The 62,281-nt window shown below is 38.7% G+C and overlaps 2 protein-coding genes across 2 annotated transcripts in view; both read right to left on the bottom strand.

Moving 5' to 3' along the window:
* Positions 1-12,446: 12,446 nt before the first annotated feature.
* Positions 12,447-50,453, bottom strand: LOC121379275 (high-affinity choline transporter 1-like). Its single transcript, XM_041507812.1, has 9 exons — positions 50,132-50,453; positions 33,369-33,548; positions 24,842-24,949; positions 23,464-23,619; positions 18,830-18,978; positions 17,117-17,263; positions 15,567-15,696; positions 14,683-14,900; positions 12,447-13,951 (listed from the first exon to the last, which is right to left on the bottom strand). The coding sequence occupies exons 2-9, from the start codon at positions 33,532-33,534 to the stop codon at positions 13,382-13,384; spliced, it is 1,644 nt and encodes a 547-aa protein (XP_041363746.1). The 5' UTR covers positions 33,535-33,548; positions 50,132-50,453; the 3' UTR covers positions 12,447-13,381.
* A 5,949-nt stretch (positions 50,454-56,402) lies between these two features.
* LOC121380255 (high-affinity choline transporter 1-like) overlaps positions 56,403-62,281 on the bottom strand; it is a 20,121-nt gene continuing 14,242 nt past the window's right edge. The window contains exons 6-8 of the mRNA XM_041509101.1: positions 62,002-62,131; positions 59,521-59,738; positions 56,403-57,531 (exon numbers count right to left, since the gene is read on the bottom strand). Of these exons, the coding sequence (XP_041365035.1) occupies positions 56,962-57,531; positions 59,521-59,738; positions 62,002-62,131 (918 nt within the window). The 3' untranslated portion in view covers positions 56,403-56,961. The remainder of the gene's footprint in view (positions 57,532-59,520; positions 59,739-62,001; positions 62,132-62,281) is intronic.

Here is a 62,281-nt window from a genome sequence, read left to right on the forward strand (position 1 = left end):
CTTCCTTCCTTTGTTGTTACGCTACTGTGGTGATATATATATAGATTGTGGGGTGCCGTTTCAATCAACGCTAGATTCCATTTTGTCCAGTTTGGTTCCATTTTCGTTTGGGGCTATTTTGGTATGGATCTGTTTTTTCTATAACCCGTTTCCGGAATGTCGCGCTTGCGCAGTTCGGAACTCTAATTTAAGCTAGGTTCATACTTCTCTGCCGACACTGGTCGGCGGGTACTCGTCACACTCCGTCGTGATTGTGTTCATACTCAGTCCGCTTTCCTAAACCTCGCCGTTCAACAAACGAGTGCATTTCGGAATTTTCACGTGCGTTTTTTTACGGCTGACAATTCATACTTTGCATGTTGTCGTGATCCGCGTTATAAATGGATTCATCATCAGATATATATATATATATATATATATATAGAAAATAACGTACGAGTTACGAGAAATTACGGATTATCTGTCACAACATTAATATCACGAGGGACAGATAATCCTAATTCCGAGTATCGAGTGGGTTATTGTATTTATTACCCATAGTGTAAAGAGTTTAGAAACTTAAACTTTAAACTTCTTACATGACACAAACTATATAATATACAAGACGAGAAAGTCTGAGGAAACTGATGACGTCATGAATGAAAAGCAATGACTTAAAAAGGTACACAAATCAAATGTAAGCACGAGAGGTCACATTCCTAATGAACTGATGTTTCTAGTGGGAAGTGAAAGAAATTAGTTTAGAGCATGTTTAATTGTTAACAAGAACAAATTGCTTAAACCATTTCAACAAAAACTGAACACTGGTGGAGCTAAATGCTTTGTAAAATCTCATAAACGAGAGACGACAGTCAGGAAACCGATGACGTCACCAAACTAACGTCATGGCATCAGCGGGGAACTATAGCTTCTGTCTTTCCCTAGGGAAAGATAGAACATATATTCACCCGCATCTCACAGCCCATACGGGTAATATATATATATATATACACACACACATATATATATATATATATATATATATATATACATATATATATATATACATATATATATATATATATATATATATATATATATATATATGTATATGTATATGTATATGTATATATACATATACATATACATATACATATACATATACATATACATATACATATATATATATATATATATATATATATATACATACATGCATACATATACAGTGGACTCTGTCTAAACCGGATTCTGTGTAATCCGGACCTCTGCCTAAGCCGGCCCATTTCTAAAGCCCCGTCCAGCTACCGTTTATCTCTTTTGGTATAAATCTCTGCCTTCTCCGTACTCTGTCCTCTCCGGACTCCGGATCAAAAATCAAGAACGAAAGAACCGTTCATGCATTAATTACCTCTGTCTACACCGGATTGGTATTTGACTCAACGACGGGCTGCTTAATTAGTTGAACAATGATCGTCACTTGCCGAGTAATCAGGACGCCGTCGCAAGATCAAATACAAAATGTAACCGCACTCGTGTGAAGTTTACTCTTATTGCGGTAGGCCGTTAGATCTGGATTTTGTATTCAAATAATTTCGTACGTACGAATAAATAATGTTTTAGGAAATAAAATGAAATTTAACCTACTACAAATATCAGAATGACCAGAAACACGTTTAATATATAGCCACTAAAATTGTATGCATCCATGGGTTCAAATGTCATTTTTGATCGCGAGTTGTCGATCATTCAAGAACCATAACTCTGGATGAACTCTGTCTAAACCGGTCCTCTATGTAAACCGGACTATTTCGACGGTACAAAGTGAGTCCGTTTTAGACAGAATCCACTGTATACATATATATATATATATATATATATACACACACACACACAGTGTGTATATACATGTATGCATATTTGCACGGTTTCTATTTTTCTCTTATGACAGCAGATCATGTATATAACTACTTGGTACTGACAGTGGTCTACCAAATTTCTATGGATGTGTGAAAAACATATTATCCATAGTGTTTAATTGAATTATTATTTTTTAACCTACATGTAATATTTGTAAGACATGTAAATGCTTACCGACATTTTAATATAGTTTTACATACCTAAACAATTTAACATGTATGCTTAATGACATAGATGTGCAACGTTTGTCATTTCAAAGGGTTTTAAGTAAGCAGTATTACATAATATTATACAAAAACAATTATTTATGCAGGAAAATAAGGTGTGATTGGGGCGTCAACAGTAGAATTGTCACTAATTATAATGTAGTTTCATACGAAAGGGGCTTAAGTTATAATTCATAACTGAACTGTAGAATAGAATTTAGATTTGATATACCTGGATAGGTTCCCATCTGTTTCTCTATGTTTTACATGGTCGGATAGGAAACTCAGTAGGTCGTATTGATCCCGCAAATACTTTCCCTCCACGATCTTTATTTTCAACAATATTGCCTACAGCAATCTACGATTGTTCTGTCCGTCCATGGTCCCTGTATTCTAGTAAACTGGTATCATACAGGTTTGGATTCTTACAAACTTCGTTAATGAGAAGTTCGTCTTCTATTGAAGAAAGGGGAACTTTTTTAACGCCAGCCATCTTTATTTTTACCTCAACAAAGCAGAAACGCAATGCGCAAAAAGATAAATAAAATTCATCTCGGGCGGATTGGAAACGGATCACCCGTGCGTACGCTGAAAACATGTCAGTTTAACTCGCTTCGCTACGTCATCTTGCGTGCGCCTTCCGCGCGAGTTTGTTCGACGGATTTTTGTTGTCGGCAACCTTGCGGCGACCTAAATTTCCGTTCCGTATGGAGGTCGGCGAGTGAAGTATGAATCAACCTAAGTCGTTTATTGGCAATGCGGCGCATGTATTATTGTGTATTTCGACATCATTCTAAAACGTTTGTTTGAATGGTTTGGAATTCTTGCATGACTGATGTGTAGTCGCGGATTCAATGAAAAAAAAAAAATACAGTCAGTCAGAAAAAAGATAGTTCGCCCGTCGGACTGGTACTTGCATTTTTTAATTCGTCCGTCAGAATTTTTACTCGCATTTGTCGAGCGGGCGAGTACTTTCTGCATCCCTGATCTACACATTTAGAGGAAACGTGTAGGTGTATCATGCTATACCTACACCTTTCATTTAAATACACCTGTATTTAAAACAAAACAAAAAACAAACAAAAAGTGACGAATAATACAATGAACGTTTATTGTCATAATAACTGACATTAAAATCCGAAAAGTATGTCCGTTGTTTTTCTTATATTTGAGAAGCACATGTCAATTTGGAAAAGCGCACGACTGCGCGACTGTTACTAACAATTTCCGTCAATTTGGACATAAATACGCTCTCATTACAGTCAGAGACCAAGTTATGTAATGTTTTGGCAATTGCCGACCACCAAAAAGTAGTCAAAGATTTCCGCTCTAATACCACAACAATCCTATGTTTGACGTCAAATACATTTACATCGACCATTTTCGAGTTCCTTGATTTAAATTAAAAAAAAAATATTAATCACCAATACACACATTACAGAAAGAAACCCGACAGAACCCACATTCAGCTAAGCTTCGGCAAACTCCGGACAGCAGAATTCTAAGTTTGTCGACCTATATCGTGACGTTGCGTCACATGATCGCCCACTCAGCCATTCCGTCTTCATTAATCATCGGCTATTGGATGTCAAATATTTGGTAATTTTATCACAGTGTTAGAGACGAAACCCGCTACATGTTATCATTAGTAGCATGTGATCTTTTACAGGCCTATGCACAGACAGGATAGCACATAACACGACCTTTGATATGCCAGAGTGGTACACGTGCCAAGCATGCACGACTCGTAGATCAAATACTTTTTTCACCTTGAGAAAACGTGAATGTAATATTTTTACTGTGTGTGTGTGTATGTGTGTGCATTTCACTGTGTGTGTCTGTGTGTGTGCATTTCACTGTGTGTGTGTGTGTGTGTGTGTGTGTGTGTGTGTGTGTGTGTGTACAACACTTGACTAAAATATTTAGGTATACATATTGGGGGAATATAGACGAATTTTTCCCGTTGTGCAACACCGCGTGTTTTATTACGAATCCATTGTTGTAGTTGACCCATTTTGAACGGGCGCTGCGCATTGGTTGGGGCGCGCGCGCACACATGCACGAACGTACCCACACACACACACACACACACGCACGCACACACACACACACACACACACACACACACTGTTGTGTCATTTTAAGACACAATCGTTATCTGATTGAAATCAATGTTACTGGTCTGTCTTGTCCTCTAATTTGACAAATTCGAGGCCTGGTACACGAGGGAGCTAACTACTACCTTATTTTAAAAGGCGAGCCCCACCCCACCCCCACATTTCTCATATCGTTTCTAAGGGCCGGATGTTTGTGATTTCTTCTCTAAAAAACAAAACAAAAAAACACAAAAAAAACCACGTGCATTTTAGTCCACAATTTCCTTGTTTTAGTTTTTGTATTGAGCGTTACATTTTAGCTGGATCTACATATATTAACTTAAATTTACAAATTATCAAACCATAATCGGGGACATGGTTAGAAATATACTAGCGGAGGGTGCTATAATTAATGTTTGAAAAGGTGCATTCTTCGTCATAATAAAAGGGATTGTGATGCGTATGCCTTCAGTCCCTCTAAAGCGGCACACTAGCATAGCCGCGATTTTTTTCTTTGTTGGGGAAGAGGACACCCAAACACCCCCTCCCCCACACTGTCGAGGAAATTCTTTACTGAAATTTCATCCCTCTGGATCGCCTCAAAGAGGACTGCCACTCCCAGAAGAGTTCTAGACTTTAGTCTTCACTTTATTTGCCCCTGCCTGTGCTGTAACCTCACCGTGGTGCAGGGGTGTAACATTCTCTTTGAGAATGGCCAATACAGCACAAAATTGAAGTTTTGAGTAAAATTCAGTATCCGTAAAATTCTGTGATATTTGTGTTTTTGCACAGTTCTCTACACTGTTTTTGTTATAAGTCTTGAATTTTTATATTGTTGTTGATCATCACTTTATTTATTTGCATTACCATAGTTTGACACCCAATAGCCGATGTATTTTTCGTGCTGGGGTGTCGTTAAACATTCATTCATTCATTCATTCATTCATTCATTCATTCACTTTATTTGACATCCAATAGCCGGTGATTAGTAAATCAATGTGCTCTTTAACTTTAGTCTTCACTTCAATAACATGTTATTATATGAATTTTTACTTTATTCATTTATTTATCATCGGTTTCCTTTTGACACAAACAGACTACTAGTATATACGGTGAGCACATGGTTATTATTTAACAAGTTTGTTTTGTTTAACGACACTATTGGAGCACATTCATTACTTAATCATCGGCTACTGGATTATTTAACAAAGAACATTCGAGTTTTGAATTTTAATGCGTAGTGAACTTTCAGTGTGATAACTGGAGGGCTAGTTGAAATTGAGAAGGGTCAGTAAGATTATTTTTCAACTGGCCCTGCTGGCGACGATGGTTTCATGTTAATATTCAACCCTGTATAGAGTGAAATGGCACGACACATTTCATACGGATTTGCATGTTTAATGCAGACACACACACATGCATTTTATTTAGATCTCACGGTAGGTCTGTGCAAAAAGTAATACAATTTAAAGTAACATACAATATAAAAGTACATAACCATTCCTTAAATGAATTATGAGATACTATCACTATTTACATAAAGATTAACGTATATAATTATTATATAAAGAACACACATAAAAGGATACTTTAAAGTGACAAACCCTAGTTTTTATACACTACGTTTTAAATATTTTAAAGTGGCAGTATCCGGAATATTTTTATTATTTAAGCATATAGAACAGAAAATCCAATTACGTTTGGTGCATATATGACGCCGCACTCCGTATTGGTTCCACTACGCTGGCTTATCCAGGTCAAAAACAAAGCCAGTATTTTGAAAGTGGGACACTGTTGACGGGCTCGTACCGATCTCGGTTTTCACTGGCTTATCACAAGTATAGAATTCCCCAACAAGAGATCACGTGAGATTTCGCAATTTTTTAAAACAAATTTAACTGTCTTGATTGAGGGGTCGTCTCATATCTCCAAAACATATTTATATCCATAGAGGTATGGTACAACGGCTTTCCAGGGGTCGGTGAGTGGGGGATTTGCCTTGAAATTTTGACAGTGGCCAGCTGTTGGCATACGCGTTACATGTAAGGGGGTGTTACTAATTACGTAACGCTCTAGGGGTAGAGGAAGAGGGTACTGTCTGGGTGTGATTATTTTGGTATCACTAGAAGCGCCGCGTTTCGTAGAACATCCATTAAAATCAGCTTTCGAGGGAAAATAAACAAAGGTTTATCTTGGTGGACTAATTTCAGCTGGGAAACCGGCCTCGGTGGCGCATTGGTTAAGCCATCGGACTACAGGCTGGTAGGTACAGGGTTCGCAGCCCGGTATCGGCTCCAATCCAGAGCGAGTTGTTAAGGGCTCAATGGGTAGGTGTAAGGCCACTACACCCTCTCTCTCTCTCTCTCTCTCTCTCTCTCTCTCTCTCTCTCTCTCTCTCTCTCTCTCCACAACAAAGTGCAAACCAACTAACAACTAACCCACTGTCTTAGACAGACAGCCCAGATAGCTGAGATGTGTGCCCAGGATAGCGTGCTTGAACCTTAATTGGATATAAGCACGAAAATAAGTTGAAATCAATCAATCAACTGGGTGTTTGCTTAATTAGTTACGTTATCTGTGACAGTGTGAGGATGACTGCCCATGGAATCAAACTTAATACGACTGGCTGGCTGCTCGTCTGCAAAAGAAAATAAATCTTGTCACGGTACCGTTGGTGGATTTTCACACATGTGACAAAACGAGGTATTGTCAAGCGTTTCTTAGTTGAATTCAGACCCGTGATAACGCTGTACATGCACTGAGAGGAACGCAAGTGTTTATTTAAAAATCTATATTATTTATTTTTTACGGCAATGAATTAGGACACAAAACTGGGGTAGGGCGCAGCGCCCTTCTATATATTGCTAGCTAGAACACTGTATTGATTGAAGTGGTTTTATAGTAAACGTAAACAAGATAGATTATGTGAATTTGTGACTTAATCCTCAGGGATAGGGGTGGGACGTAGACCAGTGGTAAAGCGTTCGCTTGATGCGCGGTCGGTCTGGGATCGATTCCCATTGGTGGACCCATTGGGCTATTTATCGTTCCAGCCAGTGCTCCACAACCGATGTGACAAAGTCCGTGGTATGTACTATCCTGTCTGTGGGATGGTGCATATAAAAGATCCCTTGCTACTAATCGAAAAGAGTAGCCCATGAAGTGGCAACAGCGGGTTTCCTCTCTATATATCTGTGTGGTCCTTAACCATATGTCTGACGCCATTTTACCATGAATAAAATGTGTTGAGTGTGTCGTTTAATAAAAACATTTCCATTCCATTTTCCTCTGGGTTACGTTCATTTGATAATCCAATCATTGTGATCCCCTGTTTCTCAAGGCAAACGACAGTTCTACTATGAGAGTAGTAGACAATGGGAGATCACTTCTACTGCTTCTAACTATAGGCACTGTTACTGGAGTACGTTCGTAATACCTACCTTCAGTACGTTCGTAATACCTACGTTCAGTAAATAATTATGAGTAATCATGAAAGTAATCGCTGATTACGATTACATTAGCAATGTAATCGATTACGATTGCGATTACAGAGCATTCTCAAACATTGTAATCGATTACGATTACCATTACATGAAAACTATTTACGATTACCCCCATGTCTCTCTCTCTCTGACACACACACACACACACACACACACACACACACACACACACACACACACACACACACACACACACACACACACACACAGTATATGATGTGAGTAGTGGATCCCAACTGTTTCACTGTTACCAGTTAGTTTCGTGTTCAGAACATAATATTATCAGGGCTTCTAAAACATAATGTAGTAGAGTTGTAGGGATGGGTGGTGCCTATGGACCCTATGTAAACCATGACCTATTCCTATTGGTTAGGATAATAACACGGAGACATGAAGCACATGTTCACACATATAAACCAGGGATCACCGCCTGCACATTTTAATATGGGAGAACTAAGGTAATGCACTCAGTCGGATCTCTTTACCGGCCTCGGTGGCGTCGTGGTTAGGCCATCGGTCAACAGGCTAGTTTTATTTGACGACGCACTCAACACATTTTATTTACGGTTATATGGCGTCGGACATACGGTTAAGGATCACACAGATATTGAGAAAGGAAACCCTCTGTCGCCACTTCATGGGCTACTCTTTTCGATTAGCAGCAAGGGATCTTTTATATGCGCCATTCTACAGAAAGGATACCACATGCCACGCAAAACATATTTATATACATAGAGGTATGGTACAACGCCTTTCCAGGGGTCGGTGGGTCGGGGATTTGCCTTGAAATTTTGACAGTGGCCAGCTGTTGACATACGCGTTACATGTAAGGGGGTGTTACTAATTACGTAACGCTCTAGGGGTAGAGGAAGAGGGTACTGTGTTCGATTTACGTAACATTTTTCAAGACTATATGTTATTTTTATTCATTACTTAGACCTAAAAAGGTGTTTTTTGGAAATGCGCGGTCAGTCTAGGATCGATCCCCATCGGCGGGTATATAAAAGACCATGGTATGTGATATCCTGTCTGTGGGATGGTACATATAAACGATCCCTTGCTAAAAAAAATGTAGCGGGTTTCCAAGGCGCGTGTGCAGGGATTTCAGCGGGGTTGGGGTTATAGACTGTGTTGAGCGAAGTTTATATGGTGCCATGCTTCCCCCCCCCCCCCCCCCCCAAAATACATTTCAATTTTTTTTAAGCTTGGGCAAGTAAGGGTTTCGACCTTCAGTACCCTCCCCATGCACATGCACCCGATTCCTCGCTAAGATTATGTGTAAAAATTACCAAATGTTAGACATCTAACAGCAGATATGTTTTATTTAACGACGCACTCAACACATTTTAGTTACGGTTGTATGGAGTCGGATGATTATTAAATCAATATGCTTTATCTTTGATGTCGTTAAATTTGTCGATTTTAACACGTAAAATTAAGACGTCAAAACGTTCATTGTCTACTTTAGTATATTTTATTTTAAAAATATATACATGATTAATGTGTTACTAGTATACAAACTAAACTTTGAAAGTTCTACTAACATTTTATAAAATGTCAAATCTGAAATAGGAAGGTACGACTGTCGATAATACGTTGTCAAGATCAAACCGGTTTTAACTAAAGACGCTAGTACCGTATCCTCAACCGAACGTTCTTCGTACAGCGCAAGATTTCTCTTTTAATTTTTTGAGACGAACCCTACAATTTGAAATCGGCAAACGCACGTGTTAACTGAAACTGACAACAGGCTTTCGTTTGTGCTTTGCAGAGCTATGGCGGCACAGGCGACGAATCAAGCGTATACGTTTGATGATATCCGTTCGTAGCGAACACACACAACTTTTTTAAAAGTGCATTTGAGCTTGTATTTCACATTTGTACATGATGTTATAATATAGTAACCAGAGAATGTAACTTTAAATTAGAAGTATTTACATTTTATTGTTTAGAATATTCATTTTCGTACCCCTGAAGTGGTACTTGTCATCCAGGGTTTTGCAATACCTCAATATGGATTTTTCATAATTCTAAAAACGCATGTTCATCTGAGAAGTAATGTTTATTGAGACAAGGTCTAGTTATTTCTAGACTGTATTTAAATATCACATACTTTAGTTTGATTCTTTTTTAACTTTATCCAAATGTGTTGCAGGTTTGTAGATTAACTAAAACTTAGTGTCCATTTTCACGGGCTGAAACTAGGGTCTGCGCCTTTAACAATTTAAAATATACGTATTTAACACCGTAACACCGTAAAGTATAAGTGTAACGGTGTCCATGTTGTTCCATCTGCCTTTAAAAGATCGGAGTCACTTAATTATAAACATCACAAACTAATAATTTAATTTGCTTTTTGAATTGGGAATAGGTAATTTCGTTTGGTAATTGTAGATATGTCATTTGTTACTTAAATAATTGAAAACTAAGATTATGTAAATTTGGATCAGTTGGTTTTGTAGTAATAAATGTCTGTTAATATATATCTTCCCTGAACTCTGCATTGTACAGAAATGTGTTTTTGCATGATTTTAATGTAAAATTAAATATCTAGAAACACTATTTAAAAATTACATGATGAAATAAATGTATGAGACTAAATGCTACATATTTTAAAATTAAAGATGGCAGACAGTCACTTACTACCTCTTTCTCAGACCTTTAATATATTAATAACTAGTAATACAATGCACCACAGAAACCTAAATAAATTCACAAATAATTATTTTACACAATGTTAGGACTAAAATAACTATAAATTCAAGATATTTGTATATTACACCGACTTGGTACATTTAACATGTTTAGAAAAAGTATCACCCTATTTTTTGTTTAGACTTCTATGACACGATTATACAGAATCAGGTGGAAATTTGCTTTTAGCAAAAACCAAACTAACATGCAATACTAAAGTAGTGTCGGAAATAGAATAAAAATTATTTTCGTCAATTATTTCTTTTATATTAAACTGACAAGTACATATTTTGTAAATACTAATTTAATGACCTTTATTGGAACAGACTATAACACATTTTGATCGATGTGTCAGTTTCATTTACCCTTAAACAAACTTTTAATTTAAAACTGCAAGTTAACTGATTATTTTGAATTGCAACATAAATTATTAATTATGACCAGCATATTTAGTGAATATAAATTCAATATAAGTATATTAGAAATTTACACAATCTTGCAACTACTTAAAGGTGCTATATCAGAAATTATATGTGAGCATCTGTTTGTGATAAACCGGCCTCGGTGGCGTCGTGTTTAGGCCATCGGTCTACAGGCTGGTAGGTACTGGGTTAGGATCCCAGTCGAGGCATGGGCTTTTTAATCCAGATACCGACTCAAAACCCTGAGAGAGTGCTCCGCAAGGCTCAATGGGTAGGTGTAAAACCACTTGCACCGACCAGTGATCCATAACTGGTTCAACAAAGGCCATGGTTTGTGCTATCCTGCCTGTGGGAAGCGCAAATAAAAGATCCCTTGCTGCTAATCGGAAAGAGTAGCCCATGTAGTGGCGACAGCGTGTTTCCTCTCAAAATCTGTGTGGTCCTTAACCATATGTCTGACGCCATATAACCGTAAATAAAATGTGTTGAGTGCGTCGTTAAATAAAACATTTCTTTCTTTCTTTCTGTTTGTGTAAAAATTCTCCAATAAAAACGTATTTTCTACTAGTAGATAAAATTATTTCCTATAATCATTTATGGGCATATAGTTAAAGGTGTAGTCTTTAAATGTTAAAGCAAAATGTAGGCCTAATAAAAACATGATTTGCAATAGCTGTCATTATTCAACTTTGAAATAGCACCTTTAATACCGGTATAATAGATCACAATCTCAGAATGGTTCTTGACAGTTTTGCTCAAAAGTTACTTATAAATGTCTGCAAATATTTAGTTTTAGAGAGGTATAGGGATAAACCGTCATCAGAAACGGTTCCTCACATATGGTAAAAGCAATGAAATTGACACATGTTGATCAAAATTTGTTATAGTCTGTTCCAATAAAGGGCACAAATCACCTGTTTACTGAATTTTTTCTTCTTAATTCCAAGAGTAAACACCACCTTGTACATCAATGAGAGCTCAAACAAGTAAATGCTAAATTTGGTAGACTATCATTGAACAGATATTTACAAAATATTTACTTATCTGTTTAATATGTAACAAATAATCGACGAAAATAATTCTTATTCTATTTCCGACAGCACTTTAGTTCAACTTCAGGTTTCAGTGTAAAATATGATTTATCCTCCGATGAGTCAACTACGAGTTTTACGGTGATAACAGGGGCTTGACGTAGCCCAGTCATAAAGCTTTGGTGGGTCCGTTGGGCTATTTTTCGTTCAAGCCGGGGCACCACGACTGGTATATCAACGGCCGTGGTATTTGCATCTATTGCATGGTGCATATACAAAATCCCTTGTTACTAATGGAACAATGTAGCGGGTTTCCTCTCTAAGAGGACTATATGTCAGAATTACCAAATGTCTGACTTCCAATAGTAGATGATTAACAAATCAATGTGCTATAGTGGTGTCGTTAAACTAAATAAACTTTAAACTTAATCGGTAAAACATCGTCTGATAGTTCAACTACAGACTGTAACAGTGCCTACGGTAAACACACACACGGTTTCATGAAATAGTATAGCCAATGTAAACGTACAAGAGTCACACACATTCATAATCAAGTCTGTAAGCTTTAGATCGTTCCATTATAAAACAAATGTGATTTAATGAATATCAAAGCTTTATTTCTGTTTAACTTTGTAGACAGTGCAGTCCTCACCATAAAATAAATAGAGAGGACAGATTAATTGTTCCCCTAACTTGGAAGGAAGGACATGTTTTATTTGACGACGCACTCAACACATTTTATTTACGGTTATATGGCGTCGGACATATGCTTAAGGATCACACAGATATTGAGAAAGGAAACCCTCTGTCGCCACTTCATGGGCTACTCTTTTTGATTAGCAGCAAGGGATCTGTTATATGCGCCATTCTACAGAAAGGATACCACATGCCACGGTCTTAGATATATCAGTTGTGGTGTACTGGCTGGAACGAGAAATAGCCCAATGGGCCCACTGACGGGGATCGATCCCACACCGACCACGTATGAAGCGAGCTCTTTACCACTCAGCTACGTCCCGCCCACTCCCCCAACTTGGAATATGGGGAGCCATTTAAGATATTACTATATTAATATCATGTAAATTCACATTCTATAGGGAGCTAAAAATTACTTTCCTTGAACTACTTCCAGGGGAGTGATGAAGAGCCAATGATAACTACGCTGACATAGCGAGGTCGATATTGCAATATGTTTCCGGCTGAAGTTACATACTAATTAACTTTTGTTTTGCACTAAATGTCAGTGTTTTTAGTTGGTCTTATGTCTGTTGGGCGCAAATTGATCTATCAATCATGTTTTGGGTATTTTAAAAGAAACATATGAGTAAAAATCCAGTCAGCGCTACCAAAAACATTAGTACAGACAGAAACCCACTGGTTATACTGGCACCAATGTTATAAACAAGAAAAAGTGTGCAAGTGTAATTCATAATTATGTCTAATTCTATCCGTTTAAAAAGCTGCGTTAGTCGGAAACATTTAACAATAATTATCATTTTCAAATCAGGAAATCCATTTTATATCAATGTCTTACAGATCGTCTGAAAGGTAAACCAATGGCGCCCTTTTTTCGACTGCAGCATTTATGTGTGGAATACTAACAATGTCATCACATCCCTTGGCCAGGATGCTTTCACCACGCTGCAGCTGTCTACGACGTTCAGTCTCCTTTTCAATACACTTAAAGATATCGTACTTTAGAGGAACTATTCCTCTGTTAAACAAACAGTTGGTCAAAAGAGACACCCCAGTTATCGTAGCAAAGCTGATGAGCATTGTTGTAGTCCTGAAGGGAAATCTCTGCCCCAGAGTTTCGTCATACATTGGGAATTTTAATATTACAGGAATGCCGAGAAAGACCTCTCCTGATAGTATTCGGAATACCAGTGAGACGAGGTATCCCACAAGGCAACCGTACGTGTTGGAGGGCGCGAACCACAGGACGCAGGTCAGCTGAGGGAAGAGGATGACGTACATGAGGTCTGCACAGAGAACGAAGAGGCCGTAAATGCTCTTTGCCGTGATCGCCAACGCCGTTCCAACGACTCCTACAATCAATATGGTGATTCGCAATACCCAAATCTGTTCTCTGTCAGAGGCCTGAAAGTATAAACAAATTAAAGCCATGTGCTGAAAACACCACCATCCCAAGTTGTACATGCATGCAATGTATGATGATCCTGTATGAAGATTTAGCTGGAACAAGGATTTCCTTTAATGTGTAGTAATACGTGAAAACAATATCATGGCGACCTAGTTATGGTACGCGACATCCTAACATTAATTTTCATGTTGTATTTGTAACCAGGGTTTGATGATCCTATATGGATTGATAAGGAAAATATGACCTGGACAAGAATTCTCTTTGATGCGCAGTAATGCGTGAAAAGTAGCCCGCGACATATCGCCATCGCAAATTGTACTTGCATGCAAGTATTATATGTCAGAAAAAGGGTAATTGTGATTCTTTACGACTTAGTGTTAATTAGAGAGAAAAATCTGAAACTGATCTATCCATCTATCTATCTATCTATCTATCTACAGTTTTGTATATATTTATCTATCTATATTCTCTACTGTAAAGCACCACTCATCATTACCTTTGAAATGTATATATATTTCAGTAAAGATCGATAACAATCCGGTTTTTAAGTGTGATATGAAGTGGAATATACTTTGTTTTCGTCATATAAACACAAACTTCAAAAACGCTGTCATGAGAATACAACTCGGCTACCTGCATTATTTGTCTGGGATAAAGGATAATGAGAAAGTCAATGGCTTTGCAAGTCTTCATGGTGCGAACTTCAATTACCGATCTATGTGCATACCTTTCTTCTGAAGATATCCGTATATATATTCTTTGCAAACACTGTCCCAGTTGACAACACACAAGAGTCGGCTGATGACATCACTGCAGCAGCCACGGCTCCAATGCCTATCACAGCTACCGGAAGTGGGCACAGGTAATTGAGAACCATGGGAAGTATGACGTTGTATTTGCTTTCCGGAAGTGGAATAGGTCCGTCGTAAGATGTCTGATTCCAGTCTGGAAGATTGAAAAGAGAGGAGAAAGATTAAATCGAATATAACTAGTGTGTGATCATAAGCGTACAAGACGGGGCAGGAGGGAGGTGCAACTGCCTCCCCCTCTATCAGTTCTGCAGCAAAACCTTAAATTCGGGCAAAAATTATACAAATATTCGGACAAAATGTGCTAAATGTCTATAAATCTACTCTCAAAATTAGATGTAATCCATGTCAAATTTTGTTGCGATGCGCTTGTAACCCTATATAGATTGGTAGTAATGCTAATGTGAATAAATGCTAGTATCCAAATTCGGGCATTTTGTTTTGTTTTAATTCGGGCAAACACTAGCCTGCCCACCCCACCCTCTTAAAACATGGAAGCCCGTACGCTTATGTGTGTGATCAAAATATATGTAAAGTGTAATGGGAAGCTTCTTCACCTTCAAGAGTTTTAACGATGAAACCAGATGTGGATTACAGATGTGGAGTCCAGAATTGGACACAGTGACAGTAAATACGTACAGAGGCAACACGATGCATTCAAGATAACTGAACAATAAATGGAAAATTACTTAATGGGCATAAAACATTATTATTTATCAACACGCTCTACCAATTACTCCTAAAGATTTGAAGAAGACCTCATATCAGCTAGGTGGGAACCAACCCGAAATAAGAAACTCACCAGCGGCTGCTCCGATAAGTCCAATCATGGCGGGTGGAATAGCCAGAACCATACAGAAGGCAGCAGCCATGATAGAAGAGAGGCGCGCACCTTCAGCGTTCTTGCATGCCAGAACTCGTTGGTAATAGGTCTGAAACACACACGCATACACACATAGAGAATACTACATGATCACTAAAGGCCTTTTAAAGTAGCAGACCCTAGTTTTAACTTATGAAAATGGACACTAACTTTGGTTAATCTTCAAACCTGTAACACATCTGGATAAAGAGGCTGCGATGTTGAAACTGGGAAATACTCTTAAAAATTGCACTACAACTCGTCTTCATAACCGTTACTTTTCATAGGTACATGCGGTTTTAAAAAAAGGAAAATACTTTTCGTGGTATTAAAAACACCAGGGGGACTAGAAGTACTTTGGATGTACAGAAATGGATAATCTATAAACAATAATTTAAACTAAGTAATGTCTGATTTCAATTATATATTTTAAAAAAACCCACCCAAAACTATTAAATAATCTGCAGTTTTTAAAACCTAGGGTCGGTCACTTTAATAGATACCATGATATCTGATGGACACGAGCGTAATATTCTGTTTTTTGAAAATATATTTTTTTAAATCTCATTGAAAGTCCCATCATTTAAAGTTTCATGAAAACGGCTTCCTGCCAACATTATTTAGTAACTTTTGCTTTCAAATATTATAAACATTATACATTCGACTACTAGTGTATATGCCTATACAAATTACATCAAAATAATCTAATTTACAACAAGGTCCATTAGATTATCCAGGTTAACATTTCTGGGCCAAACCAAAAATTCAGGGGATAAATATTTAAATTTGTGGCATGCCAACAAAATTAGCGCCATTTGGAACACCAACTTCTTAGGGCAACAAAACACCCGACTACAATCCCCGGCAATGGCTCGAATTAACCGCGATCGCAGTTTAGTAGTCTCGGGAGTGGCAATGACAATGACAGTTCTCCTGGTCCTACAAATCAAGTAGGAATGATGTATCGTCCCGAGAAGTCGAAGTCCTCCTTAAGACGAAACATGTGGCAATGATTTATGGGATCAGTCACGACCTTCTTGACAAAACAATATAGTGAATCTGGTGTTAGCTGCCCCAGAGGATCAATTTGCCAAGTTTCAGAACAATCCAATGAAAACACTAGGAGAACAGTGGCAGATCCAGAAAAATCCATTTAGGGGGGCCCCAATGACATGTGGTGGAATGCCAAGGGAACTTTGAGGGAGGTTTGGAGGGGGATCGTAACAAAATGAAGAAAATTAATATATAATAAAATTAGAACTATCGCAAAATTACAGACTTCAAAGAAAATGTAAATGTTGACGGTCGGACGATGGACGGACGGACGATGAACAAATCAAAAGCAACTGAAAAATGAATGAATGAATGAATGTTTAACGACACCCCAGCTCGAAAACACCATAGTGGAATTGAAAAGCTCACATGCATTGGCGAAATTAAAAATGAGAGTAGTCAAATCTGTATTAGATTAAAATGAGTTTAAGCCATACCTGCCAAGGGATCCCTCCAAAGACCACCATGACACACACGTCAATATACGAGCCCAGATTGCTGACATCTATCTCACCAAGCCAGGTACTGCTGACTCGAGACATGTCAACGGATGGATGATGCATTGCAAATGGAAACGCCAAGAACTGCATGTAATAATAATAATAATAATAATAATAATAATAATAATAAGAAGAAGAAGAAGAAGAAGAAGAAGAATGGTGATGATGATATATTATAATGATAACAACAACAAAAGAAAGAAAGAAAGACATGTTTTATTTAACGACGCACTCAACACATTTTATTTACGGTTATATGGCGTCAGACATATGGTTAAGGACCATACAGATATTGAGAGAGGAAACCCGCTGTCGCCACTTCATGGGCTACTCTTTCCGATTTGCAGCAACGGATCTTTTATATGCACCATCCGATAGACAGGGTAGTACATACCACGGCCTTTGATACACCAGTCGTGGTGCAATGGCTGGAAAAACAACAACAACAAAGTACTACTACTACGACTACGACTACGACTACGACTACTACTACTACTACTACTACTACTACTACTACTACTACTACTATGATATTGTTATTGTTATTGTTATTATTATCATTATTATTATTATTATTATTATTATTATTATTATATGTGTATTGTATTACCTTTTTTTTCTTTGTGGAAATCAAGTATTTTTTATATTTTAGTGTAGATAAGTATTTTTATTTAATATGTTTATGTCGGTTAATTAAACACATTTTACAGCAGGATACGTTTGCTATCATTTACGGTAAACCTTGTTTGCTATCTCTGGGTAGTAAAATATTTTAATATCTTTTGGGAATAGTGACGTGTATTTGCTATCTTTAAAACGTTAGCACTAGCTACTAATGAACGAAGTAAATCTGTTTATGAATAATAGCTACAAAGCCGTATTTAATGTATGACGACTATGTAAATGGTGGAATAAAGTATTTTTCGCGACAAATTCAATATATTTATCCTGCAATCACTATATGTGTTGTCAAGATATGAGGACTAGATAAATAGGGATAATTGGTTACTGTCTTAAGATATCGGCTTTATCCTGCGAAGGTTAGAATGGCGAATAAGTGACCAGTTATATAGCTTTTTAGTAAGGAACTACTTCTAGTTATAATCAGCAAAGGAATGGTAGATTTTTCAAAGTTACATATTCTTTTATTTCCAATTGATTTTCATTTTTAAAAACCGTTTTGAAGAAAAATATTTGTTTGAAAACAAACTTATTATTTATAAACTATATATATATATATATATATATATATATATATATATATATATATATATATATATATATATATATATATATAGGGCATTCAATATGTGTGAACCTAGTGTTCTGGGAAACGGTAAAATTGTGAAGTAAAACTGTTCATTTCATTGTTTTTACGTATTATTTATGATTGCAGGATAGTTAAAATAACGTGTTACTGTCTTAAAATATCGGCTTTATCTTTATCGAATTCTAATCTTCGCAGGATAAAGCCCATACTTTAAGACAGTAACAGTTTATTCTGTTAGTTAGCGTTATTGTTATTGTTATTATTATTATTATTATTAGATATTGTATAAATTCTTTTCAGGCAGCACCCTGACCCATCCCCCTCCCCCGCCCCCCACCCCGCTTCTAACGCCTATATGGCCATACGACAACGTCACATACCAGTCCAACAGTTATGCACACGAGCTGTAGGACGTCGGTGTAGGCGACGGACAGCAGTCCTCCCAGGAATGTGTAGAAGACGGCCACGCAGGCAGACACGATGATGGCCACGGTGTCGCTGATGTCCAGTATTATACCAACTGTCGTTCCTGAAAAGTCAGTGTTCTTATAAGACACATGCATCATAATTTGTTTTAGGAATGTTTGTTAAATAGCGACACCTCAGCACGTTTTAAATTACGACGACTATTTGGTGTTTAATGCTAGGCTCGGACTACCAACTGTCGTTCCTGAAAAGTCAGTGTTCTTATAAGACACATGCATCATAATTTGTTTTAGGAATGTTTGTTACATAGAGACACCTCAGCACGTTTTAAATTACAACGACTATTTGGTGTTTAATGCTAGGCTCAGACTACCAACTGTCGTTCCTGAAAAGTCAGTGGAAGGAAGGAAGAAAATGTGTTATTTAACGACGCACTCAACACATTTTTATTTACGGATATATAGCGTCAGACATATGGTTAAGGACTACACAGATATTGAAGGAGGGAACCCGCTGTCGCCACTTGATGGGCTACTCCTTTTGATTAGCAGCAAGGGATCTGTTATAGGTACCATTCCACAGACAGGATAACACATACCACGGCCTTTGATACACCAGTCGTGGTGCACTGACTGGAACGAGAAATAGCCCAATGGGTGCACCGACAGGGATCGATCCCAGACCGCCATGCCCAAAAGCAGGCCATAGTTTGCTTCTTCCTATTTCGATCCCTGATGAATTACAATTTAATTAAGAATATTTATTTAAATAGCGAAACCTCAGCACATTACATATCACAACTATTTGATGTCCAAAGAATTGTTATTTCGGGGAGAGAGAGAGAGAGAGAGAGAGAGAGAGAGAGAGAGAGAGAGAGAGAGAGAGAGAGAGAGAGAGAGAGAGAGAGAGAGAGAGAAGCGTCTTTAAGTATCTCACTATTGTTTTATCATACAAATATTATACTATGTAGTACTTAAAATAGAAACAAAACCCACACCCAAAACCCTCTTCCAAAAGACCCAAAACAAAACAACCCAAAACAAACAAACGATGTTTAACTTTCTGCCTTAAAAGAAGAGAATAGCGTCTGTGACGTCATTCTCCCTCAAAACGCAGTGTAGGAGTAACGGTAAAGCAATACATGTCCCCTAGTGAACTCAACACATTTTCAGGGAGGTGTAATACATGAATATAACACTTATGAGAGAGTGATAGTGCAATTAGCTGGGTTAATGTACGATGTGTCTTTAGAAAGTCCATATTGAGAGAAAGTGTACTAAATAAGTAAAATTAAAATCTACGTCAGAATTCATATTCCATATATATGTTATCATTGTTATGCCACATGCCGATTAAAGGCATACTGTCACGGATTTAAGGACCTCATTTCTCTAAAAAAAAGTATAATAAATTTAAAAAATACATTAATTGTTAAAACCAAATCTAGCTCTCGCATCACCTTAACTAAACCATGATGGAGTGAAATCCATGTCAACCCTGTCTGCAATTTTAATTTTTGAATTATGGACCATTGCCATAATTCAATTATTTTTACAAAATATCATTAACAATTGGAGTATGGTGGTTATGAAGATGGTTTAATAAAGTACATTTAGGGACAAATCAAATTATTTTTGTTAAACTATTAAATAGGTCAGTGATTGTGACAATATTATGCCTTTAAACGAAAGGACGTTTCAGAAAAGGTGTTGGTGATTTTTACTGACATCGACAGCATGGTAAAACATTGGACCTATTACCTGTAAAGGAAAATTTGATATGAGCTCTTTATAATACAAGATCTCTCAAATGGTCCCTGACACCATAGAATAAAATTGTGAGCAAAACAAGTTTAAGAGCCAAAACGCTGTCAAAAAGGGGTCAAACCTCATGAAACCAAAATCTTAAAGGGACTTTACTTAGATTTGATTGTTTAGATTATCAATGTCTGTACAATCGACGTGTTTTTGGTCATCCTGGTGTTTTAATATCACAAAATGCATTTTTTATAGTTTTAAAAACGCACGTGCGTCTGAGAAGTAGCAGTTATGGAGTCCAGTTTTAGTCTGTTTTTAGAGGGTATTTCACCATTTCAAAGTCACAGACTCATGTTTCACTCAATTGTAACGTTATCCAAATGTGTTACAGGTTTGTAGATTAACTAAACTTAGTGTTAATTTTCACGGGTTGAAACTAGGGTATGTCCCTTTAATCTGTAGCTCTATGAGAAAGCTATACCCAGCACTTTAAGTCAATACTTTCGAAGGGCACATTGGTCGTTACTTCTGACTATGTAGCTGAACAATCTGTACAGTATTACTGTGATAAATGGTAATCATATCCTATATTTATAATAGATGATTTCACTGAAATTTATTAAATACCATTTGAATGAGTGGCATGGGGCAGCAAATCTGAAAATTAGACAGTTAAATAAATCATTTATACTTAGCTTATAATGTGGCATACATGTTAATAATAAATGTATTCTCCTTTACATTATGAAATATTTTTAGGAAAAGGTTTATAATAGTTTTAATATTGATATAATACTGTACTGACCCCCCCAAACCCCACCCCAAAAAAACCCCAAAACCAACAAAAAAAACCCCACAAAAAAACCCCCACCCAAAACACCCCCCCCCCAAAAAAACAAAAAAACCCCCAAAAAAACCAAACAAACAAAAAAACAAAAACAAAAAAACAACAACAAAAAACAAACAAATAAGAAGACAAATGCTACTCTAGCTTTTATTACTGACCATTGTACAAATCTCACCAGGCATACATGGCTTATACTGGCACATGGGTGCATTTGCTTGAACGGATGTTTAAGGACAAACAATATATCGGATATTGGGTGTCACACAAAGGTAATTCATGAAAGACGTGATGACTAAACAACAAAACAAGTCAAAAGAAAACAGTATAAAGAGCTGTACAACAATATAAAATATCACAGGTAAGTAAATTGAAATATACAATAAAATTCAATGTACAGCTTGAAATCAAAAGGATACCATAACATTTCTTGTACCAAATATATATTTTCTCATCAAAATGTGGCGAACTCTCAGTGTACACAGTGGCTGACAGGTCAACTGGCATAATTTCGTTATTTATGATCGTATCACAGTAAAATTTGACATGAGTATGTGACAATGTTCTTGCTATGGACTGATGGCAGTGGAGGCGTTTTCGTCACGAGGGCGCTGAAATCAGTAACTTGTGTGGCCACCGGCAGCTTGAAATCCAAAGGATACCATAACATTTCTTGTACCAAATATATATTTTCTCATCAAAATGTGGCGAACTATCAGTGGACAGCTCACACCGAGTAGAAGGATTCTTCTTTAGAATAAAGGAATGTATGAGATATAGTATTTTCCCTAGCTTGTTTTAGCATGGTGCCATGCCTCAATAGTCTACCACCATCTTGCCTCAATCAGTGCCATGCTGCCCTGAGATTAAAGAAGACTTTTTCAGTAATTAATTCTAAAATTGCCTTTATAAAACACCCAAAAAGGTATTATTAATTAATCAAATATGCCTTTTATATCTTTTGCCATTCATTTATTAAAGCAAGCACATAAATTACATTTATGTTTATTTTAATTAAAAATGTTTAGTATTTTTAATGAAAAACAAGTGCCCTGAAAATGGTGAAAATGCCCCAAAAGTGTTTGGTCTACCATGCCTTGCCTAATTTTTAGGGAAATCACTAAGATATGTATGACCGATTCGTGCACGACACAAATCAATGTCATCCCTCGTGAACTGCCTATAGAAGGACTGCCACTGTCTCGGGACTGCCGTGGCAGAATGAATGTTCTTCGCAACCGTATATTGGTTAATGCTATTTTAAAAATAAGTGTACGCCACACCAACCCTGGCACGAGGCAAATGCAAACCATACATGGCAGCTGAATCTGTCGTTTCATTATCTCTAATGCTAGCATGGCTGGGCACCCAACACAGTACAATGTATTAAATGGCAATGGATAAAAATACAGACTTTCGTATAGCCACCCTATTTTATAGTTTTACTTCCTCCAGCCAGCTTATCCTGTGATACGTTTACCTATTTAACTTTTAGATTTTTACCTGAACTTTTTTTTCCACCGGAACTGTTTTTATCTTGCTTTTAAATGCTGCAGTACTTGGATTTTATGTTCAGTCTTCTCCTGATGATGTCAGTAGTATATTAGCGAAACGTTGAGAAAATTCAGTGGTTGAGACAGAGACTTATTACTCATCCTAATTAAGGGATGTTCCAGCTTCATATTGTGTAAAACTTGGAAACATGAGTGAAAATAATATATTTGGATAATACGGAATCCATAATTTTGTTTCTGGGCTTTAAAGAGTGCCCAAATTTTGGCAATAAAGATTGATGCCGAATCTAGCAATCGGGTGTAGTTGCTGCTAACTTCTGATTGCTATGTCATCATATCTCGGAGATTATGGAGGCAGATTTGATCTACTGAATATGAACACACTTCTACAATACAACATATAATATACATTTTTTTTTAACAAATACTTTAATTATTTTTTTGTTTTTTTTACAAAACTAAACCTTTCTTACCAAGAGCTGACAAGATGGCGGCTGTCCAGAAGAGGTCGCCACAGAGCTGCGGGAAGAACAAGAGTCCACCAACCCGTCGTCCATATTTGATCTGGAACGGGTCGAACATTGTGACGTAGTTACTGCGACGCATCTTCGGAGCGTACAATAAGCCACCTAATCAACAAACAATACTACACGAGTGGCCGTTAGATACCAAGTATGTTACAACAAGTTGTTTTAAAACGTATCTAACCAGCGAAAGACCACAGTTACTTGTGAATCTTCAGTTGATATTCATGCATGCCAAGCCCTGGCATCCTAAATGATCACCCATAGTTTAAAAATAAAGAAAGATGCAGGTATTTTTAGTCTCAAGGAAATTGTCATAATTATAAAGGTGACTCATTTTAAATATTTTGAGTTAAATTATTGTGATACATTCCAAAATGTGTCTCAAAAACGGCATGATTTTGGATGCATATTTGACAATGTACACACCCTAACAAACCACACCCAAGCTGGAGTTGGCGGATATAACACATATATTTCTGGAAATTTTGCTTGTCAAACCTGACAAAACTACTAATTTGAATAAAGGTTTAGCCATTAAATCTTTCACCAAATCAGCTTGTTTGAAAAATACCCAAAAATGACAATGCACGTTGTAACTGGAAACGCACGAGAGTATTAAAACTGCACTTCCATCCACATTAGTACGATATGTTAATACAAATATATCATTGGATGGTGAGAAGAGACTGAAGTTTAAGAAAAAATCTTAATCTTGATCATGAAACAGATATAATGGTACTTAATAGATGGAAAGGAAATAAACAGAATGTTTCTTTTACAACACCTCAGCACATTTTAAACTAAGACTCTATTGGTGTTTAACATATGATGTTGTTATTATTATTTTTTTGGTGATAGTTCTTGTTTTTTATTTAATTATTTTTGTTAGACATTTAGTCGATATAAAAGTTTAAACGTTTGTTTCATTTAACGATATCACTAGAGCACATTGATTAATTAATCATCGGTTAATGGATGTCAAACATTTGATAATTCTGACTCGTAGTCAACAGAGGAAACCTACATTTTTCTTAATGCAGAAAGGGATCTTTTATATGCACTTTCCTACAGACACATACCACGGCCTTTGACCAGTTGTGGTCACTGGTTGGGAGGAGAAAAAATCCAGTCAGTTGGACTGATCCATTTAGTCGATATAAAGAGAGACGCTCTGCCGTCTGATGGACTACTTGTACTAACAATGCTGCACAGCAGTGGTCGAAATACGGCCGTCAGATCCCGGGATCAATGTACCTCAGGCAAACGCTCTACCACTGAGCTACATTCTACCCCGTAATAGAAGCAGATCGTTTTGTATACCCACTAATAAACAATGAAAGCGTGAATCCAAATGGCGCCGTTGTCATTGCAAGTCCACCCATTGCCATCATCTCAGCTGTACCGTTAATATAACCTCCACCAACCATAGTAGCTAAAAAATAAATAAAACAAGCATCATTGGGATGTTGATGTACACAGTTATCTACACCAACCCTTCCTCTAGTTCCTGTATCACCCAGTAGCCAATATACCATTCCCCATATCAATGTGAAATCGATAAACACATCTACACCCTTCCCTTATCGTGTTCTTTTATCAATGTGATATTGATAAACATATCTACACCCTTCCCCTCATCTTGTTCCTGTATCAGTGTGATATCGATATACACATCTACACGTTTCCCCTCATCGTGTTCATTTATCAATGTGATATCGATAAACACATCTACACACTTCCCCTCATCTTGTTCCTGTATCTGTGTCATATCGATATACACATCTACACCCTTCCCCTCATCTTGCTCCTGTATCAGTGTGATATCGATATACACATCTAAACATTTCCTCTCATATTGTCCCTGTATCAGTGTGATATCGATATACACATCTACACTCTTCTCCTCATCTTGTTATTGTACCAGTGTGATATCGATATACACATCTACACCCTTGCCCTCATATTATTCCTGTATCAGTGTGATATCGATATACACATATACACTCTTCCCCTCATCTTGTTATTGTACCAGTGTGATATCGATATACACATCTACACCATTCCCCTCATCTTACTATTGTATCAGTGTGATATCGATCTACACATCTACACCCTTCACCTCATCTTGTAATTGTATCAGTGTGATATCTATATACACATCAACACCCTTCCCCTCATCTTGTTCCTTCATCAGTGTGATATCGATATACATATCTACACCCTTCCCCTCATCTTACTATTGTATCAGTGTGATATCTATATACACATCTACACCCTTCCCCTCATATTGTTCCTGTATCAGTGTGATATCGATATACACATCAACACCCTTCCCCCCATATTGTTCCGGTATCAGTGTGATATCGATATACACATCTACACCCTTCCCCTCATATTGTTCCTGTATCAGTGTGATATCCATATACACATCTACACCCTTCCCCTCATATTGTTCCTGTATCAGTGTGATATCGATAAACACATCTACACCCTTCCCCTCATCTTGTTCCTGTATCTGTGTGATATCGATCTACACATCTACACCCTTTCCATCATCTTGTTCCTTCATCAGTGTGATATCGATATACACATCTACACCCTTCCCCTCATCTTGTTCCTGTATCAGTGTGATATCGATGTACACATCTATACCCTTTCCCTCATCTTGTTCCTGTATCAGTGTGATATCGATGTACACATCTACACCCTTCCCTTCATCTTGTTCCTGTATGAGTGTGATATCGATATACACATCTACATCCTTTCCCTCATCTTGTTCCTGTATCAGTGTGATATCGATGTATACATCTGCACCCTTTCCCTCATCTTGTTCCTTCATCAGTGTGATATCAATATACACATCTACACCCTTCACCTATCTTATTCCTGTATGAGTGTTATATCGATATACACATCTATACCCATCCCCCATCTTATTCCTGTATGAGTGTGATATCGATATACACATCTACACCCTTCCCCTCATCTTGTTCTTGTATCAGTGTGATATCGATATACACATCTACACTCTTCGCCTCATCTTGTTGTTGTATCAGTGTGATATCGATATACACATCTACACCCTTCCCCTCATCTTGTTCCTTCATCAGTGTGATATCGATATATACATCTACACCCTTCCCCTCATCTTGTTCTTGTATCAATGTGATATCTATATACACATCTACACCCTTCCCCTCATCTTGTTCCTGTATCGTTATGATATCGATATACACATCTACACCCTTCCCCTCGTATTGTTCCTGTATCAGTGTGATATCGATATACACATCTACACCCTTCCCCTCATATTTTTCCTTATCAGTGTGATATCGATATACACATATACACCCTTCCCTTCATCTTGTTCCTTCATCAGTGTGATATCGATAAACACATCTACACCCTTCCCCTCGTATTGTTCCTGTATCAGTGTGATATCGATATACACATCTACACCCTTCCCCTCATATTGTTCCTGTATCAGTGTGATATCGATATACACATATACACCCTTCCCTTCATCTTGTTCCTTCATCAGTGTGATATCGATATACACATCTACACCCTTTCCCTCATCTTGTTCCTGTATCAGTGTGATATCGATGTACACATCTACACCCTTCCCTTCATCTTGTTCCTGTATCTGTGTGATATCGATATACACATCTACACCCTTCCCCTCGTATTGTTCCTGTATCAGTGTGATATCGATATACACATCTACACCCTTCCCCTCATATTTTTCCTTATCAGTGTGATATCGATAAACACATCTACACCCTTCCCCTCGTATTGTTCCTGTATCAGTGTGATATCGATATACACATCTACACCCTTCCCCTCATATTGTTCCTGTATCAGTGTGATATCGATATACACATATACACCCTTCCCTTCATCTTGTTCCTTCATCAGTGTGATATCGATATACACATCTACACCCTTTCCATCATCTTGTTCCTTCATCAGTGTGATATCGATATACACATCTACACCCTTCCCCTCATCTTGTTCCTGTATCAGTGTGATATCGATGTACACATCTACACCCTTTCCCTCATCTTGTTCCTGTATCAGTGTGATATCGATGTACACATCTACACCCCTCCCTTCATCTTGTTCCTGTATCTGTGTGATATCGATATACACATCTACACCCTTCCCCTCATCTTGCTCCTGTATCAGTGTGATATCGATATACACATCTACACCCTTCCCCTCATCTTGTTCCTGTATCAGTGTGATATCGATATACATATCTACACACTTCCCCTCATCTTGTTCCTGTATCAGTGTGATATCGATATACATATCTACACCCTTTCCCTCATCTTGTTCCTTCATCAATGTGATATCGATATACACATCTACACCCTTCCCCTTATCTTGTTCCTGTATCAATGTGATATCGACGTACACATCTACACCCTTCCCCTCATCTTGTTCTTGTATCAATGTGATATATGTATATACACATCTACACCCTTCCCCTCATCTTGTTCATGTATCAGTATGATATCGATATACACATCAACACCCTTCCCCTCATCTTGTTCCTTCTTCGGTGTGATATCGATATACACATCTACACCCTTCCCCTCGTATTGTTCCTGTATCAGTGTGATATCGATATACACATATACACCCTTCCCCTCATCTTGTTCCTTCATCAGTGTGATATCGATATACACATCTACACTCTTCCCCTCATATTGTTCCGGTATCAGTGTAATATCGATATACACATCAACACCCTTCCCCTCATCTTGTTCATGTATCAGTGTGATATCGATATACACATCTACACCCTTCCCCTCATAATGTTCCTGTATCACTGTGATATCGATATACACATAAACACTCTTCCCCTCATCTTGTTCCGGTATCAATGTGATATCGATATACACATCTACACCCTTCGCCTCATATTGTTCCTGTATCAGTGTGATATCGATATACACATCTACACCCTTCCCCTCATATTGTTCCGGTATCAGTGTGATATCGATATACACATCTACACCCTTCCCCTCATATTGTTCCTGTATCAGTGTGATATCGATATACACATCTACACCCTTCGCCTCATATTGTTCCTGTATCAGTGTGATATCGATATACACATCTACACCCTTCCCCTCATATTGTTCCTGTATCAGTGTGATATCGATATACACATCTACACCCTTCCCCTCATCTTGTTCCTTCATCAGTGTGATATCGATATACACATCTACACCCTTCCCCTCATCTTGTTCTTGTATCAATGTGATATCGATATACACATCTACACTCTTCCCCTCATATTGTTCCTGTATTAGTGTGGTATCGATATACACATCTACATCCTTTCCCCATCTTAGTCCTGTATGAGTGTGATATCGATATACACATGTACACTCTTCCCCTCATCTTGTTCATGTATCAGTGTGATATCGATATACACATCTATACCCTTCCCCTCATCTTGTTCATGTATCAGTGTGATATGGATATACACACCTACACCCTTCCCCTCATCTTGTTACTGTATCAGTGTGGTATCGATATATCCATCTACACCCTTCCCCTCATCTTGCTCCTGTATCAGTGTGATATCGATATACACATCTACACCCTTCCCCTCATCTTGTTCCTGTATCAGTGTGATATCGATATACATATCTACACCCTTCCCCTCATCTTGTTCCTGTATCAGTGTGATATCGATATACATATCTACACCCTTTCCCTCATCTTGTTCCTTCATCAATGTGATATCGATATACACATCTACACCCTTCCCCTTATCTTGTTCCTGTATCAATGTGATATCGACGTACACATCTACACCCTTCCCCTCATCTTGTTCTTGTATCAATGTGATATATGTATATACACATCTACACCCTTCCCCTCATCTTGTTCATGTATCAGTATGATATCGATATACACATCAACACCCTTCCCCTCATCTTGGTCCTTCTTCGGTGTGATATCGATATACACATCTACACCCTTCCCCTCGTATTGTTCCTGTATCAGTGTGATATCGATATACACATATACACCCTTCCCCTCATCTTGTTCCTTCATCAGTGTGATATCGATATACACATCTACACTCTTCCCCTCATATTGTTCCGGTATCAGTGTAATATCGATATACACATCAACACCCTTCCCCTCATCTTGTTCATGTATCAGTGTGATATCGATATACACATCTACACCCTTCCCCTCATAATGTTCCTGTATCACTGTGATATCGATATACACATAAACACTCTTCCCCTCATCTTGTTCCGGTATCAATGTGATATCGATATACACATCTACACCCTTCGCCTCATATTGTTCCTGTATCAGTGTGATATCGATATACACATCTACACCCTTCCCCTCATATTGTTCCTGTATCAGTGTGATATCGATATACACATCTACACCCTTCCCCTCATCTTGTTCCTTCATCAGTGTGATATCGATATACACATCTACACCCCTCCCCTCATATTGTTCCTGTATCAGTGTGATATCGATATACACATCTACACCCTTTCCCTCATCTCGTTCCTTCATCAGTGTGATATCGATATACACATCTACACCCTTCGCCTCATATTGTTTATGTATCAGTGTGATATCGATATACACATCTACACCCTTCCCCTCATCTTGTTCATGTATCAGTGTGATATCGATATACACATCTATACCCTTCCCCTCATCTTGTTCTTGTATCAATGTGATATCGATATACACATCTACACTCTTCCCCTCATATTGTTCCTGTATTAGTGTGGTATCGATATACACATCTACATCCTTTCCCCATCTTAGTCCTGTATGAGTGTGATATCGATATACACATGTACACTCTTCCCCTCATCTTGTTCATGTATCAGTGTGATATCGATATACACATCTATACCCTTCCCCTCATCTTGTTCATGTATCAGTGTGATATGGATATACACACCTACACCCTTCCCCTCATCTTGTTACTGTATCAGTGTGGTATCGATATATCCATCTACACCCTTTCCCTCATCTTGTTCCTGTATCAGTAAAAGTGTATCAGTGTGATATCGATATACACATCTACACCCTTCCCCTCATCTTATTCCTGTATCGGTGTGATATCGATATATACACCTACACCCTTCCCCTCATCTTGTTCCTGTATCAGTAAAAGTGTATCAGTGTGAAATCGATATACACATCTACACCCTTCCGCTCATCTTGTTACTGTATCAGTGTGATATCGATATACACATCTACATCCTTCCCCTCATCTTGTTCCTGTATCAGTGTGGTATCGATATACACATCTACGCCCTTCCCCTCATCTTGTTATTGTATCAGTGTGATATCGATTTATTACCCATATGGGCTCAAATATACGGGGTAATATTTTTTCGATCTCTGCACAGCGTGCAGATTGCTTCTACAGTCACTGATTGGCTGGCTTTAAAAAGACAAGATTTGATTGGCAATTACATACTGCCGGGACCACTTTTTGTTCATTCATGATTCCATTCATCGGTCAAACTATTACTACGAACTTCAAATATTTTTTTACGATACGAACATTTACGGAATTAAAAATCAAAATATACTAAAACGCAAAAGAAACGCAGGTTCTCATTAAATTGGATATAAAATATTAAAAAAACAAAACGAAATGAAGATTTCAACATTTATTTTGGAGCTACACCAATTCGGCACACATTGGTGTTGGAAATTTTTGATTGAATTCCTTTTTGGCTATTGTTTCATGTCATAAAGTAGGGTGGGGGTCCATGTTAAAAATGTGAAAGAGACGACCTGTAGCATTGTCAAAGTCAGTATCGCGTGTGACCACCCTGGGCATTCAAACAGGCAGTGCAACGTCTCCTCATTGAGTTGACAAGCCGTTGAAAGAATGCCTGAGGGAGTGAGTTCCATTCATGGACCAATGCTGCCTCCAGCGCCTGCATATTCTGAGGTTGTCCGCGAGCCTGAAGGCGACGTCCGATTTCATCCCAGACGTGTTCGATAGGCGCCATATCCGAGATAAGGCTGGCCACGGCAACGTTGGGATGTTGTGCTGAGCCAGCAACGCCTGTGTTGCCCTGGCAGTGTGCGGCCTGGCATTGTCTTGCTGCAGCAAGCGCACACGTGGGTGAGCGGCAAAGAAGGGAACGACGTGATTGTTGATGACGTCATTTTGGTACACGGCGGCATTAACGCGTTGTCTGAACACATGAAGTTGTGTTCTGTGGTTGAATGAGAACCCACCCCACACCATCACACTACCCCCGCCCCATCGGTCGGCCTGCAGAACGCAGCAGTCGGAGTAACGTTCATGTCGACGTCGCCATACTCGGATTCGGCCATCAGCGTTGGAAAGATTGTAACGGCTCTCATCAGTAAACAGAACTTGTTGCCACTGGCCACGTCGCCATCTTTGATGTTGTTGCGCCCACTGTTGACGTTGTTGGCGGTGCCGAGGGGTCAATATTGGTCCCACATAAGGACGGCGGTTACGGAGTCCTGCTGCCCTCAGACGGCGTCGGACTGTATCGGCGGACACTGGACCACGTGGACCACGCACCTGGTGAGCGGTGTTAGCTGCTGGCAGCATCCGATTCCTAAGGTGGGTCACCCGGATGTACCGGTCTAGGGCTGCGGTTGTCACCCTCGGGCGGCCGGTGCGTGGTCGATCGTTCACAGATCCAGTGATTTGGTGACGTTGAGAAAGGCGTGCGATTGTCGAAACATGACATCCCAATTGTCTGGCTACAGCAGTACGGGTCTGTCCGGCTTGCAACATCCCGATGGCCATCCCTCGCTGGAGTTGCGTCAGTCGCGGCATTTTTAAAATGTGATTCTGTTGTCTGTCACTACTCAAATTGAATTTATGCGATTAAATCCAGGTGTGTAGGCTTTATAAGCATTTCAATGAGTGTGTTTGCACTGGATTCATGATACGGATGATCCAGCACGTGCAAACAACGTGTTTTGAGAATTCGTGACGTCACACAGGTAATGAAATTGACACGCAGGTGGGACTGCGGTGTGGGTGTGTGCCATGTCCTTTAACACAGTTGAGGTTCAATTCCACCAAAGATACTGCTTTACAAAGTGCAATTCTTTCGCATTTTCAGGACCTGCGTTTCTTTTGCGTTTTAGTATATATGTACAAATGTTTAAAAATGTTTTTATTTTATTATTTTGACTGGGTTTTTTTTAACTATTCTTTGGTGGATACTGTTGGGTGTGCACCGGTAACGGCGCGTATGAATATATTGCTATGGCTGGTAGAGCTTGTTAGTTATTACAGCAGTGACAACGTAAATATACTTTTAAAATCGTTAAAGATTGACAATGGGTAATAAAGAGAATAACCAACTCACTACGAGGAATTACGGATTATCTGTCCCTCGTGAATTAATGCTGTAAAACCCTCGCCAGAGGCTCGGGTTTACAACATTAATTCACTCGGGACAGATAATCCGTAATTCCTCGTAGCTCGTTAGTTATTCTCTAAATACACATCTACACCCTTCCCCTCATTTTGTTATTGTATCAGTGTGATATCGATATACACATCTACACCCTTCCCCTCATTTTGTTCCTGTATCAGTGTGATATCGATATACACATCTACACTCTTCCTCTAATCGTGTTCTTGTATCAGTAAAAGTGAAAACGTTTACCTGTAAACGTGATACAGTTTACCTGTGAATGTGAAATAATTTACTTATGAACATAAAAGTAACCTGCGAACGTGAATGAAAATTTACCCGTGAGCCTAAATACATCTTTACCTGTGGACATGAATACAAATTTACCTGTTAGCCTAAATAAAACTGTAGGCCTACCTGTTAGCGTGAAAAATGATACGAACATTCCAATATTCCTGTTGGCCAGGTATATTTCATGGCTACTTGATGATCTCGCCGATTTCCGTCCAGCTATAATTCCGACCACTAAAATGAATATGTAGAACACGATAACAGACACGAGAGCAGGTATGTTGACCGCCATGGTGAACCAACAACCTGCAAAAAAGAAAAGAACAAAAAGTCAAACAAAATTGTATGCATATTATATACCCTATGTTTTTGTTGGTTTGTGTTGTGTGTTGTGTGTGTGTGTGAGAGAGAGAGAGAGAGAGAGAGAGAGAGAGAGAGAGAGAGAGAGAGAGAGAGAGAGAGAGAGAGAGAGAGAGAGAGAGAGAGAGAGAGAGAGTCTGTTTGCACAGCCAGTTATCTCCACCCGTGCACTTTGTGGTCATCCATATGTTATGCTTTAAACGTGAAGATTTATCTTACATACACACCGAGATGCTTCAGGTTACCAGCTTGAAATGCTGTTCCTCTTTCCCGGCAGAACCGGTGTCGCATATAATTTGCACTCCCCTGGATTTGCACTCTCCAGTCAAGATTATGCGTAGAATAAGCAATCCCCAGTGCGTATTATACATGTAATATACACTCCCCCAGTCTATATTATATGTATAATATGCAATCCCTCTGAATAATATGCACTCCCCCAGTTATATTACACATAAATTATAATAATGTTTTAAGCATTCACATAACTATATTTTTAGCGTTTTTTGATGTTTGTATGGCCAGTGCATTTTGTAAAGGTTGATATAAATATCAGTGGCGAATCTAGATGGCTATGTGAATCAGGGGCGGATCCAAGGAGGGCAAAACATTCCTGGATCCCAGAATCTCTTCACCCATCCCTTGCTTCCCTTACTTCCCATTAATATGACAGGAATTATGTGCAGATAACATTGCAAAGCTCTACATTCATTATTAGATTTATATTCTATAGCACCCATACATTACTAGAAATTATTATAATGGGCACTACCCATTCAATAGTATACGTGTAATCTACACTCCCCATTCATAATTAAACATATAATATACACATTATCTACTCTACGTTCATTATTAGACATATATTCTATACAACGCATAAATTATTATACACATAATGTGCATTACCCATTCACTATTATACTTATAATCTACACCTTATATTCATTGTTATAGACATAATCTTTACTCTCCGTTCATTAATATTCATATAATCTACACCTTACATGTATTGATATACACATAATCTGTACTTCCTGCCTGTTCATTATTATTCATATAATCTACACTCCCCATTCATTATTATATGTAATATGCACTTCCCATTCATTATTATACGTATAATCTACACTCCCCATTCACTGAGCGCAAGTAGAAACTTTACAATCATATTTTTTATCGTAAATTATTTTGGAGGAAATCAGTTGAAATTTGCGTTACATAATGAAAGAAAGAAAGAAGTGTTTTATTTAACGACGCACTCAACACATTTTATTTACGGTTATATGGCGTCAGACATATGGTTCAGGACCACACAGATTTTGAGAGGAAACCCGCTGTCGCCACTACATGGGCTACTCTTCCGATTGGCAACAAGGGATCTTTTATTTGCGCTTCCCACAGGCAGGATAGCACAAACCATGGCCTTTGTTGATCACTGGTCGGTGCAAGTGGTTTACACCTACCCATTGAGCCTTGCGGAGCACTCACTCAGGGTTTGGAGTCGGTATCTGGATTAAAAATCCCATGTCTCGACTGGGATCCGAACCCAGTACCTACCAGCCTGTAGACCGATGGCCTGCCACGACGCCACCGAGGCCGGTCGTTACATAATGAATGATAAAGGTCTTCCCGATGATACTGCACGGACGGGGCGGAGTGAAAACGCACATATTACCTTTCTGCACGTCTAAAGCGCAAAACCTGACAAACACGTGCACAGGGTCACGTGATCAACACAGTGAACGCGTATGCCTTCAAATCAATTCACACGTGTATTGTTTAACAGGAAAACACATTAAAATTTCTGGTGACAAATTAGTGACTGAATGCCACGCCTCACAAATGCAGAACGTGAGCGTGCTGTGGGTAGGCTGCACGCAGGACAATCCGTTGCGGCAGTTGCTCGCACTCTAGGATGCAGCCGACAGACAATTCATAATCTCAGAACCCGTGTGCAACAGACAGGTGTAGTGGCGGATCGTCCGAGGCCAGGTCATCCGCGTGTGACGTCACGCCGAAAGGATGGACAAATCAGATTACGTCATCTCCGTAATCGGTTCGAGACGGCCGCGTCCACAAGCAGACAATTGTTCAGGGGTCGGGTGTCACAATCCACCATCAGGAATCGACTGCGGACTGCTGGTCTGCGAGCTAGGAGACCATACAAAGGACCCATTTTCACGCCATTTCACCGTCGTCAACGTCTGGAATGGACCCGACGACACGTTAGATGGAATCAGAGACGCTGGAATAACGTTGTCTTTAGTGACGAGTCACGTTTCACACTTAGGTTTGCTGATGGCAGGGTACGGGTGTGGCGTAGACCGCGAGAACGCTATGCGCAGTGTTGTGTTCAGGAGGTCGACAGATTTGGTGGCGGCAGCGTAATGGTTTGGGGTTCATTTTGTTCCCATGGTCGTTCCCGATTGATCGTCGTCCAGGGCAACCTCATTGATGCACAATACCGTGATCAAGTGTTGACACCGGAACTGCTGCCGTTCATGCAACAACAAGGTCCAGGATTGACATTTCAACAAAACAACGCTACAACCCATACAGCGATCTTGACGCGCAATTTCTTGCGAAACGCCGGTATCAACGTCATGGATTGGCCGTCCCGTTCACCAGACCTGAATCCCATCGAACACATTTGGGATGAATTGGGAAGACGACTGAGACAGCAGGTCAACCCACCGCAGACCCTTCAAGCTCTTGGGCAGGCACTGATCAACAATGGCGACGACTTCCGGTACGGACTTTCAGAGGAGTTCTTCGGTCGATGAGAAGACGTTGTGCGGCTGTGGTGGCTGCGCGAGGCGGTCACACGCGTTATTGACTTCAGAACGTGCCACGATCTCATCATGTGAAAATCGTTTTGGGGGGTCACATGACATCAGGCGGTAATACGCAATAAATTGATCCCCACATCGACTTGTGTCAATCTGTATTGCTTCTCAAATGATATCGACATCCTTACATAGCAGTTTTATAGTCGTGCACCCTGTATTTAATTTGTGCGGTCAAATTTACGCAGTGTAAAGTTTCTACATGCGCTCAGTATATATACATATAATCTAGACAACACTTTCAGTTTTATATGTATAGTAATGAATGTGCAGTGTAGATCATATTTATAGTCTTCTTTGTGGAATGCAGAATACATTTATATTGATGAATGCAGAGTGTAGGTTGTATATATAATAAAAGAAATGTGTGTAAATCATGTATACAATAAAGAATGTTGAGTGTAGATTATATGTATAACAAGCATTCTGGGAGTACTGCTAAAGCAATACATGTCCCCTACAGGGCTCAACAATTTTTTGTATTTTCTAAGTTCCAGGGCCATAACTCTGTTGAAAATGTGTAAATTGACATGGAAGTTAAACTTGTAAACTGTACATGTAACAGTACATGACAAAGCTTTATCTCCAGGCATTGAAAAAAAGTCCGAAAAACATATTTTCATATCTCCTAAGTTCAAGGGCTATAACTCTGTAAAACCAAATGAGCAAATTGCCATAAAAGTCAAACTTGATATGTAATAGTGCATCATAAAGCTATACACAACACTTCAGCTCAATATATTGAGGCATTGCAGAAAGGGTTTATGCAAAAAAAAAGTCTGGAAAACTAATTTTTGTTTCGCCAAAATTCAAGGGCTATATCTTTGTCAAAAATAGGTAAATCGTCATTATCTGTAAAGCTGTACACAAAATTTCAACTGAATATGTCAGAAAAACACATTTTGGCATCTCCTAAGTTCAAGGGCAATAACTCTTTCAAAATGAGTAAATAATTATGAAAGTCACACTTGATATGTAATAGTATATGATAAAGCTACATGTAAAGTAAATCGTCAAGAAAGTCAAACTTGATATGTAATGGTACACTATAAAGCTATACGCAAAATTTCAGCTCAGTATGTTGAGGCAATGAGGGGGGGGGGGTGTGTGTGTGTGGATGGGTGGGGGGGGGGGGGGGGAGGGAGTCCGGTAAACACATTTTCGTAACCCCTATGTTCAAGGACCATAATTCGGTCAAAATGTGTAAATCGTCATGAAAGTCAAATTTGATCTCTAATGGTTTATGATATAATTATATACCAATTATATAGACTGTGGGATAGACGGACGGACAGACTCCAGACGGGCAGACAGAAGAACGGAGATGAAGCCTATAGATAACCCTTCCGGTTGGACCGATAGGGGACTAATAATGAATGTGGATTGTATTCATTGAAGTATTCAAACATAGTAGTGGACAGTGCACATTATATGTATAATAATAACTAGGAGAGTGCAAATAATTCAAGGGGCGTGCATATTATATGTATAATAATAATAACCGGGGGAGTGCACATTATACGTATAATAATGACTGGGGTGTGCATATTCTTGGGGAGTGCAAATTAAATGCTACACCGGTCTCGGTGGTGCCGTGGTTAAGTTATCGGACATACGGCTGGTAGGTACAGGGTTCGCAGTCTGGTACCAGCTCCCACCCAGAGCACATTTTAACAGCTCAATGGGTAGGAGTAAGACCACTACACTCTCTTAGAACTGTCTCACTAACCACTAACAACTAACCCACTGTCATGGACAGTCAGCCCAGATAGCTGAGGTGTGTTCCCAGGACAGCGTGCTTGAACCTTAATTGGATATAAGCACAAAAATAAGTTCAAACAAAATGAATACCCGGCATATCTCAACAGTATAAAAGGCTCCTTTTTCGGATTCTCATCCACTCACTCAAAAAATTTAGTCCGTCCTAGATATAACTGCGATCGCTGCATATAGAGTCCAGTGATCGTAAGTCAGGCACCCAATAGCCGATGTATTTTTCGTGCTGGGATGTCGTTAAACATTCATTCATTCATTCATTCATTCATTCCTTTGCTGTTTAAGATCCCAACTATTTATAATTGTTCGTGTGCTATCACTGATGCATTCAACTATTAGACAATGTGCTCTAGTGGCGTCGTTAAATAAAACAAACTTTTTACTTTTCAACTGTTAGTATACAATAGTTGGTATCCTCATATTTCATTTTGTCTGTTGTATTTTAAATAAGTACTTTATTAGCAGAATATGATGCAACATAGGGCATTGCAAATTTCGATCGTAAAGCTGTATCCTACCCGGCCGCGTGCTGTCGCGCGCGTGCAGTTTGGATGCGGCAATAGAAATCAATGATTTCTAAAATAATCACTCGCATCGCTCGCGTCGCTCGTGGCTGGTTAGGATAGGGCTTGACTCATGCGCTTTTAAAAGTCAGATAGTGTGTATGACATACATATTTTCACAGATACTCTTCTTCACATTAGTACACACACAAATATCTAAACAGATCATGTAATCAACTGCATAACAGTTTCAGATAAAGTTAGTTATAGTCCGTCCCACAGGGAACGCATTTTTTTTCATACTATGGAATTTACTACAAGTTATTTATTTCTGAGCCGATTGTTTTCAGTATTTTTTGGTTATTTCCTTTTCATTTCATTTCAACTTATTTTCGTGTTTCCTCGGCACACACCTCAGCTATCTGGGCTGTCTGTCCAGGGCAGTGGGTTAGTTATCAATTGTTAGTGGATAGTGAGGGAGAAGAGGGTGTATTAGCCTTACACCTACCCATTGAGTCGTTGAAACTCGCTCTGGGTGGGAGCCGGTACTGTACCTACCAGCCTTATGTTCGATGGCTTAACAACGACCACACCGAGGTTATTTCCAAAACACTTTTACGGTTTTCCTTATGTCAAACCAAACTGAAATTATTTACAAAAAAACGCCATCTTTATGGGAGGATGGGACGAACTATAGTTTGTTTTCTTTAACGACACCACTAGGGCACATTGATTTATTAATCGTCGGCTAATGGATGTCGAACAATTGGTAATTGTGAAATATAGTCTTAAAGAGGAAACCCGCTACATTAGTAGCAAGGAATCGGTTACATGCACCTTCCAACAGACAGGGTAACACATTCCAGTCGGGGTGCACTGACCGAAACGAGATATAGCCTAATGAACCCACCGACGGGGATCGACTCACGACCGTGTGCAACTCGAGATCAGTTTACCCTATCCTCGAGAAAGTGTCATGTTATATGCGGGTACATGACCCAGCGCCTTCGTTGTACACAACCAGACTGAAATGCGAGAACAGTTTATTGTAAGGTATGCAGCCAGCGACACAGCAGTGAAATGTATATCGAGAGCAATGACACCATTCACCGAACTTGAGTAGCGTAAACAGTTGACGTCACAGCAGGTCTTAGTTCACAATAAGACGAAGCGCGTCTATGAATGAAGACAGCATGGTTTTAGTTTACAAATAGTTTTCAACATAAAATAACAACAATGACATTTTAGTCTGTATGATGATAATGATGATGATGATGATGACGACGACGACGACGACGACGACGATGATGATGATGATGAAGATGATTATGATGACGATGATGATTACGACGATGATGATGAAGATGATGATGATGATGATGACGATGATGATGTGATGATGATGATGATGATGATGATGATGATGATGATGATGGTGATGGTGATGATGATGAATTCCAAATACCGGGTGTCGTATATAACAGAATGAAAGAACGAGTTTTAAGGGTGTATACTACCAATCAAATCCAATAGACAACAATAGTAACATATGTGGTTAAAACTCCTACCTGCAGCATATCAATCGACATAAACGCCACGGATATAAATACTACCACCCCTCACACTTAAAGTGAATCAGAAAAAATTAGGGGTCAAGCTGCTCGTTTCTGAGATAACGGGTAACGTCTATAACTACCCTAGTTCCGCACAAAATTCGAGTACTTTTTTTACAGGTACCCCATACACGTTTCAAGCACAAGGCTACTTGACACATTGGTACTAGATCAAATAAAATTGCTTTTTTTTTTTTACCCAGATGAAATTATTATTTTTTACAACCAACACACTCACATTTATAACCAATCACAGGACTTGTGGTGTTTACTTCTCTATCAAAAGTTCGGTGCACCTCGAACTTTGACCCAGCCGGAAATTATTTGGTTTAGTACTACCTTTAAAAGTGTTCCTTTATAGAAATATGTATGTAAATAATCTGCCCTTCATGTAAGGTATATATTTATTTCAGCAGTAGAACGAAGTAATTGTAACGTCAATATGAGGCGGAGGTTATGTTCCCTCCTATAATCTATATATCAGACCAAAAAAACACCCAAAACATTTGTTTTGCTTAACGACATCAATAGAGCACATTGATTTATTAATCATCGGATATTGGATGTCAAACATATGGTAATTTTTGACACAGTCACAGAGAGGAAACCCGCTAAAAAAAAATCATTAGTAGCAATGGATCTTTTATATGCACCATCTCACAGACAGGATAGCACAAACCACGGCCTTTGATATACCAGTCGTGGTGCACTGGCTGGAAAGAGAAATAGTCCAATGGGCACACCGACGTGGATCGATCCTAGACCGACCACGCATCAGGCGTGCGCTTTACCACTGGGCTATGTCCAGCCCATATATATATATATATATATATATATATATATATATATATATATATATATATATATATGTATATATACCAGACCAGTGCTTGTCATCAGGCCCAATTCGAAGATAATGTAACCGTGGGGCTTTAATTTTAGTCCTGATTTCGTATCATGTCTACCGTTAAAAACTAAACACGTTGAGTCCCAAAGAGCATCAGTTATAATTATTTATGTGACTCAAGCCTCGATTGCTCTTTCAGAAGTCCTGATTATTAGCTAGTGACACACATGTCCGTGAACTAAACCGTTTATCACAAACCATGCCACATATTATATCTGACATCATATCATGTTGGTAAAACTAACGACTGCGGAAGACAACTGTCACGATTCCCACACAACTTAACACCAATGAGAACAAGTGAAAACGGACTTTATTACTTTTTATACGCCTGTCTTTGACGGGTCGTATTAGGGTGTGGCCGCGTATTCATTATTCATTCATTATTCATTGTCCTTCCCTTTCGTACACCTTTTGTTTCCGGAGAATATCTTTCTTATCAATTCATATATAGGATCATGAAACCTTGCATGCAAGTACAACTTGGGATGGTGGTGTGTCACGTACCATAACTAGGACACCGCGACCTACTTTTCACGCATTATTACACATTAACTATTTCTTGCTTCAGCCAGTGCACCATGACTGGTACATCAAAGGCCGTGGTGTGTGCTATCCTGTCTATGGGATGGTGCATATAAAAAAGCACTTGCTGCTAATCGAAAAAGAGTAGCCCATGAAGTAGCGACTGCGGGTTTTCTCCCTCAATATATGTGTTGTCCTTAGCCCAGACGCAGATCCAGGGGGGGGGGGGGTCGAGGGGGTCTGGACACACCCCCCCATCCCTGCTCGTGACCAGAGAGTTGATCTTGACAACGGGAATATACTTCCAATCCATCTAAAGCTATCTTCAAATATGAAAATTTCCTATCGAGGGGGGACTCTTCAAAGGCTCAAGACTGGACCTCCCCCTGCTAAAATTCCTGGATCCGCCCCTGTCTAAGCCATATGTCCGACACCATATACCCGTAAATAAAATGTGTTGAGTGCGTCGTTAAATAAAACATTACGCTTTAAAGGAAATCCTTGTTCGGGCCATACCTTCCTTATCAATTCATATAGGATTATAAAACCGTGCATGTAAGTACAACTTGGGATGGTGGTGTGTTGCGTAAAATTAACTTGGTCACTGCGACCTACGTTTGACGCGCGTATCATATATGTCACCGATACTCTTATCCAAACTTCGGTGATTCATAGAGTGTACAAAATAATATGTTCTAAGGTCACATGTTTGATCAAAGGTCATACGGTGCTGATTGTGAGTCCTCACAGTTAAATAATAACAGTTCCCATAACTTCCCAAGGCCTTGGGGCGGATCTAGAGGGGAGGGGGGAGGGTCCAAGGTGTCCGGACCCCCCCCCCCCCCTCAAATTTGAGAAGTGCTCCTTTTATTTAGGATTTTTAGGTTTTTTATAAATTTATTTATTCTGTCAATGTATAGAACACTGTAGAATACGTCTGCTAGCGTCCCTGTTGTAGCACTATTATATTATGGTCCATGTGAACCGTGTGTAATTTTTCAATAGTGTTTTTTCATAATGTTATGGTGCCCTTTTTGTCTTGGACCCCCCCCCCCCATCAGAAAAGCTGGATCCGCCCCAGAGCTCCCAACTCCAAAACTTGAAAATATCGATTTCCTGACATAGGGTCATGCACAATATGACGTCATAATCTGGAAATCCTTCTTCGTGGCACGCAAAAGCGGAGCATTTTCGAACACTGTCCAAAATATGCAACAAATAAATGTCATGGACATATGTGTCGGTCTTCATTAAAAACCGGTGGCGGGGTGTAGCCCAGTGGTAAAGCGCTCGCTTGATGCGCGGTCGGTTTGGGATCGATCCCCGTCGTAGGGCCCATTGGGTATGTGCTATCCTGCCTGTGGGTTGGTGCATATAAAAGATCCCTTGCTACTAATGGACAAATATAGCGGGTTTTCTCTCAAAATTACAAAATGTTTGATATCCAATAGCCGATGATTAATAAATCAATGTGCTCTAGTGGTGGCGTTAAACAAACCACACTCTTTCATTAAGAACCGTTATCGGGTGCGTTTTACGGACGCTAAACGAATGTGATAAACAGTCCGTTTACAGATATATGTGTGTCATTATTTGTCACTCTGCCATTGGCGAATCTAAAATGGAAAGAAAGAAAGAAATGTTTTATTTAACGACGCACTCAACATATTTTATTTACGGTTATATGGCGTCAGACATATGGTTAAGGACCACACAGATTTTGAGAGGAAACCCGCTGTCGCCACTACATGGGCTACTCTTCCGATTAGCAGCAAGGGATCTTTTATTTACGCTTCCCAAATCTAAAATGGAGTTTCAAGGCGTCGTCCCCACCACACATTCGGATTTGGCTGCCGGTACTCACTTGCACTTGAAGGTTGTAACATGCTAGTCCCTTCTTTTCCCTACCTAACCCCCTCAAGTTTGGGACAAAAGAACTGGCCCACTTCAGAACTTGCGTCACCCCCCAAACCACCACCCACCCACCCCCCACCCCCCCACCCCCCCCCCCCCCAACCACCCCAAAATAAACCCCAAAACAAGAAAAAACAAACAAAAAACGGGTGCACTATATTCAACAGCTTGCTTTGAAAGTGCACGTTAAATGATTTCCAAGTACGTGTCGTCCCCCGATCCCTCTCCCCATTACTGAATTTTAAATATATATATATTTTTTTTTTTTCAAAACATACTGGTACGTGTATAAACACTGTTGCCGAAATGACATTTCAGTGGGCGTCATTGTTCCCTACAAAAAGAGAAAATATGAATCCGCAACAGGCCTTTAGAATAACCTTTAAAAATACGATATCTGCTCTGCATGGTGTGAGCAAAGATCAAAAACTAAAATAGACCCAAATGACACGTAATTTACATATATAGTGATTTTTTTCTCCCATATAAAGCGAAAGTTAAAATGTAAAATCTTGCTCAGAAATCACATTATATAACTGAAGAAGGGACGGTGTCAGGATTATGTAGAGAGGTGCGCGCGCGCGCGTGTGCGTGTGTATGCGTGTGTGTATGTGTATGCGTATCTGTGTGTATGCGTATGTGTGTATGCGCGCGTTTGTATGCGTGTGTGTGTATGCGCGCGCGTGTGTGTATGCGCGCGTGTGTATGCGTGTGTGTATGTGTGTATCCGTGTGTGTGTGTGTGTGTGTGCGTGCGTGTGTGCATGGGCGGATCCAGGAAATATTTTTAGGGGGGGACCAAAAAAGAAGGGCACATTGACTCGTCAAAAGGGCACCTTACTACAAGTTTTGATATTTACAATTAATATGAATTCCTACAGTTCTACGTCATAATATACTAGCAATAATGAAGTAAATTGGCGTCACTCGCGTTAGAACCTCAATGGGGCCCCATTGAGACTCAATAACACAGACACATATCTGCAAGCTTGCGCATGTACACGAAAATCTTGATTTCATTTATCTACAATATAATTATTGTTTACTTAAAAAAAAAAAAATTCTACAAACAAAAAGGGCACTTGGACATTTTGAGGGCACTTGAACAATTTTTTTTTGGGGGGGGACGCGTCCCCCTGGTCCCCCCCTTGGATCCGCCCATGGTGTGTATGCGCGCGTGTGCGTGTGTATGCGTGTGTGTGTATGTGTATGCGTGTGTATGTGTGTGTGTATGCGTGTGTGTATGTGTGTATGCGTGTGTGTGCGTAAGTGTGTGTATGTGTGTGTAGGGGTGGGGGGGGGGGTGTCACAAAATTCTAAAAAGGGTATTTTAAGTTAGTTCAAGGCAAATGAGCCGAACGTTTACGGGATCGAGATCTGTAAGGGTGTTCGGGAGCATGTTCTTGGGGAAATATTGAAATAGAGCATTTTAGTATTGTTTATTGTGGATAATGAACTTGATAAAACTTTTTTTTTTTTTTTTTTTTTTTTTACCAAAAAGGGCACTCCAAATGGGCGGGTAGGGTGGGAGGGTGTGGGGGTAGTAACGGGAGCCCTTTGACACTCATCTGGATCCGCCAATGTGAAGTAATGTTAACCTGCTGTTTATTACTTGGTCAATAATATGGTGACATTAAAGGAGACCGGACCGAGGCACCGGTCAGCTGCGCGTCTTAGGTTTGGGGTAAAAACATAAGTGGGCGGGATTATGCATAGATCTGAACGAAAACGAGGTAATACGTCATTGGTGAGAGTTACCAAGCAATACCGGTACACGTGTTGATTCTTTGGTTGTGCCTTTTAGTCGTCTTTTATTTTATTTTATTTTTTGTCTCCAGGTTTATCGGAAATTTAATTACAAGATAATTAGTGTTATTATATACTGTCGACGTAATTATATGATGGTTAACTGCGCAGTGTTTAACTGCAACAGTAACAGCAATGCATCCAAAAAAACGGCCAACATCATGGTTTTGATTTCCAAAAAAACGAAAGTTGTTTTAAAACATGGACGCATTATTGTCGTCGAACGGGCTTTACACCAACTAAATACAGCAGGTTATGGTACATTTACAATGTGAAAATTAAAACAAGTATGTACTTAAGATATACATTAAATAAAGGTATTGCAATTTGTTCACATACGAATATTTAAACTTCACATTTATTTACCTATAATTACCAAATTAATTTCCACCGACGGCCCATAACGACTCCATACTAACGTCTCTTGATCTAGTTGGTTTGTTAACCTCATAACAAAACACCTTCAAAACGTTAATTATTATGTTAGTTAACAATGTTTATAGCGGGGGGGGGGGGGGGGGGATCCGGAAAGCATTATAGAAACTTAAAAGAACATTCTCTTCTTAACTGTTTAAGGAGTTTTAGACTATTAACTACTCAGCTGCCTCCCCCCCCCCCTCCCTCCCCCAAACAAAACATCCTAGCTACGGCCCTGTATTGTCATTAAAATTAAAATGTTAACACTTTAGCAGCAACAACATATGTACTTTGGCCAGAAAGAATGATGGTTAATTAGTTTTAAAGCTAATGTCGATTATTAAAGCATAATAAAATTGTACTTTTCAATGCGTTCTGTATGTCATATTAAAAATACTCTACACCAAATAATTGTTTTAATACCTACCCTGGGTTTCTGCCAGAGGGTGCGGAAGGTAAACTTACATGTATGTTCTAAAAAACCTCAGAAATTAACGTATATATATAATGTTTTATTTTTTCGATAGATTATAGTAACATAATTGCTGTTTAAAATTTATAAAAGTGCGTGAAATAAAATGTTCAATAAAAAAACATAAAAAAAAAACATTTCAAACTTATTACCACCCAATATACTCCTTTGAATATATTTACTTTTTACAGGGCCGTAGGAACGACTTTGGGAGGTGGGGCACTGACTCTACATCAGATTTTGGTTACAATGGCAAAAAATAATTTGATAAAAAAAAGCTCACAAGTGGGGGGGGGGGGCACCCCCCCCCCCCAACCGTTCCTACGGTCCTGTTTTATTACGTACCGTCAACTTATTTTCTGGCAGAAATCCTGGTACCTTTGGCAGAGGTTGAAACAATTGGTCGTCTAATTTTCGACTGTTACCATAAAATAATATAATTAATCACTTTTGGCATCTAGCAATTTAAAGCAAAACTAACAATAGTTACCACATGGAACAAGCATCATATATTATTTTGTTTTACCTGTAATATATTTTACCTGTAGTATATTTTCATCAGGACTTCCTTCTTCCTCCATGAATGATTAAAGAAAATAACACTGGATATATTGTAATTATATTTATTTTATTCTAGTATATAACAAATGTGTTTTATGTCAGTATGTGGAGCAAACTACCCGAAACAGTTGGTTTGAAATCATGATTACAAATCCTAAAGATAAAAGGAACTGGTTCCTAACCTCACCCTCTACATATTATCTACATTTGTACAGGCCTGTTGGAACGATATTTCAAGTGTGTGTGTGTGTGTGGGGGGGGGGGGATACAGTGTCTAGTGAGGGATACAAACTAGATTTTTATCTTTATATCATCTTTATTTATGCAGAGTAACTTGAAAATTTAAAACATATATTTTCATCCTAGAGTGTGTGGTGGAGAACAAGTCCCTAGGCCCGCCCCTCCCCAGTTCCTACGGGCCTGTTGTATTTTATATTAATAAATGCAAAGACTACATAATAATATTGTCGATAAGACATATTAGTTGTAAAGTGATTGTCAGTATGTGGCAACAGTATAATATTTTCCAACATTTCTGTGTTTCTGTGCCCGGCTGTGGACAGTTTCGGTAGACTGGCAACACATTTTCTTAATAATTAAAAATACACGGTTTAACCAAACACATTAAAACTTTGAGGATAACTACAGTAGTTAAGAGAACAAAGAAAACTGTGCTAATTTTAGTTTTTTGTTAAATTATTATATCTTGCTTTGGTGAGGAGGGGACGCTTTTTGCAAATTTGCGAAATCGGCCTATGGAATATCCACTGACGTGTCATATTTACATCTATGCTGAACAAGATTTATGATGAAATATTATTACATTTTGTGTGCTTTTCTTCTAATTAGGTCCATTTGCTTCAGTTTACATTAAAAATGTCATAAAAAATTATGTTTTAAAAAATGCTTGTATGCTAGTCTATGACCGTGTGGCTTCCTCGTCTTCGTCGGCAGTTGATTCATCCGAATTTCGTCTAAGACAACATTTCCAGGATTAGGTACAAAGTCTCTTGTAAGTGGTTCAAACTGATACGGTTTGATGCCATTAGCACAAGCTGGACACAATTTTTCGTCACTCAAATCGCTAAGTTCGTCCATGCTGCTTGGTAGTTTCTTCAGTTTTCCTCTCATCGATGACGTCACGGGTCTAGCTCATCAATTGTCGACAGTTTCCGGCAAACATCGGAGATCGGCGAACCCCCCCCCCAACCAGGACTGGCATGCTCAACTTGGTCAATAAGGGGAGCGCGGTAGTTGCGTGTTGTGGTTTATGACGGCAAACAAATTCGTTACGCCGTATATATGGTTTGATGTCCGGTCTCCTTTAAGTGAATACATATTTAGATTTCCATACATTAAAGGTCCTATGTCAAAGTTATTTTCACATTATTTGTAATAAATTACTACATATTAATCGACCTCACAAACAGTCTTTCCACAATTAACTCAATAATAATACTGTTTTAAAGTCTTGTACTGAACGATAAGACCCGAATAATTTGTAGTTAAATGTAGCATGGTCACCATCTTTGTGTTTTTGTCAGTTGTCTGCAAAGAATTATTTAAAAAACAAATTAGTGTTGAACGTGTACGCATAAAACAGTGACGTCACTATTTAATGTGTGTGATACAATCAAGATTCCACCCTAAAATATAAGGGTTTTTTCTAGTAGTAAATGGAATTATTTGGTTGTAATTTTTTATAGGCGTATAGCTGAATATATAAACTTTATGTTTTAAAGCAAAAAGTAATAAATATTTTGCAACATAGCACCTTTAATTGCTGTGAGGAGCGGAACGTAGCCTAGTGGTAAAGCGCTCGATGCGAGGTCGGTGTTGGAACAATCCCCGTCGGTGGGCCCATTGGGCTATTTCTAGTTCCAGCCAGTGCACCATGACTGGTGTAACAAAGGCCGTGGTATGTACTATCCTGTCCGTGGGATGGTGCATATAAAAGATCCCTTGTTGCTAATTGAAAAAGAATAGCCCATGATGTGGCGATAGCGGGTTTCCTCTCTCAATATCCGTGTGGTCCTTAACCATACGTCTAACGCCATATAACCGTAAATAAAATGTTTTGAGTGCGTTGTTAAATAAAACATTTTTTTCTTTCTTTTTAATTGCTGTGATATATTCCTGTACACGTCTGTTTGTATTTTTTTTCATGTACATGTACATTACTGTCATAATGTTAAATGGCTTCCGTTGTACTGCATTTGTCGTGCAATACGGCCCGAGTGTAAATGAAGCTGTTTCGGGCCAAATTTTACGAAGCGATCTTAGTGCTAAGATCATCTTAAGTGTATTAGGTCGTTATGCAATTAAGGTGATTTTATTGACGCTAAGTTCGATTCGTTAAAGTTAGTTTTGTTTAACAGAACAGAACTTTATTCACTCAGAACACCAAACGGTGTTACATTGAGGTGTTTACAAACCTATCTATATATATATCTATCTATCTATCTATCTATCTATCTATCTATCTATCTATCTATCTATCTATCTATATCATACACAGATGTAAAATATATTAGTTGAATAAATCTACGACAAAGGCGTGTCTTTTAATACACTATTAATGACATTAGAGCACATTGATTGATTTTTAACCATCAGCTATCAGTTGAATATATAGCTGTTTAATAATAATGCTAATATGGCCAAATAAAAAAATACGGTTCCGGTTACTCGACCGATTCTATTTTTCCCCCGCCATTATCGACGACCCTAAACTTTCTTTTTCTACCTACTGATCTTTGATATGTTACTGCATTGCTCTTTACCAAGACCAGTTTGACCGATTTTAGGAATAATAAATAATTATAATAATAATAAAAAGTTATAGGCTACCTACCCTAATATTTTCCACATGTAACCAGAACCACATTTTATTTTTAATTTGGCCTATGCATTTTATTTTATTAAGATTCAGGCATTTTCGTTTAATTCAGACAAAAATAAGCCTGCATCCCCTAGTAAAATGTGAGCCCGCAGGCCTATGATTGTCAAGCTTAATATTCGGGCTTATAAGCCCTAAAATAGCAGTGCATTTTATACTACTACCAATAATATATGACAACATTGAAAAAAAGTGAGGTTGGTGGATGGGAAAGGCTACCCAGCGTTGAGTAGCTTCTTACCACTAGCCCCACCAGCAGCACCACTGTGAAAGGAAATGGATTCCTACCTTTGAGAAACGTCCGGAATCCAAAATGGAGTCCCAAGTAGAAAACCGATTCGGTTGAATGGACGAGCCTGTCTCTATTTTTGTTTATTAAATATCCCCTGTGCTGTATATCAGCGGTCCGACGGCTTATGGTTTAATCTGGGTCAGGTAACACAGGGCACTCGTAATACCAATGATCGACCTACACGCCCTCCCTTGAAGCTCATTCCAAGAAGAATGCGCTTGTACAGACAAAATGATTACACTATATTTAGTATGCTTACATTCCTAATACATGACACGGAGCAATCCAAAACCTAGGTGCATGTTATATTGTGGCAAGAAAAATGAAAGTGAGTATAGTTAATCGTAAACTGATATATTATAAAGCGCAAAACTTTTTTTTAATGCTAGTGACAGACTACCAACTGCCAGCAGAAACCGCCTACGCCCTATGGCCCCAAAAAACCTAACCACCGGCACCACAACCCCCCCCCCCCCCCCACCTCACTGTGTCCAACCGCAACTCGATCCAGTCATGGCAATCATTTGTAGAAGGACACTAGTAGAGTGACCTAAAGCTTTAGTAGAAGGTCACTAGGAGAGTGTCCCAACCCAGTTACCTGCCCTGTTGAATTATATAATTGTTTAATTAAAAATTTAAAACATAGTTAAAATAATGATAAAAAATATGAAACAGATTAAATGAGCGAGCATGCCAGTAACCTACATTATATTATATTTTATTTTATTTTTAAAATAGATATTAAACAAATTAAAAAAGACGAACTATATATAAGGTGCAGGTTCCGGAACGGGGAGGGGATTACTGCCAGATAAGCCTCCCCCATAATCCGAGCAACAATCACACATTCAATCATACAACATATATACATTACACAACAAAACAAGACAACAAAAATTAAAAGTAATCGGCTAAAGATAAAAGCCCGCCCGCCCCCCCCCCCCCCCGACAAAACGGGGGGCAAGGCGGAGAAACCCCAACCAATCTAATACATTACACAACAAAACAAAACAACAAAAATTAAAAGTAATTGGCTAAAAATAAAACCCCGCCCGGCCCCCCCAAATGAAACAGGGGGCAAGGCGGAGGAACCCCAACCAATTTAAATATAATTTATAAAAAAAAAAAATGTGTGTGTGTGGGGGGGGGGGGGGGGGGAGGCAACGGGCATACAAATCAAACAAAGTAATATACAGTTAAAATTTATTATATATTAAAAACTACAATAAACAAGTAGCCAAAAAGATTAGCCTATAGATACCCAGTGTTATCCCAAGTATAACCCTAGAATTGTACAACAACAAGGTGAGAATTACCCCAAGCTTAAGAGTTTAAAAATAGCATATAAACAAAGCAGCGACATGCACAGAGCGCCGCAATCATCGATCGTTTTATACAGAAATATATATTTGATGTGTAATTATAATCGTTAAAATGTCTCTGTTAGTCGATAACATCTTTAAAATTGCAGCAAACTCAGGAATGTCCCTTTAAACGAAACGCTTAATAGGATAAAGTCACAAATTCTGAAAATATCTTATCACGTTGTTTTTTTTTATTATTGTAACAAATTACAAATGTCCATAAATCTTAATCTCGCCAAATAATTTCCTCGAAAAACTACGTATCTGCCTCAACAAATCTTCGAAACATTCAGAACTGCTTACAATGACGGAGGCAAAATTCACTGTTCACGTTATAATTTGTTTACGTGTTCCCCCCACCCCCCCCCCCATGTGTAATGTCCAACATTGGAACCTAAGCATATAATACAAAGCAGAAAAACCAAAGAGGGCAATTATTATAATAATTTTTAGCAAATAAATTACTTTTGGACACATTTTCAGTTATTGAAACAAAACAAACACTCAAGTTCGTTTTCGCCTCATATTAAACTGAAACAACCAGTTCAAAATAAGGCTGGCATTCAGTGACGGTTATAATTAGAAATTCATAACTTTAAACTGTTTGGATATATTCACATTCCTGTCGTTAATTAATCAATATACTCTACTTGTTCTCTAGTGGTGTCATTAAACAAAACAAACTGTAACTTTCATTTATATTGAAGAGATACACTGAGTTTCAATTGATCGGCATCATATTCAGTGGATCCTAGTGGATAATAATTATTGAAAGGCAACCCGCTCCTCTTTTCTATTAGCAACAAGGAGTCTTTTATTTGCACCATCCACGGCCTTTGTAATGCTAGTGTCAGACTACCAACTGTCACTACGGAGTTAACCCACTCGCCGATATCACGACCTCTACGACTGTCCAGTTGCTAGTCTGAGCACTCTTACAGCTCGATTCTCGTCGTACACAACTTCTATGGCCAATTAGGTGTTAACCTGAGCGCACTAGTCTAAGTTGGGAGTGGGGAAACTACAACACAACTGGCGGCGAGTGGGCCAACTCCGTCGTGATAGCTGATAGTCTGAGTGTAGCTTTATATTACACCAGTTGCAACGAGAAATAACCCAATGGGCCCCACATACGACGATCATTCTTTGATCTAGCGCTTTACCATTGCCCCCAACGTTAGATGAATGCGATGTGACAGAAGTCGATGGTACGACGGGCGTGGCGTAGTTCAGAAGTACAGCGCTCGCCTGATGCGCGATCGATCTAAGATCGATTCCCGTCGGTGGTCACACTGGGCTATTTCTCGTTCCAGCCAGTGCTCCACAAATGGTGTAACAACGACCGTGGTATGTACTACTGCTAATCGACAAGAGTAGCCCATCAAGTGGCGACAGCGGGTTTCCTCTCTCAATATCTGTGTGGTCCTTAACCATATGTCTGAAGCCATATAACCATAAATAAAATGTGTTGAGTGCGTCGTTAAATAAAACATTTCCTTCCTTCCGTCGATGGTATGATTCAAAATATTCGCAAGCGCTAGTTTTTCTGATATGAACACACCACTTATTTGACGCAAAATGCTGAATATAATAGAGGAAACGCAAATTAAATGGTGTTCGAGATTTACTATAATTATAGTACACGACACGTTGAAGCGGCACACTATAACATAGTTGTTTCTTGTCTAGGTTCCATTGCATCAAATCAATTCCTATTACCGATACTGTGAACGTTTACCAATAAAACTGATATAAGCAGCACATCAACACACCCAGGCAGTACCCCCAATAAAACAAACGTAGCACCTCACATTTTGTCTACCGTCAAGAAAATAGGGTGTGACATACCGAATGTAGGATGTTTCGGCCGCGGACGTTTCGGCCTCATTTTTTTTTTTAATGTGTGTTGCCGAAATATCCGTCCATCGACATGCCATTCAAAAGATTTGATGAATATATATATTTTTTTAGCAGCCTTCATGTTTTTTTGCTGAAAATTGCAATTCCAGGTTTGGAAGTACCTTTCACGGTTTTTAACCTCTATTGTATATTGCATAACAACTGAATATTAAATAAAAGCATATTTATTTATTGGCAATGGATAATAGTATTTGCACAAATAACCAATGTCACATATTACTACCAATCAGAGTTGCACTGCTTTTATTTCGACACAGATCTTTCTGCTTTATGAGTGTGAATTACAAGATTTTACCTCGTTTCTTGAACACAAATAGTAACGACAACAATAAGTCCGTAGTTTGCTATACGTTGTTATTTCAACTCCAACACGGATAGTTATTATACAGGTAAGTCTTTGAAATATAATTCTCTTAGATATATACATATAATATTCATAGAGTGGACGATACTCTGTGTGAGTGGTCCCTATCGGTTATGTACCAACAACTGTGTTTATTCGACTACTTATGACTCGCTATTCGTCAAACATTCTTCTGGGATAATTCGGCCCCAAAATTTGTGGGTTTTTAAAATTTATTAACCAAATATTTGAGCCAAGGACTAAAATAAATGTGCCCATGATTCGCCCACGCAGTGAGAACATACGATATATACATTTTTGTTTATATGTACACATTTTATTTGAAGGGGTGGGGTGAACTATGACTCATCATTCGTCAAAAACTCTTCTGGGAGAATCTGGCCCCAATTTACTTTTTAAGATTTATTTACCAAATATTTGGGACAAAGACTAAAATAAATGTGCCCATCATTCGCCCACACAGTAAGTACATACGATATTTACGTTTATTTATATGTACACATTTTAGTTGAAGGGATGGGGTAAACTAAATGTCGGAACATATATCAATGTTTTCATCACTAAAGTGCTTTCTCGTATGGCGGTCATTGCCTCATATACTGACTTCCAGAAAGGGTTCTGATATTTATAGAGTGGAGGATACCCTGTGTGAGTAGTCCCTATCCGATATGTACCAACAATTGTGTTTATTCAACTACATATGACTCACCATTCGTCAAAACGTCTTCTGGAAGAATTTGGCCCCAAAATATTTTTTACATTTATTTACCAAATATTTGGGCCAAGGAGTAAAATAAATGTGCCTATGATTCGCCCACGCAGTGAGTACATACGATATATACATTTGTATTTATATGTACATATTTTATTTGAAGGGTTGGGGTGAACTGGATGTCGGAACACATATATCAATGTTTTCACCACTATAGTGCTTTCTCGTATGACGGTCATTGCCTCATATACTGACTTCCAGAAAGGGTTCTGATATAACCCTGAGTCTTCCTTTGACAAATATATCCGAGTACTTCAGAACAGCAGGTACTAACGTATGTCACTGATTCTTCTATTACAGTGATATAAAGTAAATATTTCCTCAGAATAATAGGTACATGTGAACTGCAGTCCACTCCTAAAATTTCTCCTACGATTATATACAATATACTTCTTAGAACAGCAGGTGAATGTGCACCTCAAACATTCCAGTTTCTGTCGTTCAACAACGAATTATGCATTTATGTAACAGATATTAACAAAAAGATTGTTTTCTTTAGCGACGTCACTAGAGCATAGTGATTTATCAGTCATCGGCTATTGGGTGTCAAACAGTTGGTGATTTTGACTCACAGTCTTTAAGACTCACGTTCACTCGAGGATACAGCCTGGCGCCAAAGTAAAAACACTGTCCGGCATACGGCGACAAGGTGCCATGTGAGCTCTAACAATACACAAGTCGGGGTCTTGACGTCTGCTGTGTGATTTCGTTTTTGAAATCGGATTAGGTCCAGAATATTACGGCGACTTCGACCCCCCCCCCCCCCCCCCCCCCGCTCATTTCGCCGTCAAGATTAGGGCCTAGTCTTAGAGAGACCTTTGTTACACCAGTTGTGGAGCGCTGGCTGGAACGAGAAATGGCCCAATGGGCCAACTGACGGGGATTGATCCCAGAGGAACGGCGTATCAGGCGAGTGCTTTGCCACTGAGCTACGTTTCGCCCCCATATATTAACAATGCAGCTACAAGTACCAATTTTATAATCTTAGCTCATTGTGGTAACGTCAGATTAAAATTCGTAGCCCAGTGGTACAGCGCTCACCTGATGCGCGATCGATCTAGGATCGATCCCCGTCGGTGGACCCATTGGGCTATTTCTCGTTCCAGCCAGTGCTCCACAACTGGTGTAACAAAGGCCGTGGTATTGACTATCCTGTCTGTGGGATGCTGCATATAAAAGATCCCTTGCTGCTAATCGAAATAGAGTAACCCATGAAGTGGCGACAGCGGGTTTCCTCTTCCTATATCTGTGTGGTCCATATGTCTAACGCAATATAACCATAAATAAAATGTGTTGAGTGCGTTGTTAAATAAAACATTTCCTCCCTTCCTTCCTAGCTCATCATGGTAACGTCAGATTTAAATGTCATGTTAATTATGTCTCATAGTCGTGTCAGGTAAACCTTCGAACCATTAACGCGAATTAATCTGTCTTAAGATAATTACACACATTCTGGAATGACTGTAGTGCTAATATTAAAACAATTAAAACAAATGTTACTGACACAGTGTCTAATCGCTGACGACACGATGCAGCCTCTCTCCCTGGCCTGTCCAGCATAAAAACAGAACATGGCTAGATGACACTAGTTTATTAGGCAAAACACACACACACGATCGCACACAGCACACAGCACACACACGCACACGCACACACACACACACAACCCACACAAAAACAAGGAAGGAATTGTTTTATTTAACGACGCACTCAGCACATTTTATTTACGGTTATATGGCATCGAACAAATGGTTAAGGACCACACAAATATTGAGAGAGGAAACCTGCTGTCGCTACTTCATGTGCTACTCTTTTCAATTAACAGCAAGGGATCCTTTATATGCACCATCCCATAGACAGGATAGCACATACCACGGCCTTTGTTACACCAGTCGTGGTGCACTGGCTGGAACGACACACAAAAACAACGACACAAACAAACAATAATCAGTCCGATCAGAAATGACGAGGTGATGTGAGTTGTGTTTTTGTTTCTTTTTTGTTTCTTTTTTTCTTTTAAAGTATGGATTGCACCGAAAACGTAAATGGTAGATGTATGTTTTTATATTATTCTCGTCTGCCTTGGTCCCTCCTCAGTGTCCATAATACCGTATACTTGGACATCGCCCCCAAATGACCTCATTTGGACTCAAAATGACATGGTGAGTCACAATAATATTTTTCTGGCATTATGTCTGGTATAGATGGCGCTGTGATAGCTATCGCGGGAAATTTAAAATAAATGAAAACCTATATATATAGTGGCTATTTCATGTTGACATAAATATCGTATTTAGTATATGAACATATAATTTGCAATTATGTATCATTTTAACTGTAAAAACCTGTTAGCCGAAACATTTAACAATGATTATCAAGTCATGAATGCGCCTTTAAAATAATGTTTCACAAATCGCCTGACAGGTCAAAAATTGGTGCCTTTTTGTCGCCTTCATCGTTTGTTTGTGTCATACCAACACCGTCATCACAATTCTTGTCCAGAATGCCTTCACCGCGTTGCATTTGTCTACGTCGTGCTGGCTCTTTTCCAATACACTTGAAGATATCGTACTTTAGAGGAACTATTCCCCTGTTAAACAAACAGTTGGTCAAAAGAGACACCCCAGTTATCGTAGCAAAGCTGATGAGCATTGTTGTAGTCCTGAAGGGAAATCTCTGCCCCAGAGTTTCGTCATACATCGGGAATTTTAATATCACCGGTAGGCCGAGAATGGGTTCCCCTGATAGTATTCGGCCTAGCAGTGCCACGAGGTATCCCAGAATGCAACCGTACGTGTTGGAGGGCGCGAACCACAGGACGCAGGTCAGCTGGGGGAAGACGACGACGTACATGAGGTCCGAACACAGGATAAAGAGACCATATATGGTGTTTGCCTTGATCGCCAACCCCGTTCCAACGATTCCTACAATCACGATGGCGATTCGCATAACCCAGATCTGTTCTCTGTCAGATGCCTGAAAGTATTAAACAAAGCCATATGCTGAAACAAGCAGCGTTTTGTTTTTTCTTCTGAACACAAGGTAACAAAAGGCGATTATATTATGGTATGCTATACTCAATGGGTAGGTGTAAGACCACTACACCCTCTTCTCTCTCACTAACCACTAACAACTAACCCACTGTCCTGGACAGACAGTCTAAATATCTGATATGTGTGTCCTGGACAGCGTGATTGAACCTAAATTGGATATAAACACGAAAATAAGTTAAAATTAAAATTAAAATAAACAAAGCTATATGCTAAATAGAAGCAGTGGGTTTTGATTTTTTTCTGAACACAAGATAACAAAAGGCGATTATATTATGTGTAACGTAGAGAAGAAACAAACCCTAAACCGCCAAATAGATAGATAGATTATTGCATGAGCGGGAGGCTGAATGTATCATTTTACTTTATTTTCGTCATATACACCTAAGGTTCAAGCACGCTGTCAAAAGCATACACCTCAGCTATCTGCGATGTCTGTCTGTGACGGAACATGCTCTTAAATTTGTTTTCGCCTGTGGCGATTTTAATTGTGTTAGAGGGCCGTGTGCAGTTTAATTGCACTTAGCCCAGATGGGCAACTTGTTACGTAATACCTCCGCGCGACCGTACACATCCAGCCAGGTGCGGAGGCCATGTGGCGAGTAGTTACGTAATACCTCTGCGAGTGCGGTTTTTACAACCGTGATTGGCGACGATGGCGTCAGTAAGTCTGACGATCAGAGAGAAATAATACCGCTTGGTCGCGGTGGAAATATCAGATGATAGGGGGAGGTACCGCCTTGTACCCCCAGGCGATTTCTGATTTTATAATAAATAGCTAGTTTTTAGAGATATGGGGGAGAACGAAAAAGGAAGCTTCCCGGGAACGTAGTCCGTTAGGACTTGGTAAATATCATTTCTGCTCTGTTGTATAACCTTGATGTGATTGATGTGACTTTTAATATTTTAATACTGTATTATACCAATATTTTTAGACAGTGTCTTCGGTCATCTGACGAAGTAAATCGTAGACTTTTGTTCTAACATTATACGAGTATTTGGTAATATAACGCTTAGCTAGTCATCCTAGAAGACCTAGGTAAACTGTAGGTTATTGTCTTTATTGTGATAGGTACCAGTATTAATTCTGTGTTACAAGGTTACTGAATGAGTAGTTAAGGGTTAATTAAAAATTAACCAGTTAGGAATAGAGTGGTAATTCCTTTATTAATTAAGTTCTCCTGGCAGCGTTTCTCAATTATCACACGTTACTGAACGAGTAGTAAGGGTTAATTAAAAATTAACCAGTTAGGAATAGAGTGGTAATTCCTTTATTAATTAAGTTCTCCTGGCAGCGTTTCTCAATTATCACACGTTACTGAACGAGTAGTAAGGGTTAATTAAAAATTAACCAGTTAGGAATAGAGTGGTAATTCCTTTATTAATTAACTTCTCCTAGAAGCGTTTCTCAATTATCACACGTGTGGGTGTTGTGTCACGGTGAAGTGATTCGTATAGTGTGTACCTAGACACCTAGAGATTAACGAATTAAGTGATCAGTTCTGGGCTGTTATTATTGTTGTTATTAATTAACTACTACGGCTGTACATTTGTCAGCGTAGGTTAATACAGATTCCAAAGTGTATTGTGTTTTGTTGTGTTTCTAGTGAACTAAACGTACTATATTACATATACTTTATATAAGATCGTATCTCTGATCATACCTAGAGACGAGCCATACTAGGGTTTAACAGCCTGTTATAGAGAGATCTAATAGATATACAGTTAGGAGAGATATTTTGATAATCGTGTTTTATTCAGTTACGGGAATTATAGAATCCCCGTGACACTGTCTAAGAATAAGGAGTTGAATGGCTAGTTGTTATATTAGTGATCAGCAAGAAACGGTCAATGTAGTGACCGTGAACAGTGAACACTGTCCAAATCGCCCCATGCGAACTTCAATTACTGATACCTTTCTTCTGAAGATGTCTGTGTATATATTCTTTGCAAACACTGTCCCAGTTGATAGCACACACGAGTCTGCTGATGACATCACTGCTGCAGCGACTACCCCAATGCCTACCACAGCTATCGGAAGTGGGCACAGGTAGTTGAGAACCATGGGAAGTATGACGTTGTATTTACTTTCCGGAAGTGGAATAGGTCCGTCGTAAGATGTCTGATTCCAGTCTGGAGGATTAAACAGAAAGGAGAAAGATCACATCGAAATACAATTAGTGTGTGATCCAAACATATATGTAAAGTAAAATGGATAGTTTCTTCGCCTTCAATAATGTTAACGATGAAATCAGATATGGATTACTAACAGTCCATAATTGGACAATGTGGCTACATAAAACACAGAGAAAAAGAAAAGAGGAATATCAGCTAATGTATGATCAATACATATTTAAAATTTCTGTATTTAAAGAACAATGGGCTACGTCCTTACGTTCGTGCATGAATATCCAGGATGAAGCCAGATGTGAAATGCTAGTCCAGAATTGGCCACAGGGGCAGAATGTACGTCCAAAGGCAACGTTAACACAAATACGCTGAATATAACTGTTTCTTCTTACACAGCAATTGGTGAGAACATCATTCGTTATTTTTTATAACACATACTTGTTAAAGGGACATTCCTGACTTTGCTGCAATTTTTAACATGTTATCGACTAACACAGACTTTTTAAAGGGACATTCCCGAGTTTACTGCATTGTAAGATGTTTCCGACTAATAAAGTATTTGTACGATTAAACTTACATATTAAATATATTTTCTTGTTTACAATATCAGTGTCTGTATATTCAATGTGTTTCTGGTCGTCTTAATATTTGTAAGAAGCCCAAACTGGATTTTGTCTTCAAATAATTTCGTACGTACTAAAAAATCGGTTTTAGGAAATAAAATGAAATTTAACCTAGTACAAATATTAGAACGATCAGAAACACTTTTAATATACAGCCACTAATATTTTATGCAGAAAAATATATTTGATACGTAATTACAGTCATCAAAAAGTTTCTGTTAGTCGATAACATCTTAAAAATTGCAGCAAACTTAGGAATGTCCCTTTAACGATTGTAATTACACATCAAATACATTTTTCTGCATTAAATATTAGTGGCTGTATATTAAACGTGTTTCTGATTGTTCTATTATTTGTACTACGTTAAATTTCATTTTATTTCCTAAAATATAGTTTTTTTGTACGTACAAAATTATTGGAAGACAAAATCCAGTTTGGGCTTCTTACAAATATTAAGAAGACCAGAAACACATTGAATATGCAGACACTGATATTCTAAACAAGAAAATATATTTAATATCTAAGTTTAATCGTAAAAGTATTTTATTAGTCTGAAACATCTTACAATGCAGCAAACTCGGGAATGTCCCTTCAACAAATTGTTAACATTTTAAAGACATACGAGTGAGTGCTCCTAGGTGATGACCAGTTCACCAATGCCATACCATCCAATAAGACAAAAATAACGGTGGAATCGATCATTCCGTGACGTACAAGAAAACCTGAAATTGACTTGTCTGTGACGCACAAGTTAATTATAAGCGAAAGGGTTGTAAATAGGTTTTCGTTGGAAAAGGCATTTACATTTATTTTAAAACTGTGGGGTTTTTTTCAGGATATCGTCGGCGAATCGTGTAGTATTCTCTATTTAATTCAAGTATACCTCAAAGAAGAGGCAGTCTGGGATTGATCCTAGTCGGTGGGCCCATGTCGTCCCAGCCAGTACACCACGACTGGTGGCCGTGGTATGTGATATTCTGTCTGTGGAATGGTGCATATAAAAGATCCCTTGTTACAAATGAGAAAACAGTATGTTGCGAGTTTCCTCGAACGGCAGAGTACTCTAGCTAGGTGGCAACCAATCTGATTAAAATTAGCTCTACTGGTCTCACCAGTAGGTCTAACAGCATTGCATGGACTCCCATGTCCAGGTGACATTTCATCTATAAATAACGATTTAAATATCGACTAATTACACTTTGCCTTTTATAACGTTATTCGGGAGCATACAAATTCTAAAAATATCGGTCGAGACTATTTATGCAATAGGCGAACTTGTTGGCTTATTTCAACATTGAAAAAACAGGGGGAAAAGTGCAGTAATAATTACTCTGGATTGTATACTAGTATAAACAGATTTTATGGCTATACCATCACGGTTTTTTTTTTCGTCTTAAAACGAATTTTTAAAATAAAATGTTATATTGAAATTAGTTTCCGGCATACTTCGTAATTCACCCGAATCATTTCGTATACCCTCGGCATAATCCCGAATGTTTTCAAATTCTTTTCAAATCACTGGCATGATTTTGCAAGTAAAGTTTTGATTGGTCGCTCCAACGGGCTGCTGTTAGATACACATGTAATAGTGGAGCTAATTTTAATTAGATTGGGTGGCAACCAGTCTGAAATAAGAAACTTACCAGCTGCCGCCCCGATGAGCCCAATCGTGGCGGGTGGAACAGCCAAGGCCAGACAGAAGATGGCAGCAAAGATAGAAGCGAGGCGCGCACTTTCAGCCGTCCTGCATGCCAAAACTCGCTGGTAATAAATCTGAAACACACACACGAGCAAAAGCGAGTTTGATGAGCTTTTGTGGAACCTTTCCTTAAACTTTTTTTACGCGCCTATATCCTATTATAATATTGATGTATTTACCTTTGATTGAAAACCTGATCTCTATTTTTGTGCTGTGGTGTCGTT

The sequence above is a fragment of the Gigantopelta aegis genome, chromosome 8 (genome assembly GCF_016097555.1).
Source record: "Gigantopelta aegis isolate Gae_Host chromosome 8, Gae_host_genome, whole genome shotgun sequence".
NCBI classification, from domain to species: Eukaryota; Metazoa; Mollusca; class Gastropoda; order Neomphalida; family Peltospiridae; genus Gigantopelta; species Gigantopelta aegis.

Bases quoted from the DNA above. Each gene is read 5' to 3' on its own strand.
- LOC121379275 (XM_041507812.1), bottom strand. From the start codon at position 33,534: ATGGCGGTCAACATACCTGCTCTCGTGTCTGTTATCGTGTTCTACATA. The intron at 24,950-33,368 runs GTAGGCCTACAG...TTTATTTTTTAG, and splicing joins ATCATTTTTCACGCTAACAG to CTACTATGGTTGGTGGAGGT. The intron at 15,697-17,116 runs GTATGGCTTAAA...TGTGTGTTTCAG, and splicing joins TTGGAGGGATCCCTTGGCAG to ACCTATTACCAACGAGTTCT.